This window comes from Dryas octopetala, chromosome 5, assembly GCF_963921425.1.
Source record: "Dryas octopetala chromosome 5, drDryOcto1.1, whole genome shotgun sequence".
Taxonomy (NCBI): domain Eukaryota; kingdom Viridiplantae; phylum Streptophyta; class Magnoliopsida; order Rosales; family Rosaceae; genus Dryas; species Dryas octopetala.
In genome coordinates, this window is record NC_141370.1 from 11746985 (window position 1) to 11817760 (window position 70776).

The 70776-nt window shown below is 35.4% G+C and overlaps 7 protein-coding genes across 9 annotated transcripts; 3 read left to right on the plus strand and 4 right to left on the minus strand.

Moving 5' to 3' along the window:
- Positions 1-2717: 2717 nt before the first annotated feature.
- Positions 2718-4656, minus strand: CYCD5;1 (cyclin d5;1). Its single transcript, XM_086245044.1, has 5 exons — positions 4335-4656; positions 4134-4220; positions 3750-4044; positions 3515-3648; positions 2718-3399 (listed from the first exon to the last, which is right to left on the minus strand). The coding sequence occupies exons 1-5, from the start codon at positions 4611-4613 to the stop codon at positions 3169-3171; spliced, it is 1026 nt and encodes a 341-aa protein (XP_086101170.1). The 5' UTR covers positions 4614-4656; the 3' UTR covers positions 2718-3168.
- Positions 4657-15974: 11318 nt separating this feature from the next.
- On the plus strand, positions 15975-20955 carry BT4 (BTB and TAZ domain protein 4). The gene is made up of 6 exons (XM_086244459.1): positions 15975-16382; positions 17449-17723; positions 19009-19139; positions 19546-19852; positions 19967-20280; positions 20659-20955. The coding sequence occupies exons 2-6, from the start codon at positions 17460-17462 to the stop codon at positions 20798-20800; spliced, it is 1158 nt and encodes a 385-aa protein (XP_086100585.1). The 5' UTR covers positions 15975-16382; positions 17449-17459; the 3' UTR covers positions 20801-20955.
- Positions 20956-22417: 1462 nt separating this feature from the next.
- FH6 (formin homolog 6) lies at positions 22418-27246 on the minus strand. The gene is made up of 4 exons (XM_086244974.1): positions 25656-27246; positions 25347-25552; positions 23914-24155; positions 22418-23815 (listed from the first exon to the last, which is right to left on the minus strand). The coding sequence occupies exons 1-4, from the start codon at positions 27056-27058 to the stop codon at positions 23024-23026; spliced, it is 2643 nt and encodes an 880-aa protein (XP_086101100.1). The 5' UTR covers positions 27059-27246; the 3' UTR covers positions 22418-23023.
- A 7725-nt stretch (positions 27247-34971) lies between these two features.
- Positions 34972-36789, plus strand: LOC147284322 (O-Glycosyl hydrolases family 17 protein). The gene is made up of 3 exons (XM_086245289.1): positions 34972-35035; positions 35217-36479; positions 36586-36789. Exons 1-3 carry the CDS (start codon positions 34972-34974, stop codon positions 36615-36617), a joined length of 1359 nt encoding a protein of 452 aa, XP_086101415.1. The 3' UTR covers positions 36618-36789.
- Positions 36790-38849: 2060 nt separating this feature from the next.
- LOC147284323 (uncharacterized) lies at positions 38850-41041 on the minus strand. The gene is made up of 5 exons (XM_086245331.1): positions 40932-41041; positions 40289-40393; positions 40108-40180; positions 39871-39936; positions 38850-39177 (listed from the first exon to the last, which is right to left on the minus strand). Exons 2-5 carry the CDS (start codon positions 40318-40320, stop codon positions 39094-39096), a joined length of 255 nt encoding a protein of 84 aa, XP_086101457.1. The 5' UTR covers positions 40321-40393; positions 40932-41041; the 3' UTR covers positions 38850-39093.
- Positions 41042-46129: 5088 nt separating this feature from the next.
- LOC147284324 (phototropic-responsive NPH3 family protein NPY4-like) lies at positions 46130-51522 on the plus strand. 3 transcript variants are annotated; one of them, XM_086244859.1, is made up of 6 exons: positions 46130-46347; positions 46877-47383; positions 47481-47605; positions 48518-48587; positions 49041-50213; positions 50445-51522. In XM_086244859.1, the coding sequence occupies exons 3-6, from the start codon at positions 47544-47546 to the stop codon at positions 51030-51032; spliced, it is 1893 nt and encodes a 630-aa protein (XP_086100985.1). In that variant the 5' UTR covers positions 46130-46347; positions 46877-47383; positions 47481-47543; the 3' UTR covers positions 51033-51522. The 3 variants fall into 3 exon arrangements, with proteins under 3 accessions (XP_086100985.1, XP_086100982.1, XP_086100983.1); XM_086244856.1 differs by having other exon boundaries at positions 46131-46347; positions 46877-47605; XM_086244857.1 differs by lacking the exon at positions 46130-46347 and adding an exon at positions 46384-46494 and having other exon boundaries at positions 46877-47605.
- Positions 51523-57795: 6273 nt separating this feature from the next.
- LOC147284325 (putative N-acetyltransferase HLS1) lies at positions 57796-59951 on the minus strand. Its single transcript, XM_086244757.1, has 3 exons — positions 59310-59951; positions 59027-59196; positions 57796-58854 (listed from the first exon to the last, which is right to left on the minus strand). The coding sequence occupies exons 1-3, from the start codon at positions 59487-59489 to the stop codon at positions 57990-57992; spliced, it is 1215 nt and encodes a 404-aa protein (XP_086100883.1). The 5' UTR covers positions 59490-59951; the 3' UTR covers positions 57796-57989.
- Between the last annotated feature and the right edge of the window lie 10825 nt (positions 59952-70776).

Below are 70776 nucleotides of genomic sequence, written 5' to 3' on the forward strand. Positions count from 1 at the left end.
ATATAAAGAAAGTGAAGATGAAAAGAGAAGAACAGAGAAGAAGCAAGAAGAAGCATATTAGAGAGAGTATGAGAGAGAGTGAGAGATGGATACCTGGAGGAGAGTGAAGAGAATAACCTGTAGAGAAGATAGAAGAGAAGAACCCTAGAGAGAAGAAGATGAAAAGAGCGTCTGTTGGTTTTCAGCTTGTTTTTGTTTTTCCAATTTTTTATAATTAAGCGTGTATTATCTAATTCTAGGTGTGTGGGTTGTATTAGTTAGTCAAGTAAGAAGAGTATTAAAAGTCCAGTCCGGTTTACATAGTCAGGTAATTAAATAATACAAATTGACATCAAACAGCTGACATAGACTATTTACTTCTATTCAGAGTTTTATACGATGTAGTGATGTACCAAACATGCCCTTAGTCTTAATTGAATACCAAACTTTTAAATTCTACAAAAGTCTTTTAAAATCCATATACAATACACCCCACGTAGTTACCAAATTTGTAGGTGTAGGTACTCCTAATCATTCTGCTGCTAATTGATAAAACTTTTGGTTATTTCTTTGCTTCATACAGCCAAAGCCACTGGGCTGCTTTGCTAATAAAGTGTTGTACAGCAGCAGGGCTTGGTAACAAACAAAAGGTGGCCATCAAAAAGGGTTGTAGAATTCCAACTCAGGATACACCAATACAATGCTTTATGAGGCACACTGTCACTCCAATTCTTGGGGTTAAGGAGCTACCAATTAGGTTCAATTGGTTTGCAATGGATTGCTTGTCCGGAAAATTTAAAAAACTAGTCAAAATAATGTGTACTTCAAACACATTTTTTTTTTTTTTTTAGGATTTTAATATAACCCCCGTGACTATTCAAGATGAGTCAAAAATAGTTATATATCTTTTCATGCAACATAATGTTATGCCATCTCCTATCTAGGTGAAACCGTGAAAGTAACTTTTGGGTTCCATGCTCTCAAATTCTCAATATGGTAATGTACAACAATTTTCATTTTTTGGCCCTTTGGTTCCCCAGGTCATTTTCTCTCTGAAAAGAAGTGAAATGTTGTTTTGTTGCATAAACCAACATCTACCTGTATGATGTGGATGTAAGGCATGGTCCTTCTACATCTCTCTGAGCATCCTATAATGCAATTCTGCAAAGATGGGATGCATAATAATTACATAATTACAATAATTATCAGAAGCCATCTCAATGTGAGAACAGCAGAAACAACAAGGCACATTGGTAAAATTACAGCACATAAAGGAAGTTCATTTTGGCCTACATTTTGTGCTTTTGAGAGCCTATTTTGAATCCGTTACAGGGGAGATAAGTAAAATAATTAAGATTATGATAGGTTATGAGCTCAATGATCTCATCCCAATGTAGCAAAAGAAAAAAAATTCCTTTTTCCTTTCGGTCAGTAATTTAGGGGTCTGCAAGGCCAGTTCAAATCCAAGGCAGTCTTTAGATTTTGAGGTCTGTATCCCTATACAGAGGAAATACAGTTGAGTAGTGTGTACTGTGTACCCCAATTCTGCAGAAGATTAAATAGAAAGCTTTTCTGGGTGAAGCTGAACTGTAACCAACCAAGGATTAAATACAAGTACTAAATATGAAAACACAAACAAAATAGCCAAAAACAGTACCCATGTTTGCAGCACATACATTAAAAGCTACCAATGGATCTACTTTCATTAATCAAGTTGGTCCTCTCCTCCCTGAGATTTCTTGACTAGAAGATGAGTCTGTCCCAATGTCTGACTTCTCAGCCATTTCATGTACAATAATCTTATTGTTTTTGGACCAGCTAGCATGGTTACTCCTTCAGGCTAAAATACAATGTTGTACTATGCCAGACTGGCTATGAACCCTAAGAAGGCATGTGGATGGGTGGAGCCTCTGACACCATTTTTCCATGAATCTCATGCCCCAACCCACCACCCCATCCCAAAACATTAAGGGTCACTAGGTTCATGATAATGGCTCAATTGGGTCCTACAACACCAGTGAAAGGGTACCTCAAATATCTGCATTTGCATAATTTGCTGGTGAAAGCAATGGCCTGTGGGTTATGGTGCATTTAGCTAATCTGCAAAGGCAATCATAAGCCATTCATCTGGAGCAACTTATAGCCTAAAACAAGCCTACCCTTTATTCAGATTCTTTTGTTATGTTGCAAATTATTTGTTGTGAAATATTAAGCTGATCATCGTGAGGCTTCTAGTTCCAGTGGTAGAGCACTTATCTCCACATTCACAGCAAGTCAAGTTGGCAAGAAAAGTATCAATGGAGCATTATGATCACGAAAATTGCACTCAGACTAAACTATGATCAGCAAAGGGTATTATACCTGTTTGATTTATCAATATTGATTTTAAGACAATTCTGACCCCTCCCCCCCAAAGTGCTACCTTAACAGTAAAAGATAAGTGTTTCCTATTCATCAAAGAAGTTTCCCACTCATCAAAAGGGAAACACAACATTCCTAGCAAATATAATCACACTCACCTTTATATACTTTTCAATGGCCCAAATGCAACACAGATATATCAAATCAAACAAAAACAATTCTTCATTCCTCATGGCTTTCAGCCTTTTGAAAGACAGATAGGAGGCATCCCAAGCCCCCCCATAAAAGCAGGGTTGCAAGTGATGTATAGTACATAATAAATGTTCTCTTTCTTGAAACATAGAAGTAATAAAATAATAACAAAGAGAAATACAACAATTTGAAAGAGTGGGTGTGCAGTTGTAAGCATAATGAAAGCAAATATTACAAAAGATTACTATAGACAAAAGGGTCATCAATGGCCTTCTGGCAGCACTCACTCTCTTGGCCTTCAAACTCATTCCCTTCTTAATGTGGCTTTGGACTTCAGTCAGCTTCTTACTTCTTAGTTCTTACTGTAGGCTAAAGTACTCATCCTCTTTTATTTATTTACTATCCCTTTTCTCTATCCTCTGGGTTGTCACCAGCTGAAACTTTTTTGTTTGGTATTGGAAATTGGAACCCCAATCATCAAAATGCAAATCATATATACCATATATTGGTATAGATATAACACTCATTAGACCTATAAACCCATCTATATCAAGAATCATTTTTCAGTTGTAAATCTTTATAATCTAACCAATAAACACATAAAAATCTTTGCTGCAGAAAAACAAATTCCCTTAACTATGGCCTGTGACTTTTCTTTGTGGGACTAGTGTGATGATCAGAGTCACTGAATGTAAGCCTTCTCTTAGTGCCCACCGGGAAGGTGATGAAGGATGAGTTTTCAAGCACATCCATTGAGCTTGAATGGTTTGATAACACACTAGGGGAAATTGAAAACTTGGGTGGTGGTGTCTTATCTTTTCTTTCCACTATTTCCTGCATAAGATTATAACAGGAATATATATGTTCCTGTTGCATAGCCAATATAGGATTAAAATCAGTGGAGAAAAATTATCAATTTTCATTCTCCATTTTAAGTCCTTATGCTATAAAATCAATGAACAATAGAAAGTAGCAGACTCACATAATCTTGGGACTGCCAGAATGAGATTAAGTTCATCTTAAGCTCCACAATCTTTGTAGTTAGTTGGCAATCAGATGCCGCAAATACCGCGGCTGCTGCAATAATGGATGGCCTAGTATCCATCAAATCAATCTCTGCATTAGAGAAAGTAGATTTATTAAGGAAACATAACAAATGCAAAGTTAATTAGAATTGGGATTATCAATCTTTAATTAATGTGATAGATTAAAATTACCTGTTGTCATTGCCACAATGAGTCTTATAGCACCAGAGACTAATCCTTTTGGTCTAGATTCACAGCAGAACTTATTGATGAAGTAATGTAGATAAGCAAAAGGAGTAGTGATTGAACCCAATTTCCATTCCAAGGTATTCAAGACCAATAGTTCCATTCTCTGAATCACCTTGCTTTCAAAGTCATAATCCTGCAACTGAAACTCTGATAAAGCTGGTACTTTGCATTCTTCCATCTTAGCCGCCAAGGATAAACATGCTACTGTTAAAAGTCGAATAGCCCACAGTTTCCCAACCTATATAAACCCAATAACACCCAAATATTACCATAAAACAGCCAAAACTAAAAACCCCATTTCTCAAAACATAAAAAACACTGGCTTACATCAATGGATCGCTTTGACAGAAACCGATCAAAGTATGTGATAGATAAATAAGCTGTATGCAACTGGAACCCAAAGACTGCCCGAGCCTGAATCAAAACAGTGAATGCACAAACTTTGATCAGGAACTGAATAAAAAATTCATACAAAAAAAAAACCCACAATCTGAAAAAACTAATAAGAGCTTTAGAGGAGTCACATGCATTGAAAATCCATTCGATAGCATCCAAGCGAGCAGTTTTCAACCAGCTTGTAGCAGAGCAATGATTATAGGGTACGAGGGCTTTGGATCCAAAGCAATGAGGCTCTCTCTGGACCAAGTTTTCAACATACTCATCTTCATCCTCTGAAAGAAAACATGGGTTGGAGTCTATGCAAGAGTTTGCTTCTTCTTCATCTTCCACTTGAAGATTCAAACAAGCTTCATCTTCTTGGCAGAGGAGGCTGGAGAGAGAGAATGAGTTAGTGTCAGAGACCCCCATTGTGCTAAGTCTCTCTGTACATAGAAAATCAACAGAAGTGTCAAAACAGGACGTCAATAGATATTCACAGTATTGAACTGCTAAATCCACGCTGCTGAGATTGTGCAAAATCTTTGGGGAGAGAGAGAGAGAGAGAGAGAGAGAGTGGAATGTGGGGAGTGTGAAGGTGAGGAAGGAAAAGTGGCGGTTTTAGTGCCGCCAAAATGAGGGGATGAGATACAGGGGGGGGGGGGGGGGTTAAATTAGCAGTTAGACAGTATAGAGTACAGTATACCCTTTATATATACTTGTAGTCCTCCTATAGTCCTGTGATCCCTCCTTTTTTCCAAATGTTACTCTCATATCATAATATGGGTGGAAATTAAGTAAAATTTTTGTAGTACCATATAACATTATAACCTGTGTATAATTTTTAAGAATATTATTTAAAATTTAGAGCAATCATTGTTAAGTAGATTGGTAACACTGTATCAGTATGTTACATGGGATTACAGACACATAAATTTTTTTTTCATAAAGAGCTGTTATTTGCACACTTTTTTTTTTTCTTTTTGCACACTTTCTCTTATACACCTCCTATCATTCTTTTAAATGTAAAATTTGTCTAACACACCCCTTTGATTACCAAAATACTATCAATCTCATTAATCTTACCAAATTTCTCTTACACACCCCACCTAATCTATTTAAACAATACACACTCACTCAACTCTTTTCAGACAATACACACCCCCATCCCCAACCTCACGCCCACCCAATCCTAGCCAAAAACACACCCCTGTATACCAACATCATCATCAGAGCCGTCACCACCGCCGTCAACTCAACCGTCGAAGTCGCCGTCAACTCACTATTGTCAATCTGCCGTTGGTAGTCTCACCACCTTAGTACAACACTATAGCCATTGTTGTCAACTCATAGTTATGCCTTAAGCTAAATTATTTTAATTCATATGTAAATCTAGGTTTTTTTATCAAATTTAAATTGGTTAATCAATCTCAAGACTTTTTTTTTTGTATGAGATAATTTGGAGTGCAGATTTTTTAGGTTTCAAGATTGAAATTTCGGGTTTAAGTTATAGGGTTTCGCAGGTCGTTCGGCACTAATCTACCGAACATTTCGGTTTCGTTCGGTAGTAAGCTGTTGAACTTTTCAGTTTCGTTCAGCAGCTTACTACCGAACGAAACCGAAATATTCAGCAAACCAGTGTCGAACGATCTGCGAATTTGAAAATGAATAAACAGAAAATTCACTCTTACACTCTAAAAAACCTCACTCCAAATCATCGCAAACAAACGAAAAAAGTATTAGGATTGATTAACCAATTGAAATTAAATAAGAAAGCATTAGATACATTCAAATTCAAAAATTTTAGGTTAGGGCATGCCTCTAACTTCCAATGGCTATGGTGGGGAGAGGATGCATGGGCGGTGATGAAGGTAGGTTGATGGCAGGAGATGGGTGTCGGCAATTTTGGGATGGAGGTGGGGTCACGGGTAGGGTGTGTTTTGGTTGTGGTTGGAGGTGAGGTTGAGGTTGAGGTGTGTAGTTGTGGTTTAGGAGTGTTGGGTTTGGGGTGTGTAAGGAGAGTTTTTTTTTTTTTTTTTCAAATGATGTGGCTGGTTCTTTAAGGTAATTTCTATTTGTGTCAATTAAGTAATTTTATAAAATAAGTTGGTGGAAGTGTGCAAAAAGAAAAAAAAAAAGTGTACAAATAGCAGCACTATTTTCATATTATATCATCGTGTTAGTTAGTGATGGCAAAATTCCCCGCCCCCGAAAATCCCCGTGGGGACCCGCCCCGATTAAGCGGGTATGGTAATACCATCCCCATCCCCGCCCCGCCCCGTATACCCGTTTAATAAAAATATTATATTACATAATTATATTTTAATTTATTTTCTTAATTTTTGTTGCATATCTTTAAAATTTAATAGTGTTCTCTTTATGATTTAGTGTTATTGTAATATAATATGATGAATTTTAGTGTATTTCATCTATTATATTATATATTTATATTAATTTGATATGTTATTAATAAAAAAATTATTTTTTTGAAAATAATAGGGGCCCCGAATACCCCCGATGGGGACCCGATTACCCGGCGGGGCGGGTATGGTATTCGCAAACCCGCCCCGAACCCGCCCCGTTGCCATCCCTAGTGTTAGTATAATAGACTAATTAAAAGATACCATGTGTCCACCTAGGGGTCGGCAATGGGCCGGGCCGGGCTAGCCCGGCCCAAATTTTTTGGGTTCGGGCCGGGTCTGGGCTTGAATTATAGAAGCCTAATAGGGCTTTCGGGCCGGGCCGGGTCGGGCTTGGGCTTTAATACACAAGCCTAAGGCCCGCCCATCGGGCTTTGGCTTGCGGGCTTGGAGGGCCGGGCCGGGCTAGGCCCGAACGGGCGGCCCATTTTGGGCCCAAAGCCTATTTAGACACATATATATCATAAAAAAAAAAAAAGGATTTTGGCTATATTGTGATTTGAACATGAGACCTCACATAACAAGCTTCAACTCTCAACCAACTGAGCTGACTAGTTTATTTGTCAAGTTTGTGAATCATAACATATTTAATAGCTCTTTCGTTTATTTACTTCAATAAATTATTAATATGCTTATTAAGTTATTATATAATACTATTATGTTAGTAATAGTGTAATACCATAAATAATAAACTTTTAAAATTATATACAACATTACAACTATAATAAAACATAAATGTACATATGTATTATTATATATTTTATTACATAATTTTATAAACAAACGATGCAATTGTGTTGTCAACGATCCAAACCGTTCAAATTTTAGTTCCTCACTCAAAGATAATTTGTGCAAAAAATTAGCTCAATCGGAGATGTAAAAGTGACATAATGGTGGTCAAATTAATGAACGATCGTGGTTTTTCTAATGATCATCGAATGGGTAGATGAATTTCGATTTAGCCGATTTTTTGTACGGATGATCTTTGACTATGAACATAGAAAATGAACAGGTCAGATTGTTGAAATCACGTTGTGGTCTTCATAATTATGGAAACAATAAGGTTTCAACGGGAAAGTTATTAGAATTATACTCTTCAAGTGTATTTATATGTAGAAGCTCACATATCGATCTTGTTTTCAACGATCCGAACCGTTCAAGTTTTAGTTCTCCACTCAAAGAGAATTCTTGCAAAAAATTAGCTTAATCGAAGATGTAAAAGTGATTTTTCTAAATGTAACGGTGGTCGAATTAATGAACGATCGTGGTTTTTCTAATGATAATCGAATGGGTAGATAAATTCCGATTTAACCGATTTTTTGTAAGGATGATCTTTGACTATGAAAATAGAAAATGAACGGTTCAGATCGTTGAATTAATGAAATGACGATTGTGGTTTAATAACTTTAATTATACTTGTATTATAAAAGTTGTATATACACATATACATTTATATTTTATTATACTTGTAATGTTGTATATAATTTTAAAAGTTTATTACTTTATTATTTATGGTATTATATAGTTTACACTATTACTATTTACTAACATTATAGTATTATATAATAACTTAATAAGCATATTAATAATTTATTATAATAAACAAACAAAAAACCTATTAAATATGTTATAATTTCCAAATTGGGCTTTGGGTCGGACTTTGGGCGGGCCTAAACGGGCCGGGCTTCGGGCGGCCCATGGGCTTCAAGGGGATGGCCCAAGCCCAACCCAAGAGACTTTCGGGCCGGGCCGGGCCGGCCCAATTTTCGGGCCAAATCGGGCTTCGGGCCTAATGGGCCGGGCGGGCTTCGGGTGGGCTTCGGGCCTTGGGCTTTTTGGTGAGGCCTATGTCCACCAAATTATAAAATAAAATATAATCAAAATTGGAGACATGTCATTTTTTAAGTGGATTATGATAGGTAACACATCCATGTGACAATAATCGCCTTACCCAAATTTCTTTGGCGAAGATGAGATTTTTGTACATGTTGAGTCCCAGTTCTCGATTTATACTTTGTTGATACTTTGCAAGATTGTTTGACCCCTGTACCTTGCTTGTTTGTACCAGCTGGGATAGTTGTCTGCCTTTGATGTGTAATGTCATGCCAAATAATTCTCATGGTACAACGCACATTTCCAATTCTTGAAAACATTTTTAGGTATTTATCGATATATTTATGTGTGGCTTGTATATCATGCAAAGTTTTTGGTAGCGTTTGAGTAAAAAAAAAATAAAACAACTAAAAGGGTTTGACACTTCTAAGTTCTAACTTCTTATAGAAATACTCCTAAATAGAATTTTAAAGTATTTATTTTAAAATTAATTGATAATAGTTGGACAAGCTTAATAAATTATATATCATAATACAAAGCCTTATATTTTTAATGTGAAATATTCTTTCAACACGTCCCAAGAATGCATTTTCATTTTTTGGGTTCATCATAATTCTTTTATTTTTTTTATGCAATGTTGGATCATAATTCAATCTTGGCACCAACACAAAGGCATTGGGCCGTCCAATTGTGTTTGTTTTTTTCCCAAAAGACAATTTAGTGAAGAAACTACTTCATATGTGCTTGCTCCTTGACTCTACACAACTGTTATATGTATTAATACTTAAGCTCGCACTGCATACTCAATTCTATAAACTTCTATACTTGTATTCGTATAACTGTTCTATACTTGTTTATGGATTGATGGTCCAAACATATGATAAAGCTTCTTTTCACAACTTTTTGTTCTTTTTTGTTAAGGATACCTTTAATTAATCACTTTGATTCACTCTGGACACCTAGGATTTTAAGAATGAGTGCATCTTTATTTACAAACGTCTCTGACTTCTTAATTAAACAATTGGGTTTTGTTCGAACATTAAGTTAGATGGTAACTCTTTAAGTTGTCTTTCTATGTCTTTTTTCTTAATTGTATCACCAACTAACAAAAATGAAACTAAATAAATTAGACTGTAACTTTTCAATTTGATATTTGAACCGTCAAGTAAATAACTATTAAACCTTAAAAACGTAAACTATTAGAAAATGCATTGAATGGTTAATATAAAAAAAGCTTTTTAGACAGGATCTCGCCCAATAGGATGCCTCCGAGGGCATTTAAATCATCTGACACGTCTCGTTATACAAGATTTCTTTTTGTTGTCAAATGTAAACAATATACGAACAATTGCATTCGACCTGCTAACGTAATAAATGATAAGTGAAGAATGAAGGTTGGGTTGAAGATTTCAAATCTATGATCTAACCAAGACTCATATTCACTAATTCTCAAAAGTTTAAACTATCAAATAATGATTCAACCATATATATCAAGTTAGCAAACGAAACAAACATAAATAAATAATTCATGCATGTATTTTGTTTGCACCTATTTTATAAGTGAATTTATTAGGTAAGCAACAATGAACATGACATATAGATCTAAAGTGAATTCTTTTACTAGAGTAATTAAGAGTTTATGCTGTCTCCATGCATTCTTTAGAGGGAAAACATAGTAAGATCTAAAATGAAAATGGCAAATGACGCAAGATCCAAAATCTGGTCTGTCAAGGTTAGATGCCAGCTTATACAACCCAAAGTTAGATGAGAATATTACTCCAGTCTCACCAATTAAATAGATGCCTATTAATGTTGCTATTCTTACTGGCTGGCTAATTAATTACACATATTCATATGATTTTTGTCTTGCCTTTTATTTCTTTTAACTTTCATTTAGTATTCAGGGAATTGATCTGAGATGTGGGATATGATTTTAATTAGCAACCATATGAGTATATCCATTACAACACACATGTCGTCCTGCTGAGTTGTTGGGGGGGTTGAAAAAGTTAAAATGTTATTGACCTAGGAAAAATTTATGATTAACCACATTAGAAATGAGAAACTAGATATTTGGATCAACGATTCTGATTCAGAATCTAATGATATAATATATGTCAAATTATATTTGACAATTACGTCAAAATAATAATCAAGTAAATAGGTTTTTTGTTACCTGTTACTTGTGAATAGTTTTTTCCATACCATAACACAAAACTAGCACATATATATAGCAGACATTTTGGTTTGGCAGGTAGGGCCCCACAATTAGAATAGAAAGAGAGTTAAAAGAAAATAAAATTGATGAATGGTATGATAACACACGTGACCATAAATTATAATTGCAGGGGAGGGAGGAGGAGCGTCTTCACGTGTGAAAGGCTGGACCACTCCAGTCAGTGGTGGTGGCATATATGAATCAATATATATCAGCTGCAACAAGAAGACGCTCCTCCAGGACCTCATCTACCCAAAGTTGCCACCCACTCATAATAGAATATCATCGATATATAAAATATTCTTAATTAAATAAAGGAGCTTTAAGAAAAACTACAAATATCGTTTTCTTTGAAACCATATATATGATAATGTAGTCTAATAATCAAAACCGTTTATTTTATTAATCAAATGAATGATTGTTAGATTATTTAAAAAACAATTTTTAACTAAATTAAATTTTTACGGGAATAGAAGAATGATTATCTATTAAAAATAGATGGTTCCAATTAGGGGTGTGTAAAAATACAGAAAAATCAAGTTTCGAACCAAACCAAACCGACCGGATTGGTTTGATCTAGTCTTTGTTTTTTTTATATTAAACCAAACCAATCCGAACTTTGTGGTTTGGTTTTGGTTTTTAATATGAAAATTTTTAGTTTTAACCGAAACGAACCACCATTGATTATATGTATTAATTGTTTTATATATGATTTTAATACCTATTAATTATAGTGTAAACTAAATTTCCTATTATAGTTTATATATGTCTTTTAAACCATAGAAGTGTAAGAATTTGTCACTTGTTCATTCTGATGGTTGTTCATTCTGTTTTTTATGTTGTGTAACTAGTTAGAACTTGTCACTTGTTTGTTTGTGTTGGAATTCATTAGAACTTGTGTTTGGATTTCTGAAAAGTGCTTAGATTGTCAGAATAAGCATTTATATAACCATATGAAGTGTGCAAAATGAGCCTTTAGCTAATCAAATTAGGCTTGAAAAATGGCCATTATCCAAAAAACTCATAAAGTTGGGTTTAATATTTTGGTCAAGTTGTTATCTGGTTTCCGAATAATCAAACCATCCGAACCAATATTCACGATTAACCAAACCAGTAGGATACGGCTAGACTTGGTTTGATTTTAATTCTCATTGGCAATTTCAAAAATGTTAGTTTGGTTATTGTTATTCCTTTGTGGTTTGGTTTTTCGAACAATATACACCCCTAATTCCAATTATTGGACTGTTAAATGGGTACGATGCAAACGTTTGTATGACATAAAAGGGGTAAATTTGTCGATCAAATGGTGAAAAATGCATCCATATGTTAAGAATGTCCGTATGGTAGCAATTTTCTTAATTAAATATGTATAAAATGATATTAATATAAATATTGCATTTTGCAAGGTGGCTAGCAGAGAACTTGGGTCTTCGTGCTAGGACAGTAGGACTGGAACCTTTGACTCTGCAATGTTTGGAAGCCCAAGATGGTCAGCAACTAGCTTTGACCGTTTTACAATCATCATGTTGTTGTTGTTGTTGTTCCAATATTGCTTACAGATGCAGACTAGGTGGGGAAAATCATGGTTCCAAACTTCCAACACCAGGGTTTTACACCATCAAATTGCGAGTTCTTTGTCTTTTTTTTTTATTGTTTTTCGTTTATTTTTGCAAATACTGTAAAAAACCTCTCTCACTTCCAGTAATTCCCTACTCATATCTTTTTATTGCTTTTGTCGAATCAGATTCTTGGAATCTTATACACATTTCTTTGAAATATATGGAATTCCTTGTTCCTTTTTTATTTTATTTTTTATAATTGGACCATTTCATAACTTTTTTTCACTTCTATTACAGTGGTTGCACAAGATGGCTACTTGAGACTTTAATTTTTCAGTAGTGCTAGACATCCCACATTTTTATACCATAATTTCATACCACCTTATGTGGCAACTTACATGGCATTCATGCATTGGACACTAAAAAATAGAAACAAAAATCCAAAAAGAAAAAGAAAAACTTTGTCCAGTAAAATAATGACACGTAAGATGGTATAAAAATATGGTATAAGAATGTGGTAAATATAGCATTATTCTTAATTTTTCTCAATTCTGACTTTGATTAGTTATTTGTTTTGAGAGCATCTGCACCGACAGATTGGATGACCCAAAATCTATACCCTAAGATGGAAAAAATGTGTTCACATGTACATTATGTGTGTTTGTACCATTAGTGTTTCCATTTGTTTTTGGGGTCTTAGGAGAAATTAAAGTATCTATGCAACAAGTGTATATGTTATGTGTACTATGTATGTCTCTAAAATCTCAATATGTGACTTAACACGTGATGAGAAAAATAAATATAACAAATTTACACACCTATGTTAATAAGTATTGTTCAAAATTATACCCTCATCTAAAAAGAAAAAAAAAAATAAAGACGTCAACAAAATTTTATTGCTTTTGAAACTTATATAATTTAGAGTAAATTACAATTATATACATCAACTATACACCACTTTTCAACTTGGTACCTTAAATTCAAAAAGTTGTATTAAAGTACACCAACTACGAAACCGTGTCAATTAGGCACCTCCGTTAGTCAGACTGTTATCTGATGACGTGACCCACTACTAAAACACTTCATTTTAATTTAGTACATTAACTTTACCATGTTTTTTAAGTTCATACCTCATATTAAAAAACTTGCAAATAAATAAATGTTTTTCAGTTTTTATCTCAACTTTACCTTAACTTTTAACCCATCAAAACTTCATCAAAATCAACAATCTTATACTCATTTTCAAGCTACAAATCTCCTCTTTATAATCATATAGAAATAATTCAAAAAGAAGATATAAAACACGAGATAAGTAGTCACAAATTAGGCTACCCGAAATTATCAATTTGTTTGAAAAATTTTGCAATTTTGGATAGCCTATTTTGTGACCAATTATTTCGGGTTTCATAACTCATTTTTGCATGATTTTTATATGGTTGTAAAAAGGATATTTATAGCTTCAAAATGAGTAAAAGATTGATAATTTTGGTGGAGATTTGATAGGTCAAAAACTGGGGTGAAGTTGAGATAAAAACTGGAAAACATTTATTTATTTGCAAGTTTTTAAACTTGAGATATGAACTTGACAAACATGGTAAAGTTAGGTACTCAATTGACATGAAACCTTTTAGTAGTGGGTCACGTCATCAAATAACGGTCTTTTTAACGGCCAGACTAACGGAGGTACCTAACTGACACGGTTTCATAATTAGGGTACCTTAATGCAACTTTTTGTACTTGGTACCAAGTTGAAAAAATAATGTATAGTTAAGATATATAATTGTAATTAACTCTATAATTTATTATAAAGCTCAAATCTAAGATGGAAATCCACATATTTATTTAAGAATGTAAAATCTTCCCTTCCTAGGTTTTTAGATATTAATGAGAAAGACAAATTCATATCCACGTTGCCCATTCATGCTCATTCTATGCATAAATGTTATTTGTATCTATCTATCCATATATGTGACACTATACAATTTAGAATGAATTTGATTTCAATTCAATAAACTCGTGGATACGTGTTCTTTTTCACTCGGGAGGTCTGATGCAGTGCACAAGGGGCAAATTCATTGATACTTTTGGTATTTCAAAGGTTAGTTTATCTACACATATAGTTCATATAATTGCCAACCTTTTAACTTTTATAGGTTCATGCCATTAATTATAATCTTTTGAACTTTCATAGGTAGAACATGCTTATTAGTAATGTTGGGTCTTTACTCTTTACCAATGCATCTTATTTCAGTATACATAGGTGGCCTTTGGTTGAAGAGAGTAATCATCATTCATAAATTATATAAAGATTTCCTATAAAACAAGCTTTTTATTATGTCTCGTTTTGTTTGCTAAGTCTTGATTGTTATACATTATTCTCCACCCATCTCCAACCCTCTTCACCCCATTAGCTTTAACATATATCATAGAATAATTTTGATTGTTTTACTGCTATTATGTGGTTAACTTCTTGTATCTTCTTTTTTAATGGAAGTGACTTACTGAATATTGACCATCTAATACAACTATTCAAGAAAATTTTCTCAAAAGTATGAGAATTTGAGCAATGTTGTAATTGTGTTTGCGTTAGTCTTTCTATTTCTTGCACTAGTCACCAATCTATTTATTTGTTGGGTATTTCCATTAAACTCGGGCCTAGAAACAGAAGAATTAGGTCCACACCTCTACATATCCTAAACTATTGGGCCAAAAAATGGGTCCATATCTTAGCAAGCCTAGCCCATTACTAACAGTTTCCCGCGCAGGCCTCTGTGTACCAACTTTCCCCATCCCAATATTCCAAGATGTCCTATTTTCCAGGATACTGGGATCCAAACAGATTTCTAGGGTTTTGATCGATTTCTTGAAATGGGTTGTCTTTTGGTTAAGATGATTTGTTAGTTGTAATCCTGCCTTGTAAATTTTTTGAAGATTTAGAGCTATGCACTTGTTAGTGATACTTTTTTGAACAAATTTACTAATTATTTGTTTTATTTTAATTTCAATGACCGACGTGACAAAATAGTTAATCTGATATTGGTAAAAAAGACACACATTGACATTTTGTATTCATTATCAAAATGCAATTAAATGTGCAGCTTCTATTTGATGTCTAATTGGAATGGCTCAACCTCGTGCTAGTTGTTGTAATGTCTTTTCTGTTAGGTCTTTGACCCCCTTTCACCAAAAAATGCAATCAAATCGAAATAAATTAAATCTCTAAATTCAAAAATTGACATAGTTAACTGGTTTTCTTGCGAAATATCCAATTCTATCCACTAAAATCATACAAACATATCAAATTTAATTATTAATGTTATGATCGTATAAACCAAGTGGAGATTAGTAGCTTCATTATTTATGATATTAATAAATATATACATTTTATAATATAAGGTGAATCAAATTTTCTCCATAATATTAATGTCCTCCGCTACTAAAACTAAAAGCATGTATCCCAGTATCCCTCATGGACTCTTATTATATTGTCAATTTGGCATGCCATGCAATATGCATGCAAAGACGAGTAGATGACAGATGTTCACCAACCAATTAAGTAATTTGCATATTTAATCTCAACCAACTTTCTCCTGCCTTGCATACAACCAAATTGTATCATTTGTAGCATTTGATTTGATTGTTAATTGTTACCCACAATTCACAAAAGCACGTTCACTGTTACCCGCTGGTAAACTTATTAAACTAATAACGGCCAAACCAAACTAAGCTGGAATCTCCATAACATGTTCTAAGAATCCAAGACAATAATAGAAAACCCACATCACATTTGACCCAAAAAAAGCACCCATCCATCATCATCTTCAATCTTCAAACGAAACGACAGGTGTGTCCGAGGTGTGAGTGATTCAGCAAACCCCCAAAACGACCACGTTTCATCTCTCTCACGCTGACAGTTGGATATGGCCCGGTGGGTTCGTTCTCATTTATGTATATATAGGAGTTCAATATTAGAGAATCCTCACGTTGTCGTTTTCACTTTTCAAGCCCTCAGCCCAGAGAGACCCAATCATCGGAAAATTAAAGGGGATTTCTTTGGGTGAGGCTTTCTCGGGTGCAAAACGACATCGTCCCGGGAAGTGATTCTTGCATTGCATTGCTTGCTTCTGATATTTCCAATGTTCTTCTTTGCCTGCAGTGATCTTTGAAAAGGGTATGTGATCTTTTCTGTTTTCTGAGAATTCAATGACTAGAGAGAAATGGGTCATGAATCATATAATAAAATGGTAATAGTAATAGGTGGTTGTTTGAAATTTTTGGAATCAAAATTGAATATAGGGGAAATTTTCACTATTATATTGCAAGTTGTGGGCAGCAATGGAATTATGAAAGTGACTAATGGAGGGTGTGTTTGAACTCTATAATTCTATATGCATGGCGGCTTCATTGTTTTATTTGGTTAAATTGCATAATTATCTATTTGAGCTCCAATCAGATCTTCAAATTGACAAGCATTAGTAGGCAAATTGTCACTTTCTTAGGCATTTGACTTCTGTTGATTGATAGATTGGTTCATTGGGGCCGGCATGTCTTTTCTAGGAGACTTATATATCTAAAGGTCATCAACTCTGCATTGCCATTGAGATCTTATTCTGTTGTTTGATCTATTACATTTTGTTGCTTTGTAGCAAAAGATGGTTTGAGTTTGTTTTAATATGCTTAGTTTGGGGTTCTGAAATCCTTTGATCCACTGGTAGTTTTGCTTTCCTTGTTATCTACGATTTTTCCATTCCTAATATAAATGAACTTGGATGGCTCTTTTTTTATTTTTTTTCCCTTTTTGTTTTTATGGTTATTGGGTTTTAATACATAAGACAATTGTGGGTTCTTGGGAGTAGGATCCATGGTTTCTCATGGCTCTTGTCCTTTGACAAAATCCCTTCACTGGCCAAACCTCAGAAACAGGCCATTTCTGATGAATCAATTCTCTGTTACAAAATAAAATAAATAAGCTCACCAATAGGAGAAGAAAAAAAAAAATACAAATGTCTAAATATCTTATAACCACCTGAATGCCTTTTTTTATGCATACTGAATTCTTTTGATCTGAAATGTATCCTGCACACTCATCCGCACTAGATACAATATTATCTGTTTTATTCAACTTTGCATCCATAAATAATAGGTAATGTTTTTCAAGAGTTTTTTATATCATATCTTTGCTCCATGATCCACTCTTAACTGATTTTGAGTGTCATCATACTTCTGCAAAACTGTAGCTTAGACATCGATGTGTAAGGTGGACGGCATTGTTTTGGGATCAGCCCTGGTCTCCAAGAAAGTTTCTCCAAAGGTTCCTCCTCCGTGGCCTGGTCCAGTGACGAACAGTGGTCATAAGGGGTTACCAATGAACAGATCACAGCTAAGGGGGTACAGCTGTGTCTCTACAGAAACGAAAGATTTATGGGAGCGCCTCTTTGACGAAGGTTATAGAGCAGATGTTTCTATTAAAACTGATGGTGGTGGCATTATCTATGCGCATGCTAACATTCTTGTAAGTTTATTTATTCAATCATTGATTAAGATATGTTAAGTGTTCCTCTCTATTGTCTGTCGCAGTCCTCCTTGAGCTGCAAATTTGATAATACATGAATTTCTGGTGAGAAAGACCAACATTTAGGGAAAACATTGTTTGGTACTGCTTTTTCCAGTCATTAATCATAGAGACATGAAATCTGGATGTTTCATTAAAAAAACTGTTAGGTCATCTCTAGTTTCAAGTTTAGATAAGATTAGATAAGAGGATTGATGGGAAAAAAAAACGAACATGAGGGGTTGTTTGTTATATGCACATGATGGTCTATACAAGGAAGCCATTTGTACTTGTTAAAGTAAGAGCATCCAACCCAAAAACAATTGGTGATGGGTGAGAGGCAAATGATATTATATTGTGGTACAAGGCTCGAAGTGCCTGATGTATGGTCTTTATAATCTCAACATGTATAAGTGACATAGAGCACATGTTCAAAAGATTGTGCATAACATGTGGATAAGTTCTCCGCTATGATACCAATTTAAAGTTGAAGCATCAAACTCAAAACTAATTGGTAACAAATGGAGAAGCCCAAGATGTTATATATATTGTTGTGTAAGGCTTGAAATAACTGATGTGGGATTTTAATTACCTCAACAGTAGTTTATTAGTTTTCTCCATTGGGACCCATGCCACCTTAGATTGAATCCTAATCATCATCTACAAGCATAATCATTCAATTTATTGGCAGCTCTTGAGGTACACCCATTTCGAGCCATACCAACATTCAACAACACCTTGAGAAGTGATCTGTAGGAGTTTTCATCAAGAAGCTCCACCTATCGGGTCAGGAATTTCACTTGAGTCACCTGTTTTCCCTAAGCTCGCTCCACTTAATCAGAAATTTAAACCACCTCTAGGAATCTTCTCTAAGAACCTCCACCTATCAGGTGAGGAATTTCACTTGAGTTATCATCCACCTGGTGGATAGGTGTAGGGTTTTATCTGAAAAATCTTTTGTTTAACTTAAGGAGATGTCTTATTTAATATATCCAACGTTAAATAGTCGATTATCCGATGTGGGACAATTGTATTTGACCCACAATGTTTCTAATTTTGTTAGTTACTTAAATGTAATTTTCTTCACCATAAAATGATATAATCATATTGAAACTTATAAAACATAGCCATCCCAATTGAAGAAGTAAACATTCCTTCCCAGATGCACGTGTTGCCTGTCTTTAAAATGTGACAATGAAGTGAATGTTTGGCATGGTAACATTGTATGCGGATGCTATTCTGGCAGGGCATGGCTTCTCCTGTAATGAAAGCCTTGTTGAAGCAATCAAAAGGGTTTCATCGTCAACAATCAATCAGAATTCAGGGAGTTCCACATGATGCAGTTCTAGTATTTATTCGATTCTTGTACTCTTCCTGGTAACAATTTCTTCTCCCATGGGTGCTTCTCGTTTACTGAAGTTCCTGCAGTGAATTTGATGCCTAGGAATTGGCCTTCGGGTCAGACTTCATAACTGAGCCTAGGAGATTTACATGTAGAGCCCATACAGAATGGTGAAAATTCATCCTTTTAACATATGATGTATGCTGAAAGACCAAATTTGATATAGTTTTTGGTTGAATGTTTTATTTACCTAAAAAATACTACTGCAAAATTAAAACTTCTGGCCATTTGCCAAGCTACTGTTGACCTGTTCGTGGAGGAAACAAGAAGCTTAATCCTCTAAAAGGATGTTATGGACACAACTTTTGAAATTTGTTGTAATTATAAGTTGGCACCATGGTATTGCATGTGTACTGATTGTTGCTGGTGTTTCCTGTTTAGTTATGAGCAAAACGAAATGAAGGAATTTTTGGTGCACTTGTTGGTGCTTTCACATGTCTATGTGGTTCCTCAGTTGAAGCGGGAGTGTGAGCAGAAGCTGGAGCATGGGTTGCTTACCACAAAGAATGTGGTTGACATCTTTCAACTTGCATTACTGTGTGATGCCCCTCGGCTTAGCCTCATTTGTCACCGTATGATCCTGAAGAACTTTAAAGCTGTTTCTGCAACTAAAGCATGGAAAGTGATGAGGAAGAGTCACCCAGCACTTGAAAAGGAACTCTTGGAGTCTGTGGTTGAAGAAGATAATGTAAGGATTAAGGAATCTGTTTGGTTTCTTCTTCTTTTTCTTTTATTTCCAGTTGTAGCAAGCACCTTGGAAATTCATGCCAAAACCCATCCCCATGTTTGAATTCATTTTCAGAGGCAAAAGGAGAGGATCAAAAAGATAAATGAGAGAAAAGTATATTTGCTATTATACGAGGCAATGGAGGCTCTTGTGCATGTATACAGAGATGGTTGTAGAACAATTGGCCCATGTGATAAGGACCTCAAAGATAACCAGGATCCTTGTAAATATGCAGCCTGTAAGGGACTGGAACAGCTGGTTCGTCATTTTGCTGGTTGTAAGTTGAGAGTCCCTGGTGGTTGCATCCATTGCAAGAGAATGTGGCAGCTGCTGGAATTACACTCCCGCATTTGTGCTGATTCAAAAATCTGTAGGGTTCCTCTGTGCAGGTGTGCTCAATCTTCTTTTTTTTTTTTTTTTTTTTTTTTTTTTTTCCATTTAGTTTGTATGGAATGCACTGTCTTCTTCTTCCTTCTCTTTTGTCTATCTAGGCTCATATTTCACATTATTTCTGGGTGGTTGGGCAATGTTCTCTTGGCATATATTTGACATGTTATATTTCTAGACTTTCAATCTAACACCACATATTAGAATAACAATCTACCTGATCAATTATTCAAATTGATAACAACATAACATGTTATTATGTAGCAAGAGAACCTTTTCCCTAAATGGTTTTCGTTTTGCTTTGTTCTTAGACTGTCTGCTATGTTTTATACAAGCATGTGAACTTTGAACTAACTTTGGGAAATTCTTTTTCATTTCAGGAATTTTAAGGAGAGAATTAGGAAACAGAGTAAGAAAGACGAGACTAGGTGGAAAATGTTAGTGAAAAATATTTTGAGAACAAAGAGATTCGCAGGAGCACCATGTTTTTCATCAGCTACTGTCAACTCTTTGTGGCAATGACGTCTTGTTCTCATGGAACCTTATGTAATTGTAAATTTGTTGTGATCAAACCAGTATATTCCATTGTATCTGAATATGTAATTTATAAGAAGCAGAGTATCACTTCGTATTGAAGAAATTCCGAAATTGTTGTTAACTTGCCAATAATAAAAGAAATTTAAAGCTAGATTAAATCGTCAAATGAAATAAGATTATAAAAACACTTATCTTCGTATTGAATTGAGGCCTGCATAAAAAGGGCTTTATCTTATGATGTTCTTCCCCCAAGATTGAATGACCGTTAATAGTATAACTCATAAGATTAGTGTTTAGTAATACTCTTATGATAAATGTATTTCGATCATTGGATGGAATGAACTACGCTTAAAGAAGCTAAAAAAAGGTTGCTTATATGATCAACTCTCTTCTATAAAATATATATTATATCATAACATCATGGGTTGTGTTATAAGTTGAAGTTTTATTATTAAAGTAAATTTTGTCTATATACTTTCATAACCATTGCCATTTAAGTACACATATTTATTTCCATTTATTTGGTCGAAGAAAGTAGGATGCGCATGAGTATGAGTACTTTAGATAGTGAAAATGAAACTAAATTAACTAAAAAGTGTAAAATAACCTCATTCGTGTATTGTATGTGCTATTTTCACCAAACAAATTGACAAAATTAAGAGGCCTTCTCCAATTTCAACTATTAAGAAATTATAACAAAACTAAATGAACCTTAGTGGCCCCTGAGCAATCTACAAAGACCACAAATGTAATTTGACCTTCAGATTTTAGTATCAAGTTGAGTTATTAGGTAAGTTTAAGCTCCGAAGAAACATATTGGTGTAGTTTTATTCTGCAAATTAACAAAAATTAATTAATTAATTAATTGGAGACCGAAGATTAGAGATTTTGAACTTAAAACCATATGACAAGTACTAGACTTGGAAAACTAAAAAATATCAACATGAGCTAACAGACCCATTTTTTTCAACAATGAGCTAACAGACCCACTTTGATCTTGGAAATTTGTGAATTTAAGTTCAAATCTCCCTCTTACCTACCCTACGGTTCATTGGGTTTGCCAGAAACCCAATTCGGATGCGCCAAGTATAAAAAGAAGTTACAGAGTTACAGTAGATTGCAGATGTGACAAAGAGAGCTTTCATCCTACTTCGGTAAGTTTCGAATTTTGAATTGTTTTCATTTCTTATTACGTTTCTTCAAATGTAAGATTATATTTATACAGTTTCTCCATTCTCGTGGGAGATCAAAGGGGTAATTTAGGAGTAGCATATTTACAGTCACTAACTGTCCATTGGGCCCATCACCCAGCTAAAGCTTGACCAAGTTAGTGAAACATTAGGCAGGTTAGGATCGCACTGAGGTTTCAGAATGGAAAGTTTCAGACTAGATTTGCTTTCCATAATGGTGATTACAGTGATGGTAGCCTTTGTTTTTGTTTACTTTTCCTAAAGTTGTTTGTGTTGGTGGTGGGTTGTCCTTCAAAGCTTGAATATCTTAACTTTGACAATATGTCTGTCCTTATTTATTTCTTGGAATAAATTTAGATTCAACCATTATACATTTATACACGTGGGGTAGGGGGGAAATTAAAGAAGACAATGCTGAAGAATAGCTACTTTTTATTAATTTTATAATCTATCAAATAAATGCAGACCACAACATCATTCATGACTAACATCAAAACATTCTGCTTCCTTGAAAATGTGTGGAACTCTGGATCTAAATGAAGAAGCCTATCATCCTAACTATGGCATGTGTGTTGGAGCAGAATAAAACAAAAAGAAAAAAAAAAAAAAACAATTCTAAATGTTCTTCTTTTTATTTTATTTCCTTCTCTTTAAGCTATGCACTTGGTGGGTGTAAGTGTTCTTCTGCTTTGATGCCCTTTTTTCTTTAGTTGGTTGATCCTTCCCATACCACCCTCTTCTAAGTATTATTCAATGTTTATCCTTTTGGACTATGCATCTGCGATTCTCTTACAAAATCTTTTGCTTCTCTGAGAGCCTTACCTGGGATTTTCTTTGTATTGGAAGACTAGCAAAAGTGCTTTCCTTTCTGCATCCTTCTACTCCTTTGACATGCTTGTAACGAACGAAACAAATATACTGGTGCTGCTGCTTCAATTGGATGTGTCGATGACCAAGGTAGTATCATCTAATTTAGTTGTCCTCCTAAAAGGTTCATGAGCTTCATATACACATAAATTCATGGTGACAAGCTTTCATCATCTGAACTGCTATCTTGTCTCACATTATACCTGTTGAGAACTGGTAGAGAAGCAGTTGCAGCTATCCGGAATGATCTAGCAGAGCCCACCATTGTTCTATCCTGCATCCTCCCCACTTCCTTGCACACTTGGTCCAAAATGTTTAGAAAATCTCTTACAATCATGAAGATTCGGAAAGGATGGGCTTCCTCCTTTGCTGTATCCCCATGAAAATATTCTGTGACCTCTTTCACCAGAAATAAAGCCTTTCTTTCATCAGCCTTGATCCTAAGAATTTCCTCTTCGGCCTCTTTTAGAAATAGCTTCATTGAGTTGAAGAATTTCCCTTGCATGTCTGGTTTCTCATATTGCAAAACCAGTCTAACCTTCTCGAGCCCCATTTCAAGCTTTGATACGTAGCTACTTAGGACATCTGAGTCCATTCCTGCAGCTTTTTTGACGTTGCTAAGGTCTCTGCCCAGCCCTGCCACCATTTGCAATCCTTGCTTTTTGAAATCATCTTCCTTTGTCTTGATGGGCATTTTTTGAGCATTCTCATTCGTAGATTCAGCACCTGTACCTTCAGATCTTATAATCTCTTGGACCACAAAATGGAGCAATGTGGTCTTTCCATCAGTTCCCTTTATGTCAACTAGTTTTAAGAGTGTATCAAGTTTAAAAGCTTTAGCATCACCACGATTGGTCCCAACATTCATTCGGTTCCCTGTCCTGAGAACAGCTTCAAGGAGTTTGAGGAATAACCGGCTGTTCTTTAATTCTTCACTTGCTTCCTGAAGAATGATAAGACCTTAGGTGTGACTTTATATGCCAAATACTCATGGAATTAAGAGCTCAAGAAAACAATAGTTGTAAATTTCAGTCAAAATACCTCTAGCGTTTGAAAAGACTTCCTCAGGTACTTTACTTCTGTATCAAAGTTAGCTCTGTATAGCATTGCCTCAACTCTCTTAAAGGCAAATGGGATATCGAGCACTGCCTTCAGAAAACGTTCAGCAGACCCTAATTTTGAGACGTCGCCCGGGTAATCTCGAAGTTTAATTTCTTCTTCCTTAGTTGGAGCCATCTTTACCAGAGTTTCCAAAAGCTCGGCACCCAAGCCTTCTGGGTTACCTGTTGTGTCCAAGCACACAAGCACATGATTTAGAAAAGTAAATGCCATGGAAAAAACAGGTAACTAGTTTCTTCCTTAATGCTCTAGTGACGGTGATATGTTGACATCATGTGAGAGAATTTTCAAGTGGAGAATCTTCTGAATGTGATACTTAATGAGTTAAAGGGGTTAAAGTGGAGTATAAGATGGCAAAAACTGTCTTGGCAAATCATGTGCCTTTGATCTAGATTTAACACGTCAATGAATTCCTATATGGCTAAAATTATAAACAAGCCAAGACTACACACACACCCTTAAGAATTTCATTGGTTGGAGTACAGTCTAGTGTAAACATCAGTTGCAGTAATTATTGTTTTTGCAGTTAAAAGATAGGGATAACTCTTTGAAACCGATTTTGCATATCATCTCTTTGATTGGAGGACAATCTTCAGTTTCATAAATGAAAGAAATAAAAGAATTGGCATAGAAAAGGAAAAGGTAAAAATTCACGGTGAAATATAGAAACTATAGTACAATAAGTTGAAAGTATTCATCTAAGCAGGGTAGTGTATTCCTGTTGACAAAGATTTGACATGGATGCATGAAGTCATGAACCTACATTTTGCTTCTAATGGAAAACTTTGAAGACACTAGATAATGGTCAAAAGGGAATTTTAGGGGATTTTGGAAATTATGTTGGACAAATTGCAGGCTTATTCGAAGGTCAACTTTGAATAGAAAATAATAATTAAGGGCAGAAGACATATGATTATGCATTGTTAATGGTAGGATTTCAAAACCATCAACGGTAATTTATCTTATGAATGCTTTGCAGTCTAACTACCCTTTTTCTCCTTTTCAAGGATTAGTTTTGTCTGATCTTATAGGTCTTTTCACTGTTTTAGAGTCTTTTGCTTTCTCTCTCTTTTCCTTATAATTCAAAACTGACATAATGATGTAAGTGGAATCATACTCTTAAACTGTTTACTGTTATTTTCCAAGTAACAATGATTTCTGTTTTGACATCCTCCATTATCATCTTCTTAATCTTCTTGGCTTAAAAGCTGTTCTAGGGAGTCCTAATAACATTGCTACTTTTTCAGTAAATTGTGCAAAATATAAATTGAATTTGTTGAAAAATTTCTTTGTCACTTTAAGCAGAATATAGGAGCTAATCACTCATCAGAAATGGGAAAGAAGAAATCACTTACCATCTAAAAGCGCTTCAACGACCTCATCTCTTGCTACATTCAGTGCTCTAAGTAATATAGCTATGTTTTGTGACTTCTTTGGGTCCAAAACCCTGTTTTCCTGCTCAACAGGAGGAAGAACTGATCTTCTAGTAGTCTGCTCCTTCGGGACCGAATTCGTGGTGGAATTGCAGCCGAAAAGAGTCTCCATCATGTCCTCGTTTAATCTGCAAACAAAATTAGACTCTCCAAAATCAGAAATTTGCATATCAGAGTAAAAAACAAACCACCTTATGCAATACTAATGTCTGCTGAACTGAATCTACTTACTGAAATGAGCTTGATTTCAGCTGGTCCCACACTGTAGCTCGGTCCGAGGTTGCCCGAACCTTGTCCCAGTGCAGAGGCTTTAACTTGGGCTTTGTCCCTCCCGAATCATCAGCATCAAAACTTGGCTCTAAAGAGACTGAACTTTGATCAACTCTTTGAGCAGGTTGTCTTGGCCCATTTTCAAAAGAGGCTTTTGGGGTTGATGTAAATGAGGAATGTGGCTTTACAGAAACAATGGTCTCCGAATCCCCAACTTCCCGCGGTGGCCGTGACGGCGGCGGTGGCGGCGGCGGTGGAACCGGGGCTCTGAATATTTGCTGGGTCGGGTTGTTTATTGCCTGGGGACGCGCCATGTTTGGCGGTGGTGGTGGGGCCGAGAATTTTGGCCTTTTATGAGACGCTGTTTCTTGGGCATGTTGTTTTGGCATTGGTGGCGGCAGTGGCGGCGGAGGCGGTGGCGGAGCAGCCCCGTTTGTAGTGGAAGTAACCGAAAAACGGGATTTGGGAGAAGTTCTTTTGGAATGAGGGACTGAATTTATAGCAGCAATCTGAGCGCCATTGTTAACCGCATGAATGTTGTTACTGCTCTGCTTGGGCGTGTAAAAGCTGTCCTCGTAGCTGACAGACGAGCACTGCGGCGAGTGAAAGACGGTCTCGTGGCTCTCTTCGTCGTCGGACGACGACAAGGGAGACGGCGAATTGAGGTGGTTCTGAGGAGGAGGAGGCTTCGACAGAGGCGGCAGCGGCTGCAACTCGGGACTCGGGCGGTACCGATCCGATCTTTTGAGTGAGTTGAGCTTTCGGTACGGGGAGCGGTTGGCCAACAATTCGGGCGTGGCTCCGCTGACGGCTTCGCTACTGGTGGAAGTCCGGCTGGGCTCGACGGTCCCGATGTAGAGGAAGCTGGAGGGCGGCGCACGCGAAGAAGAATCGTCGTGGAACCTCTGGGAATTGAGGTCGCCGGCGCCATTGACGAGCTTCTGGGAGTCGGAGGGGTGTTTGACGCGGTGGCGGTAGAGGAAGAATGCGAGGGCGGAGAGCATGCCGAGCGTGACGATGCCGACGGAGATGGCAATGGCGACTTTCTTGGTGGGTTTGGTTGGCTGCGGTGCTTGTGGGAACGGTACGGTGGTGCCATTGACTGCTACTGCGGGGGCTTGACTCTGATCCGGAGTGGGTCCCGTCGGCAATTCGTGGAAGAATGGCTGGTCGGGGATGTCCGGCGGCGGTGGCGGTGGTAGTGGCGGGGATTCTGTGTCCGGCGGAGGGGCAGAGCTGTCTGGGAACAGAGGTTGGTGTAGAATTCTTCTGCGACTTTGATGGTGATGAGCAGACGAAGCAGCAGGAATTAGAGACAGTGATAGAATGAAGCAGGAGAAAAGATGATAAGGTCTCAATTTCATAGTGGGAATTTTAATGGGTTGGTGTTGTTTTCTTCTTTTGTTTCACCCAATTCATGTCTCTGGTTTTGGTTTTGCTTCTTCTTCCTTCTTCCTTCTTCCTTCTTCTCTCTCTTTCTGATTCTTCTCTGTTTGGAAAGACAGAAATTGGAAGAGAGAGAAAAGAGAAAGTGTGAGTCAGTCAATGGGAGGGGAAGCTTCTTTTGGCTGCAAGATCTGGGATGCGGATGCTTGCTCCCAAGTAGCTGCTGACCTCAGCACAAGCCGCATTTCTTCTTTTTTTCTATTTCTCTTTTCTTTTTTGCCTCTTGTGTTTTCTTATGGATTATTAATTGCTCTTTGCAAAACTTAACGTGCAAAAATATCTATAAATATTTTATTAGTTAGATTTCTTCGAAAATTACTCTAAAATTATTAGAAAATATGCGTGACGAACCACAAATTTAATTACCCATATGTTACTTTATGAAATAATTATACACATAAATCTAGTAAAAATTTAACAAATTCCTTTCAATTGCATATATGTCACCCCTTAGTTAGGACCAGCTCTGAAATTATGAGGTCCGAAGTGAAGAATAAAAATGGGACTCTATGCATGTCATGTACATTCATGTGATTCTATTTTTGTTTATTGACTAATTACTCGAAAAATTCAACATAATATATAAGGGTTCCATAAAATTTGTAAGCCCTAAAGCTAAAATATTTTGAAAATCCGGAACAATTACTTCATTTATCTACCCTCAAAAGTGAGCTTAAAAAAAATAGTACTAATACATTTTCTTACTATTGATTTACTAAAATAAGTTATTTTGATGTTTTATTTAGTATATATTTTTACAGCGGGGTAGCTTTTAGAAATGGCAAGGAATGACAGTGAGAATCTACTTTGGTTGTTTTGCAAATAATAAATGGACGATGATGACCATGTAGTGGTACTGTGAGTCTGTGGTAGTGATTTTAAAAAGGTGCCACGTTGATGTCTCTTGTTGTCCATTTTTAATTGTTTTCACCTTTCGTTGAGGCCGAGGACAAGGTCCAAGAGCAAGGCACATATTCCATTCATGTCTCCACTTCCTGCCGTTGGATCCTGTGTCTCCCTACTTTACTGCCTTTAAAGTCCCCAGCCTCGTGCCCTAATCCCCTGCAAACGCGACCACACAGCCATACAGTGCGGTCCACAAGGCAACCCCCACGTGTCTTTCTTATTGGATTGGCTTCTATCTTTGGATATTGGACGGTTACGACACAATTGGAATTGGGTCAGCTACGATGAGTTTGAGGTTTGTGTATTTTCTATTTGGGTCCATTTAGAGTAAGCATATAATATTAAGCTATTAACTTCATTCGGGCATAACTGTTGGTAATATATTACAACTGCATTAATTTACATTGATGTAAATTTAGTTTTGGATTAGGGATGTCCACATGTAATTTTGGGGCAAGGTTAGTTTAACTGTGTTTTTCTTTTATACCAATGAAACTCATATGATCCACTCTTTTATTAGATACGAGATTATCACATTAAAATCTGGCTCATTTAACATGAGAGACAACATATTTAATGATTAAATTTAACATGATTATGAAATCAATAATTCATTAAAGTAACTCAGATGTATTGTCTCTCACATGTCCTTCATGATAAGTCCCTTATATGAGTCCAAAGATATTATTTTCTTGTAGTGGTATGTAAACATTCAAAGGTTAATTACACTTTACACCTTCTAAGTTTGAGTTGTTTTTCACTTTGCATCTTGACCTTCAAAACTCTATAATGTACACCTTAACGTTAGCTCCATCTTTCAATTTTTACCCTCCAATTAGTTTGATGCTCTTGTGAGATGTTATTTGCTTACATAGAAATTATGATATTCAAGTTTTCTTATGTGCCAAGTAATGTCGCGTCCATCCTTATTTAAGTTAGGGTATGTACTATGTGAGATGGCGCACGCACCTGAATAATTTAAACAATAAATGAGTATTTCATTTTACAAAAATGTCCTTAACATAATTCAAAGTAAGCACCTTGTCGCACCACATAAGAAAACATGTGGGCCTTCATCAAATGCCACGTAAGAAAACATATGGGTCTTATAACTTCAATGGTAAGCAATTTACACTTCGAAGTAATTTTACCTAAAATGCCTTGGGCACTTTTAGGTAATTTTGAGATGTCTTGCACTAAATTTGGAGAAAAGTTGGATGGGCTCTAAGTTAACGTTTTGTTCTTTGTGCTTTCTTAGTTTCTTTCTCTGATAGATTGATCCACCGACCCTCTGTATATCTCCCTCTCTCTTTTTTGTGAGGGACCTGCACACGCCCAAGAGCATATATGCTTTATCACTTTTGTTTGTTCCTTTTTCTTTTGTAATTAATTGTATTTGTAAGGACAATGTTATCCTCCTGTATGTGGTTTCTAGTAGACTAGTTCTATGAGACAAGTGAGGAAGGAGTGGCTGTTGAATAAAAAATTTCTTGCAAGTTTTTGTCAATGCTCATATGTCCACTTGTCCAGATCTCCAATTGGCCAAAGGCTGTCCAAATTGTGCTTTTGAATTTCTAAAGTCCCTTCATTTAATTTTCTATTTTATTGTTTCTTGGGCATGACCCTTGCCTCCTTGGACACAGGAAATTATTCCATATACCAAGGGATCATGTCATTGATGTGTACATGATATGTTTTTCCATGTTAACCAACAAATGCATATTTTATACAAAAACAAAAACGAAGACAATGACAATAAACCCAAAAATTATGGAGTGCAAATTTAGATCGAGAAAGATAAACAAAAGAGATAATGTGAGGAATAATGATTTAATGATTATTACACATCTGTGATTATGTGCTTTGAAGATTTAGTATAATTAGTGATTAGTTACATCTGACAATTATGTCAAAAGAAGTTATTTACATAATTTTTATTTATATGTTACTTGTAAAATGTGAATATACCACTACAAGAAATTAATACATACAAGTTCAAAATCTGAAACTATAATTGTAATTGTCAATAAATAACATCTGAGAATTATATCTAACAGTTTCTAGTTGACCTTTTAAACATTGAACACTCTTGTAATTATTAGTCAATAACATGAACCATATTCAAATAAATTTAAAGCGCAAATGATTTTTTTTTTTTTATCAATATAAATTAGTCTCTATGAGTTTTTTTAATGTTAACTACAAATATGTTACCATTTTATACCATATATATGACATATCAAGCATAGTAAGTCACTTTATACACCATGTCATCGAATACAAATATATATTTTTATGTTCCAGAAAGTGAGTAATGTACTTCACTTGTCAAATAAGTCCAGTAACATAATATAACTTATGTTGAATTTGAATAACAAATTCACATAAGAATCACGATAATTAATTATCTAAATTTGTAGTTTAACTTAATAAGTATTGAAAGAGAACATATGATAACTTACCGATTAAAAAACATGATCCTCTCAACTACTGAAAACACACAAGATATTACCGTCTCAGCAGCGTATACATGTTTTGGGCCTTTTGGCTAATATATTTTGCTTCTGACAGAGTGTAAACAGGTATATATTAATATATCAAGAATAAGACCAAAGGGCCAGTCCTTAATTACATATTTAAGCTGATTACCAATTAATTGGCTGTTTTAATTAGTTGCTATATTTTAGATCCTATTGACCGACAGTTGTACTAGGTGTTTGAGGTTTTTTTTGGGAAAAACTTGGTGTTTGACTTGATCCATCTTAAAAATGTACTTTTGGCGATATTTTATTGTTACAATTATTCATATAAGCTCTAATCATGATTCATGATACCCTTTTAAATCATTGAAAAGGGTCCTCATACAACCTAGCTTATTGTAGTATTATGCATAATATTATTTATTGTGGTTGTGACAGCATTATCAAACAAAACAACAAATAATCGATCAAGATCCGTTATTAGTGGCGGAATGTGCTGTGTGATTTATTTGCCAACTTGGGGTCCTACTGTCTTGGAAGCAATATTAAGCTTATGGACTCTACCAATAAACCACTGGGGGTATCATAATTTAGCAACAGAGTTTTCAAAAAGGAATCAGAATGTTCTTTTAAAATTTACAAAATAGAAAAAAGCAGTGGTTATTTTTGGCAATTTGGGTCCAATTTTCTAGGAAGACAAATTAAGTTCATCACAACTACAAGGCATGTGGTACATAAACCCTATTCAGGAGCCGGTTGAATATATAACAGGAATAGTTTTTTTATTTTTTTCGCAAGATTTAACGAGAAAAGTTAAATTGTAAAGAATGAGTTAATAATATATTTTAAATGAACCAGTATTTTGCTTTATGAGTAGCTTGATTAGTCTCATCCTATTGGTATACATAATAAACAGTGGAGGATCTCCTCAAACTATAACTCTTATATCATATTTGAAAAAACCACTAAATTCTCAAAAATTGAAACAGTTAGGAAGTAAGTAAAGAATGCATGCATACAATCCCCGTTTAGATGATGGACAAATTTTGAACACCAGTGAGTATTAATTGTATTCAATTATTAGACATAATACAATTGGTCATTGAGTTATTAATTTGAAAAATTACAAATCTAGCAATAATTACACATTATCTTTCATAATTACTCAAAATTTCTTCCTCGTATGAACAACTGACAATGTATACAAGTTGGTGAAACTCAACCATTCAAGGTAATGTGGCAAATAGAGGCTACCGGAGGTTCTAATCTCATGGGCCACGTCAAGCATCTGGCTTTGCTTCATGGCCATGCAATGAGAAAAGTAAATGGCAGATGGAGGGAGGCATTAAACTAATTTCCCGCTAATAATAATACCACAAACAATATCAACATTAATCATTCATGAAAAATCTGAAAACACACGCCAAGTATGTCCGGATATCATCTTTCTTTTTATTGGGTACCTACATATATAATTAGGACGATAGATTCATTCACAAGAATGCAATAATTGATTGCAATATGCCTGGTACCTTCCTAGTTCCTACAAACACACTTCTTAAATGCGTTTGCACAATATTACATGTACAAAATGAGCAGAAAGTTCACTTGTTTAGTTATTTTTTTTTATTCCTTCTTCTTAAATATTTGTCATTTCTAAGAAAAGAAAATTACATAAAACCCTTTTGGGCACACCTAAAACTAAATTATCGATAGACATGAAAGTGAAAGGACAAAAATGAGACCATAAATAATAATATGACATATGATGCCCAAGTGATGCCAAATAAATATGCATGATAGGAGAGGGTCTTCCATGGGGCATGTCCCAGTGGGGTCTATGTGGGTCCCACCTCATGTGAGAGGTGCCCCACTGGGGCATGCCCCCATTGAAGATTTATCCTGCATGATAGTGGTGGAGTGGAGGCCATGCAAGGAAGTGATGTTCTTAGGCACTTATTACACCGGACTCCCTAGTCCCTAGTCCCTAGTCCCTAGTCTAAGATTGTAGACCAAACGCGCGCATGAAAAGAATAACAAAAAGAACAAAAATAAAGTAAGGCACAAACAAAATAACCCCAACAATCCATCAAATCAACAAAGTAGAAGATGAGATTACAACTTAAAGAGCAAATAGGCTCATCTCTTGCACTAAAATTATAATCTCTATTTTTGTAAGAATCATCCCTGAGGTCCAAAATCCAAAAATCAGACCATATCAAGTTATATACTAGTGTGTGCTTGAACATACCTGTATAAATAAATAAATAAACGACTTATAAAATAGATTATATTTTGAGCCAGAGTGAGCCCAAATAAACAATACAAGCGGGCAGACCCAATCGAACAAAGCATTGGGCTAGGGCGGCCCATGACCTGATAAAATTGAATAATTGGATCACGACCAAAATATGACTCCTTGTTTAGGGGCATTTTGATTTGGGATTTCAGTTTCTATTTGCATCGAACTGTTGGCTCTTGCAATAATTAGCTCTCCAAGGCCCATGTGTAAGAAGTTTCTAGTTAACAAGGCGACACTCACATGTTTACTAATCCGTAATCGGATTAGAAAGAATTGGATTGATAAGGAATTGGATTGAGGAAGAGTCAAAATCCGGATTCCCATTGAAGCTATTTACTAAATTATCTGGAATCAAAATAGGAATGGTATCAATTCTATATAAGTTGTTTACTAATTCACCGGAATCGGAATTGAAACCAATTTGATTACTAAAATGCCCTTGTTTTAAATAAATTATAGAAATAATGTGAGGGTATCATAGGAAAAAAAGTTGGACTCATGATGGGTTGTTTCTCCAGGAATCAGAATACCTCCCCCCACACAAGAATCCAATTCCTCCAATATAAGGAGTTGAGTTCCTGATATCATGTGGGCCCCACTTGTATTTTTATTCCCATATAGTTAGTAAACACATGAGTAGCTCGTAATCGGAATCCAATTCCTTATTTTGATTCCGATTACGGATTAGTAAACATGTCATCACTTCTGTAACATTACCTTCATATACATTTAAACGTGTTAAGCGGGTTATCAGATCAACCCGACCTGTTTATTAAACGGGTTACATGAGTTGTATTGTGTTATTCGTTTAATAAACAGGTTGTGTTCGAGTTTAAGTTTTAGGACCCGTTTATTAAATGGGTGGTGTGTGTTGAGTGATTTTTTATAATGATTGACCTCAACACGACCCACACAACCCATTGCCACCCCTATATACATTCACCTAATTTTATTTTATTTCAATAATTTCTCGCAATAATCACTATATAATATGAGATCTATATAATTTAGGGCCCTAAATATTTGGGATTCGAGACAATTATCTCATTGGTCTATTCTTTTAATGCTGGACTGCTTGATACAATGAACTTGCTTCCTCCTTATCACTTGGGAAACTTTATGCAATTTGCAAATAACATTTTGAGAAAAGGGTACATAAATGAAAAATAGAATTTTATTATAGAATAGGTTCAACTGTTCAAGGCTCAATCCTTAAAATAAAAAAATAAAAAAACAATGAAGCTTTTTTACTTTGGCCATAAGTAAATCCCAATGTTGAGCAAAAAAAAAGGTAAATCCCAATGTGACATGAATAGATGATTACCAATGTTTTCTTACTTGATTGACAATCAAGTCTCTTTCTTTTTCTCTGGGCTTTGCAAGGAAAAAAAGAAAAAGGAAACAAAAGGGTCTGTATCGTCTGATTAACTTGGCCCACAAGTTGCCAGTTCACTTTTCAAGCGGGTCCCAGAAATCCAGTCAATTTTTTGTCCTTTCTTATATCTGGGCCCCACTTACCCAGTGCCTTTCTTTATGCCTTGGTCAATAGTGCCCACTGGTCTTATGAAGAAAACGGCTACTGTTGACTGTATAAGGAATACGATGCATTTCCACGACGACGTTTTGAAGGCATTTCTAGTAGTTTTGCTGAATAAGGTTTATTCTCTCAGCTGTCTTGTGGGTTCAACCAAACAGTAACTGCACAGTAGAGTACGACAAGGACAACTCTCTCTCTCTCTCTCTCTCTCTCTCTCTCTCTCTCTCTCTCTCTCTCTCTCTCTCTCTCTCTCTGTGACTGTTGTATGTGGAGGGCAGGAGAGATACACAATCTGGGTTTGTTGGGTGTTGGGCTTTGTCAATTTTCACACTTCCCACACCACCTTTTGTTCTTCCACGCGTCCCAATATGGCCAGAGGGTAGAGCAAGGACAATACCCTTTTGGTAATTTGGTTCCATAGTTGGTTCTACTTCCCTAGGCAATGAATGTATTGGATACTCTGCTCCATTGCTTCTTTCAAATTTCATTTGCTTTTTATGCTTTTTAAAGCATCATTTTTTTTTTACCTCTGTAGTCTGTACAAGTCTACAACCACCAAAACAAGAGAGAAAAGAGAGGGAGTTTCAGGCACTGCTTGCAACACCAATGGTGAAGATGGTGTGGCTCATCTTCCACCTTCTAATTCTCTTCTCTTTGGATCTCACTACTGGTAAGCAAGCTTCCAACCACTTCAAATAATGTCCCATTTTGTCCCATTTTGTTAATGTCATTGTTGTTTTCTTCTCTTCTTCTAGCTAGTGCCATTGGTCATTGGGGGTTTCTTGTCATTTTTCTTTAGCTTTTCTACAATGAATACCTTATTCTTAGTATTTGTTTCTATGCCGGTGCAGGGCAAAAATCTATTCAACTCTTAAACCTCTATGACACAGTCCCAGAGCTACTTCAACAATGGTCTCACTCTGGCCATCCTATAGCTGTTTCTGTGAGTGCTGGAGGCCTCAGTGAGGTATCAAGCAGTGTTTTAATGGCTGAAACTTGGCTCAGAACCCATGTTCTAGCTCACTACCCTGCCACTCCCATCACCACCATTGTTGTGGGTAACTCTGTTCTCTGCAACAAAAGGCAAGAGCACAATCTGAGTTTGGTCCTACCCGCACTCAAGAACATGTATCACTCTCTTACAAGGTGGGGTCTTGAGAAAGATATCAAAGTCTCAGCTGCTTTCTCTTCTGGCTGCTTAAACCCCAAATCTGACTTGTATAGAGAGGATGTGACTGAGAAATTTCTGAGGCCTTTGCTAGAGTTTCTCCAGGCTACAAACTCAACCTACTCTGTGAACCCACCTCCAAATTTCTCACCTTTACCTGATGAGACTATGAGGTTGGTGACTGCTCACTCAGAATCTCTAAAAAAGCTTGGATGTTTGGAGCTCAACAAGATCAATGTGATAGTCACTCACCCAAAAGAGAGAAAACCCTGGAGCAGAAAGCTCTCTTCCATGGATTCCAGTCTCATAGACCCATTTCCAGAAAGACCAACCCCACTCCCAAAAATCTCAGAAGCCCCACTTCACTCCTCTATTGGTTTCTCTGTTCCTGCCAATGTAGCCAATAACCCTCATCCTCCACAACCCCAAATAGCATCTCCACCACTCCAAATGTCTTCCCCACTACCCAAAATAGCCTCACCACCACCACCCCAAATGCATTCCCCAAAAGCCCAAATAACCTCACCACCCCCACCCCAAATGCCTTCCCCACAACCCCAAATAACCTCACCACCCCTAATGGCTTCACCCCCAGATATTGCTCCTGTTGCTGATCAAGCCACTCCACCTTTTGCCTTCACATTGCCCCCATGCAATCCAACATGGGCGGCACGAGCCCCAGCTCCTGAAATAGGGGTAGTGCATAAGCTGTGGTGTGTTGCTAAGCCTACTGTTCCTGCAGACACACTGCAGGAGGCCATGGACTATGCCTGTGGAGATGGGGGTGCTGATTGTCAGGAGATTATGCCAAGTGGGAACTGTTACAATCCTGATTCCATTGTAGCCCATGCTTCTTATGCCTTCAATAGCTACTGGCAGAAGACCAAGAGGAATGGAGGGACTTGCAGCTTTGGTGGCACTGCTATGTTGATCAATAATGACCCAAGTAAGCCTTTTTCCTTGTTGATTAGTTTGTCACACTTGAATTTTTTCAATAAGAATCAGTAATGTTGGTCTTTTGCAATCTTGCTTATATGGAGTTGCTCTTGCAGGTTTCAATCTCTGTCGTTTTGTTCTCACCTGAATGCACTAGGAGTGACAACTGAGACTGTCGGCTGTTTTTCTTTGATAGGACTGAATTATGGGAAGTCTGATTCTATGGCGACCTAGTAATTTTGTAAACCTTAATTTTTGTTACTAATTTAGTGGTCTGCATTCGGAGAAAATTATTTAGTTCTAAGTAGTTATCTGGTATCTATGCACAATAGAAAAACTCGTTTGACTTGTATCCTTGATATATATTCTGCTATAATCAGAGAGATGCATGCAGCTTATTGGGGAGCTTCATTATGTAGAAAATAGACCACCTGCCATTTGGAAATTTTAAGTAGGACACGTGTTCATTGTTAGAATTAGTAACAAAGCCCCAGTGGCGGATCTGTAATGATTTGGTATGGGGTCAAGATAAAGGTTGAAGCCCATAGTCTGTTGGAAGAGCCTCCGAAAGTGCATTTAGCTCGCTTTGTTTTAAACAAATACATCAACCAAGAAAATATAATAAATTGTAGTATATTCCTTACATGAACTAAGAAATAAAATTTATTATAACCAAGCAGCCATCAAAAAAAAAAAAAAAAAAAAATTATTACAGGTGTTGTGCTCTGTAAGTTTTTTACCGAGCAAGATCATAATGATGAAGTTAACAAATTCATTTGAATAACATCGAAAAATAAAAGGCACCTAAATATTTGCATGAAGAAAACCTACACCTATATTCAAAAATAGAGAAAGAGAAATGTTTGTAGGGGGCATGCCATAGAAATGTGAACACATATTTGCATTAAGTTGTTCTCTACATCCCCTGAATGGATTTTTTAAAGTAAACTCTCAAATACAATAAAAATAGAAAATACATAATACATGCAACATTATTGATCAAATATCAATATCAAGGAAATAGAAAACAAAAAACTGCATAAACTTACCCAAAAGTAAAGCCCAAGTTCTGCGGGAAGAAATGTAGGGGAAGAGGTTTGGGGGGGAGGTGGAGAGTGGCTATGAGAGTGGTGGGAAGTTGGGAACAGACCACCGTTTTGGCCATTTTACAAGTGAAATCCTAAATCCAACATCTTTGTCACGTGATTCAGCCTTTCTTCTTCTTCAGTTTAGTTTTTCTCTTTGTGGCATTTTCACAAGCACCTTCAACTCGTCTTTGCCCCTCCATCTTCAAGCATCAACCATGGTTTCATAGGGTAAAGATTGTTCGCATAGGCTAAGTTTTCAGAGTTCATGGGTCAATTGACCCCGTTGACCCTATTGTACACCCCTGACAAAGCCTAATCACTGTTATAGTTTGACCACTTATGAAATTATTGAGGTGATTAATCAAAGAGAAACTAAAGTCTACTGGTGGACTAAAACTTCTGTTAAATCGAAAAAAACTCTGAACTAATTCAAATGTGTTATTTCTAAATTCCTAAGCTCCTGTTTTGGTATTTTATTTAAAAACTTTTTTTTTTCAAAATAAAAAAAACAAGTTTTAGTTAAAAAAACGTGTTTGGTATACCATTTTCAAAAACAATTTTTAGAAAAAAAAATTCAAAAACATGTCTTTTTAAAAAAATGATAAAATATCATTTTTTTCATTTTTTTTTATTTTCATTCTTTCTTAGCTGTTATTATTTTTTAAATTTAAAAATTATTTTCAAATTTTAAAAATTAATTTTGAAAACTCACTTTTTTAAAAAAAAATTGAGTAAGATACCAACCGGGTCTAACTTTTTCACTCAAAGAGAGTTGGTGACATTTATTTGACATAATGCTTAGAATTAATTGTCCAGATCTCAATTGTCCATTCATATGTAAGGCTAGTTGGCTCCATTATCTCCATAGCTGCCATCATCCCCCCTCTAATGACTAATGACCTTTAAATTTTTAAATAAGTTTGAATCAGGTTTGGCTTAATATTTAGCGCACCATGTTGATGTCCAAACATCAAATTTTCGGTCACCAAAAAGATATGTTATATGGACTTCCAAATGAACCACAACATAAATATTCCAAGCACTCAGATGCTGGAATCTTGTGTGGGTGAAAACAAGGGAGATAAAGGGAAAGAGCGCAATGGAAACATGACCTGCCAATCTCTCTAACTATGGCACAACAAAAATATTATCAATCTTCATGGTCATTGATGCTGCAAGTGGCCTGGCAACAAATTGAACAAAATTGGTGCTGCAGAAAAAAAGAAAAAGAAAAAAAAAAAGAGAGTATATTATCACTGTAAATCTTATCAATCATTAATCTGTAAGATCTTTGATCTATACAAGTGTACAATGTACAATACGGAATCGGTCATAATTTGTATACTATGCAAATTTTATTTGGATCTTGAACCGTCAATGCAGCATCTGACTTGTTGCATTCACTCTCCCCAACAATTTTATCAGCTTGATAACACAACTTTCACTCAAAACTTTGCTGAAGTAGTAAAAGGAGGTACAATATTCCAAAATTATATATACACTTGTTCAACAATATGAAAACAAATCTTGAAATCATCAGTGTTCATTGCTAGTTGTAGTGACTATTGCACGGGAGTTTCCAGTTTCACGTTCATCTTCACCTTTACTACAATCTTCATTCTACAGAAAAGTACACAGATTAGACAAACCAAGAAGTAAAAAGTAAAAAATAAATAAAAATCAAACGGCCTGACAAGGATCAAAATAACAGTATCCACCAACTACAGGAAAGGTATAACAGTGCAAAAATCAGCTTGAACATTCTATGCTGACTGAATAACAAACTATGGATTTTTCTCGGCCACAATCATGACCACGAATTTGTCAAAGGTTAATTATATACATCAAAGGTTGCTGCTAGCCTGCTAGTATTCATCAAACCATTTGCTTCCTATATCAGTTATTTCTCAGTCCAAATTAAGTGCTTCATCTATTTGTACTTTATTTCAATATATCCCCCAATTAATCCAAAAAAAAAAAAAAAGTTTAAATTTGTTAGGTCCCTCTCAGATACATAAGAAACTGTAGCATCTAGTATATTTCCACTTAGAATAAATGTGATCACTCTCCACGCTGTAATATCTGTAACTAAAGGCCATCACAATGATAGTTGAAGATTGCGAATTTAAAAAATTTATTAATGGAATATGTCAATATGCTCATGAAAACCCTGGTTTTTAAACCCTTATTTGTTCCCCAGGTTCTCATATAAAAATAAAATAATATACACCAACAGTTCAGAAAATTTAAAATAGATGGTCCAAAATTTGAGAATCCATGTAATACTACAGCAGAATCAAGAAAGAAGTATACCTTTTTAACTTTACCATGAGCCGACATAATCTCATAAAATTTACGCATCAGCATTTCTTCTTCTACCTGCAAATTGTACATCAAGAATCTTCAGTACCACACTAAATCAATACTATCTAGAATCTGCAGATTGCACATCATACTTTCCTATAACAACAGACATGCACATTTTAATTCAATTCGGTTGTAGACTCAGCTACATAATTATAAATCTAACTAGGGGATTTGAGGAACAACCTGCAGCTTATGCAATTCATGTGACATTGATCTGTAGGTGTCCATAAGAACCTCATTCTGCTTCTCCAAATGCCTATACACACAGAAGTAAAAATAATATAATTTGTAAAATTAAAGCTACATGTATGAAGACTGAATTTCATATAAAGAAAATTGATTGAAAAAAAAAAAAAAAACTTACTTCAATATCTCTCCAGTGAATCTAGGGTCCATTATAGTTAAAAATAGGAAACCCAAGTTGGTAATGCGATCTTAGGACAAAGTTTGGTGCCCAGATTAATTCAAACTGAAACACCAATCAAGCAAAAGAATAAATCAAACATATTCAAACGAAAATCCAAGTATCAAACCCAACACTAACAGAAAGTCTAAACAATAAGACAATCTCACAGTTGAACAGCCTCTTCTTAAAGAACTATAATGAATTTACACCCAGAATCTAAGATAATCTAAGAGCTTATCACAAATTCAAAGCCTAAGAGAAAAAGATAGATTATAAGTCATAAGTCATAACAGAACAGATTCATACCCTAAATTAAAAATCACAAATAAAACATGATTTTAAGCAATAACACAAGGGTTCATCACTAATTAGAAATGCTCACAAAATTAAGACAAAAATGCTCATAATTACATAAGAACATCTGTCATTCTTTGAATCTCAGATACCAAATCACGAGCAATTTCACATAATAATTTCAACATTCCTCACAGTCAGTAAATTAACTAACTTCATAATATTTCCAAGCCAGGTCCGAAAATATCACATATAAAAAATAAAAAAACTTGGGACATGGGAAATTTTCATGAAATCTGAAACTCACCTGCAGATGGCTAGAATGCAACTCAACGGCGGCTCAAGAGTGTCGACGACGCCAACGCAGAGAACTCAACCACTGCGCCAATTGAAAAAACAGTTGAGTATTTGTGGCGGTTTTGGAAGAGAGACAGTCCAATAACAAGAGAGATGCCCTATGACGGTTGAGAAGGTATTGGGCTCACAAACTCAAAGCCCAATTCAAGACCAAAATCCAAATCTGCACAGCAAAGTGCAAAACAGAGCCCTGAACTCTTTTTATTTCTTGGGCCTTCTAAATTCACCTATGAATTTCATCAGTATACCCCACTTACTCACAAATTCTAAATTTTATCTTTCAGTCATTGCTTTTTATTTTTTTGGTTGCTAAATTGGAAGAGATCCAACCATTGATTTATCTTCATCTTAATTCATTTTTTTTTTACCCTTTTGCTCCATTTGGGCTAGCCCAAGAACTTTACACTCTCCTTATTCCTGACACATAAAATTTTGTCGAAAGGATTTTACAGGTCCAAAGCCCAACTTGGGTGGCCCATATTCTAGTAACACATATATATATTTTTTTTTGGGAGAATGAGAATCATTACAGCAAAATAGAAAGATACCACTAAAACAATAACTAATTAGTCTCTAACACCACCTTTAAGTTTAAAGAAGCCAATGTCTATTAAAATAATAATGTATGTTGTATTGTATTTGGTAAATAAAAGATTTTTTCTATTTAAGTAGGGAAAAATATTAAGTAGTAGGTGGCATTCTCAATTTTTTTTTTCAACTTACGTAACATTCTCACACTGTGTTTCACGACATTATAATTTTCTAATGCATGATATGCATGCCTCGTGCTACAGAAGTTGGGCAAAAAATTGAAAGAAACAATGGAGATAAATAGTATTTTCCATTACGTATTAACCCGTGGTTAGTAACCTATTACTTAAATTTGAAGCTAGTCTCTAATATAGGGCAGGATAGGTCAACTTTTTTAAATGAATACTCAAATGCTTTGTTATTGTGAGATTACAGAGATGAACGATAGGGTGTTGTACTGCGTGCGAGCGAGCAAGTTGTGCTGCTTTGCTTTAAGCAGAGAATAAAACCATGGTCATGATTGTGGTAACTACTTTGCAGGCACTCGACACAAAAGCTGTAAAGCTGAGAAACAAAGCCTAACTTTCAGGATTTGGGACCACAACTGCACAAAATTAAAGAGTCTTAAACAAGGATTAGGTCATGTCAATTGTCAACAAACCTAGTAATTAACAATAAAAATTCCCAATGTTTGACCAGTTTCTCTTAGTTTTCAGATTAGAAAAAAAAAAAAAAAAAAAAAGTTTTCAGCTCATGGGATAATTAGTTCAAAGGGAGCTGGAGCTGGGAATACAGATTTTTTTGGGGCAAAATTCTTTGAAATTTTGATATATGGTCGGAATTATTCTCTTATAAGACAGATACTTATGTTGTTACATTGTGAATTTAGATAATTGATTACCCTGAGTTTTTCTTGATTGAATAAGTAATCATGTTGTGATATTATATGGTAATAGCACATTACCCATATATAGATTCTATATGTGTAATTTATTTTACTGTCTAAGTTCACATATATATTATGAGAATCACTGCAGAATTCCTCTGTGTTATTGAGCCAGTGTCTCACTTTTCCTTTACATTCTACTTCTCTTGTTTCTACATATGCTTTGAGCACAAAAGCCTAGGTCCTCTCCCTTTCTCTGCAAGACTGCAACAAAAACATGCACCAACTTAAGCTTATTAATCTTTTTTTTTTTTTTTCTTTTTTTGTGAGTAAAATCTTTTCAGTTCTAAATTAACCAACCATCTTGTCACTATCTTTTTATGAGTAGCACTCTAATGAGGACTTAATTGAGAACTAACTTGAGGCTTAATTTACATATCAATTATTAGATCAGATATAGATGTTTGAGATGCATAGTGAGTTATAGTAGATGATGGATAAAACTATAAAAGAAATTAAAATCCTTTTACTATTCAGTTTGTGGCAAATGGAAGTAACCAAATCCTGTTTAATTAGCTAGCCAGCTAGTGAAATTGAAGTACTAGATCCTAAATTCTGTGCTCAACAAACACATCCTAACCTAACATTAACAAAGGCATAAAATGCAGTGCAAAATGATTATAAGTTGGTCCTCTTTCTGGGGTCACTATCATCAAACTAGCTAGTTGGCATGAAATTGAACTTTTCATTTTCTAAGTGCAATTTTTGTATGTTGTCTAATCTTGACAGGTATGATTTATCACCAAGCTAGGGATAAAGTACAAGAATTAAGGCCTCACTGAACCCCATTACAATGAATATATGAACTTTGGAAAAGATTCAGTCCAAAAAAAAAATGGAAAATATTTCAGCATCAAACTAACTAACTAAGGACTACAGATCACTGACTATCATGTTGATAATTTTGTTAAAGAATGCCAATAATATTTTCCAATTAAGTTATTGTCATGAAACATTCACTATCATAATTTGTCCATGATCCTCCCAAATTATATTAAGCATATATATATTGTTATTATTTATTATTAAGTTTCCAATGCCATTAACACAAATATGAGAATCTGTGGCCATGTGCCCTGCATAATGACCTGAATTCACACAAAGGCTTCTCCTTTATTTTGTTGTCTGCAATAATTAAGTCCTCTGATGAGTTGTAAATGCAGTTCTGTTCAACTCTGCATCAACCCAAAGCTTTTATTTGGTTGCTTTAATTTGGCATGAAATCACATAAGTAGCTAGCTACTTGAAGATATTTTTCCTTCTAGTTGAACCCAAGTGTGAATTATCTGGTTGTTTTAGAATGAAAAGTCACATATCATCTCTCTCTCTCTCTCTCTCTCGCACACACGCACACAACAAGATCCATAAATGGTCTTAAGAGTGGTCCCTTCCTCAAACTATAGGGAACTTTCCATTATATGCTGGAAGAAAATAATTTTATCAGAAAGAAACTATTAGATAATGTTGGGCAAAGAAGCTCAACGAGCAAGACCACATGGTATGGGTCACATATATTTCACATAGGCCAATTAAGTACAATTGGCATCCACAATGTTTCCTTTGCTATCTTCTCCTAGAGGGCACATCCCTATAAGTAATTCTGTGGTGTTCCATTGAGATTCTAAAAGTCCAACTTAGCAATGTGAGATTATTGTAGGACCTCTCTCAAGCTTTCAATGACCAGGACATGGAGTACTGCAAATTTGCAATGTGGGATAATGAACCCTTTTGACCAAACCATATATATTGCTTGTCCCAACCCGACCAATTCTCATGGAGAAGATTTTCCCAAAGATTGTGACTGAAATTTGTTTCACTAGTGGTTAAGAGTAGTCCAGACATTTGCTCAGGAATCAATCTCATCTTGCATAGATCTTGATATATAGATCTTAAATATGTCTATGATGATCAGGTGAGCCAAAGAGTTTTAGAAAATTTTATGTGCAGGGATATTAGATTCTTGATGCTGAGTAATACCAATAAACTATGTGAGCATTATTATGGGGATGTGTACTGAGGAGAATATGATAAAAACCCAAGTGATTGAATAAATTTTTGGGTTCATTTTAGTGACATTGGGGGAAGTGGAAGAGCAATGCATGTGAGTGAGGTGGAGGGAATAAAAAGATTGGATAAGAGAAAACGTTCTGGGCACTGGAAGAGAAGAAGAGAAATGTCCATCATTTTGATTGGACCAGACAATAAACAATTGGGATAATGATATCAAATTTTGCAGAATGCAAGACTGAGTTAAGTTGTGACCTGCTCTTGATTCATTGAACCAGCAATACCGCAACAATATTCAATACCAGTCTTGTGATTTCCAAGAGCATTCAGTTATTGTGAAATTTAATAATTTAGTCACACATGCATAATGGCATAACATTAGGGATTAAACTAAGGGAGATGCAATTGGCCACAAAAAAAAATTAAGGGAGATGCAAATATAGAGAAAATAAATAGTTAAATGCACACCAACATAAGGATTTACGTGAATTCACTCTTTTCTAATGTTATGCTTCCGAAGTTACTACGACCTTTTCATAGAAAAATGAATACAAGTTACAATCACTCTATCTTCATAGCCAAAACATTCTTATTTATAACATATAAGATTATGCATGGTTACATTAATATGGTATGAAGAAAACCTAAGATAACCTTGCCACTAAAGATTTAGAACTCTTAACTCATTGTTACTTGCTCAAGACACTAAGAGTCTTCTACCAATTTTCAAGCGCAAATCACATGTTTCTTTGGGCTCACTAGAATTAGTCTATTAGATAAGTTTCGCTCATGTGAAATTATTCAAGTTGCAAATTTCAAAGAAAAAACACTTTCTTATAATTTTTTATTCATGTATTTTGCCCCGATTATCATTTAAGTCCTTCAAGTTGAAATTTTTGTAGTTATATCTATATATATAGTTTGGTTTAATTTGCAATTTATGACGAAACCCGCCCAACTTTGTCTAATTTTTTAATAGGTGCAGACTTGGAAGCACATGGTACAATTGTCACGTTCTCATGATTCAAATGCTGCAATATAGCATTTCATGAATTAGAAAAAGTTGAATTTTTGTTTGATTACAAACTAAACCAAATTGCAGACTTTAGGGTATAAAGTAATTAAATGTGTAATTTTTTTGTTTAAGGTAGGTACCGTATAAACTATAAAGTAATTAAATGTATTAAAAGACCTTTTCATAAAATTAAAATGAGAGAATAGCAAACCTACCTCTCATTTTTAAGTAAAAAAAAAAACTTGTATGTCTCCGTTATAAGGAACGTAACATCACATGTAAGAGAATAACTTGCCTCTCTCTCTCTCCTCTTTCGCTCTATTTCTCTCTTACATGTGATGCCACGGAACAACCAAGTTATTCTCACGAGCAAAACCTATATTTCATAGGTTTTTACTTAGGAATGCTCATTGTAAGTTGTAGCCTTGTAGGTACCTCTCATACCACCAAAAAAAAAAAAAAAACCGTTGGATGTTGAGGTGTGAAGGAACGGAAAATGATGTGGTGGTGGGGACTGTGGTGCTGATTCAAAAGCGAGTTATGAGAGAGAGAGAGAGAGAGAGAGTGGGAAGTGGGAACAGACTGAGCTTGGCTCTTTGTGTTTTGTGTAGCTCTGGTGGCTGTCAAAGATAAGCAACCAGCTCATCTTTTCATGGGTGGTCTTTTTCTGGGTTTTGTTGGGTGGTGGTCTTTGTGCTTTGTGGGGTTTCTCTAAAGATATATCGTGCTCTCTCATCTTCATGCAGTGTCAGTGAACATTGTGTTTGTTTGTTTGTGCCACTGATTTTGATTCCTGAATCCTGGTACTTAACAAAGTGATTTCAAAGAGGAGAGAACGACTTCCACTGCCACCATTCAATTTTTAAGGTGGGTTCTGCACACTCCCTCTTGTTAGCTTGGATTCAATTACTTCTCTCTGTTTTTGCTTATTGCTTCATCACCTTCACACAATCATTTAGTTTCTTAGCTTTTTGCTCAATTTGGTTTGGGCTGCTATGCTTAGCTTCATTTGAGGTGGGTTTTCTGTTCTTTCTTGTTTTGGATTTCACCCAGCTAATGTTCATCTTGGGTTATGCTGGATTTCTCGCTTTTATTGTAAAATATGGCTCAAGGGTTTGTATTTGGTTTGCGTATTCAACATCTTCTTGAGTTGCTTTGGGTGGAATTTCAATGCTTTATTTAGTAAATGACATGGGATATTCTCGGGTTGATTTCAGCCTCACATTTTGAGTTCAATTCTTATAATCTTTCACTTCCACTTTATGTTTGAGACAAACTTGTTGGTATTCGATAATGATGCTCGCTTGTACACCCCAAACATTGATGCTTTTTGTCTACTTTCTTTGTGGTTAATTCAATTAATACCAAGAAATGTTTTGTTTTGTTTTGTATGCAGTTGTTCTGGTTTCAAAGAGAAGAAAGGAAAATAGAAAGGAACATTTTGTAAGGGAATTTGTGGGTTTCGGGTTCTGAACTCTGTGGGCCAAAAAGGGTCTTGGTGGTGTTTGACTGTGGGAAAAACAAGACAAAGAACTGATGAGAAGGCAAATATCTAGAATTACAAGGATAAACAAATAGGGGAAGGGCGGTGGTGTCAGTTTTAAGCAAGTGGGGGTTTCTCTGGCTATGAGAATTATATATGTTTGGGGTGGTTTGTTGGTGATGTCTTATGTCTCCTGAGCTGGCCCTGTTTCTCCGGGGTCCTTGGGTTGTGTAACCAGTTCAGGAAGCAACCCTCCCTTTTGGTCTCTTTTCATTCAAGTGAACAATTTGTTAAAAAGTCACTATAATCCATTTACTCTCACTTTCTTTAGCCTTGGTTTGTGGGAAAGATTCGGTCTAACTAAAAAAAAAACACCAAAGTTTCCTAAGATCTATTCTTCCTTTACCTTAAGCATCCAAGGTATTCAGCTGTTCAATCCCCAGTTTTTGTGTTTTCCTTTAAATTTTTTCCGGGGAGTTTTGATTTCGACTCGGCAATAGTGGTCAAGCATTTGCAGGCTTAGTGGATTTCAGGAATTGCAAGGAGGAAAACAAGGAGATAGATCTCTTCTTTGCCAAAGATGAAGTTCATGAAACTTGGATCCAAACCTGATTTCTTTCAGACTGATGGGGACAATATTAGGTGAGTGTGAGATCTTATTGTAGGCAGATGATTTACTTTGTTTTAGTTTTTGCTGCAAAATAATTTGTGGGTGTGCTATTATTAACCCAGTTGTTAGTATATTTATCCCTCTTCATTTTTTTCCCTTGAGATGTTTTATGTGCCATTGTCTAGGAGATAGGTACCTAGGTACTTTTCTGAAAAGTCGGATGTAAATTATATATGCTTTAGTGGAGGCACAAGGTTAATGGTAGAACATTGATCTATACAGTTCCAAATTTCTTAATAATCCTCTGCATATTTTAGACTCATTCACCTTTTCAAACATAGATTTGTTGAGGAATTATGATTTGACTTCCACATGGCCATAGCACTTTAGTGTTATCTTAAGTTCAACCGTTCCGTTTTGTTGAGCTTAATGGTTTTGAGGATGGAATACATTTGAGTTTGCTATCAATTTTACTAATTCTGTACAACTGTCTGTGAATGAATTTTAAACATCAAGTCAATTATGAAACAAAAATACTTATGTAGCTTGTATGTATGTATGCGTAAGTATTTATGTCTGTATGTCTGTATGTATACATTATGTATGCTCCATCTGCACTGGCTTTTCCTTATTGGGTGCCATCCCACAGTCATAACTCATAAGATAAAATCGTATTGTCCATGAAAGTTTGACTTTTCACTGTTAATGGTTCAGCAATCTTATGCCTTCTAAAGTAAATTTGCTAAATTATGATTAATCTAAAAGGTTATGAGTGGGCAGTCTGTTAAAATTAAAAGAATATTTACATGATTTCTGTATGAACTTTCTGCTTACCATAACTAATGTAATTTCTCATGTTATGTGTCTGCTCAGATTTCTCCCATTATTAAGTACATATTTTTTTGTCAAATTTATGGTTGACATGTGAAAATTTGTGCATCCAGGTACGTGGCAACTGAATTGGCAACTGACGTGGTTGTTAACGTTGGAGATGTGAAGTTTTATTTGCACAAGGTATGAAACCTGTTTGATTAAACAAGATCCTATATTTTGGTTAGTACCTTGTTATTTTCAGACATTATGAATTTACAGGTACACAATGATGTACTTCTCTGAACTCAAAAGTTCATAACCCAGCCAGGCTAGTGGGTCAAATTGTTCCAATTTCAGAATTGGTTGATTAGGGATCCACTACACATTGTTTTCCCTCAAATAGTATTCCAATCCAACCATGATTTTGATCCTATTTTACCAAATTGTCATTATTGCTATGGGTCCTTTGCTTCACCCTAGTTAAGGCTGGGGTCAAACCCATTGCAATCAAAACTACTTAACAACCCAAATTTGCATTGGATTTAGACACTCAATGATGGGATTTTGGGATACCAACAATATCTTAGTTGGATTGATGAGCTCTTTAATACAATACTTATTTGTCCATTCTAATATTCTGTGATGTTTCTGTAGTTTCCTCTTTTGTCCAAGAGTGCACGCCTGCAGAAACTGGTTGCAACTCCAAATGATGAAAACAGTGATGAAATCCACATTCATGACATTCCTGGTGGACCTGCTGCTTTTGAAATATGTGCCAAGTTCTGTTACGGTATGACAGTCACTCTCAACGCATACAATGTGGTTGCAACTCGATGCGCAGCAGAGTACCTTGAGATGTATGAAACTGTTGAGAAAGGAAACCTTATCTATAAGGTTGAAGTCTTCCTAAACTCAAGCATCTTCCGGAGCTGGAAAGACTCGATTATTGTTCTTCAGACTACAAGGTCTCTTCTTCCATGGTCTGAGGAACTTAAGGTGGTCAGCCATTGCCTTGACTCCATAGCATCCAAGGCTTCCATTGATACTTCCAAGGTGGAATGGTCATATACGTACAACCACAAGAAGCTACCATCTGAGAATGGGAATGATCAACACTGGAATGGTGTGGGAAAACAACAGATGGTTCCAAAAGACTGGTGGGTAGAGGACCTCTGCGGGCTTCAACTTGATTTATACAAGAGGGTGATTACATTAATTAAGACAAAAGGAAAAATCTCTGGTGATGTAATAGGGGAAGCCTTGAATGCATATACTGTCAGAAGGTTATCAGGTTTTAGCAAGGGTATGATTCAGGGCAGTGATGTCATAAAGAATAGATCATTGGTGGAGACTGTTATCCACCTACTTCCCGCAGGCTGTGTCCCTTGCAGTTTCTTACTTAAATTGTTAAAAGCAGCAATTTTGTTAGAATGTGGAGAAATGGAAATATGTGAATTGATGAGCAGAATTGGCCAGCGGCTTGAGGAGGCTACAGTTGCTGATCTTTTAATTCGAGCCCCAGCTGAGGAAGCAATGATATATGAAGTTGATATAGTGCAAAGGCTAATTGAAGAGTTTGTGGCACGTGATCGGAGTGCTCAGACTGATCCTTCAATGGAAACTGAATTCCAGGAAATTAGAAGCCCCATGATTCTATCAGATACTTCCAAGTTGAAGGTTGCAAAGCTGGTTGATGGCTACCTTGCTGAAATTGCACGTGATCCCAACTTACCCATGTCAAAGTTTGTCAGTGTTGCTGAAATGGTATCAAGCTCCTCAAGACCATCTCATGATGGAATTTACCGTGCCATTGACATGTATCTAAAGGTTTGTTTGTGACACTTTTGGTTAAGCTCTCACTCTTGGAACCATACCTCACTTTTGGAATCATTGTTCACCATGAAAGGCACTAAAAATTATCTTCATTTTTCTGGACTTAAATTTGTGCAATTGCAAGTTTTAGTCCCAACTGTGTGACTTACATACAAGCAAATAGCGGGGAACTTTTTTTAGTTTTGAACAAATTTGTGTTAACTGATACATTGTATGTTGGTGCAGGAACACCCGGGGATCAGCAAGAGCGAGAGGAAGAGAATATGCAAATTAATGGACTGCAGGAAGTTGTCTGCAGATGCAGGCATGCATGCTGTCCAAAATGAGCGGCTGCCCTTAAGAGTTGTTGTGCAGGTCCTTTTCTTTGAACAGGTTAGGGCTACAACATCATCAGGTGGAAACAGTACACCTGATGTACATAGGTCCATCAGGGCCTTACTCCCTGGTGGATCTCACGGGAGCTCAAGGTCCACTACAACCAACACAGAAGAGGACTGGGATGCTGTACCAACAGCAGAGGAAATCAAGGCTTTAAAGGGGGAGCTTTCTACTCTACGGTTAGGTGATGGGAATGGTGGAGTTGGCGATGACAGAAACGGGAATCTTGGTGCTAAAAATAATACTGAAAAAATTGCTGCCAGTAAAATGAAAGGTTTGCTCATGTCAAAAAAGATATTTTCTAAGCTCTGGTCAAGCAAAGAAAGGAATGGTGAAATTAGTAGTTCTAATACATCAGAGAGCCCTGGTTCTACTATCAATGCAGAAGAAACCAAATCCAGCCATTCAAGGAGTAGGGGGAATTCAGTATCTTAGTTACAGGCATGTTCAGTAGATTCAAAGCATACATTGTCGACTTGTAAAATCCTCTCGCTTATTTGACATCAGGAGATTAGAATCAACTGACATCTTTTAGCTGATTTTCCACTGGGATTTGGAGCAAAAGAGGTCCTATTGTTAGAGAACAAAAGAGCCCAGAAATTTCAGTTCTTATAAGAAGTGTTCATTATCACATTTTGTTCCTAGAATATGTAGTTGCTGGCATTTCAGTTCTATATGGATCTGATACTTCACACAGTTTTGCTGTACCTTGATCTTAAAAGAGTATAAAAGTTTCTTCTTGTAGTTGCTCACCATCCTTGGGGATTTGTTTGCTGTAGTGAGAATTAGCAAATGTCACCACTCATCTAATTTGAGCTGAGAAACTGCTTATTTCAATACCAGATGCCTTTGAGACAAATTTGCATGTTGTGTATGATGGATAAAACAATTTGTACCACATTTTTGGTACACCTAGCATTACTCTTACATGTTCTGTTACACACATTCACGCCTGCAACCCATATAATGTACCTTAGCTACAGCTTTAGATCAATTACAAACACTGGGTCAGACAAGTTTACAATAATACATATTGTAAAAGTTGAATTTTAGGCCGGATTGTTGTACAATACAAGGTCTTTATTGATACGTGATCTTTATTTCTACTCAAGTTTAACACAGCACACACACAAAGGTGTTTATGAATATGCAATTCTTCTGGTTGCACGCTTTCTGTATCAATCTACATAAATGTACACTAGAACGAGCCGAATTTTAATTTTGCATCCCATTGTCAATATATAACAAAGAACGCATTGTATTCCTGCCCCTCAAATGGCAATGATGATACTCGGACATGAACCCCAGAACTCTCATCAAATGGCATCGATACGACTTGGACATAGTCACATAGTTGACTTATTTTTTGTTGATAAACACCAGCTTGCTAGAAAATTGCCCAACTTTCAATATATCTTCTCTTATCCGAAGAATTACTTCAATATTGAAATAGACAAAGAAAAGCATGTTCTTGGAATAGAAAGCTAGCTGGAAACAGAAACAACAACATAGAGTCATAGACAACGTAAAATGTATAGCTAAAAAATTTGCTAAAAAAACATGCTTAGTGTAAAGGACCTCCCCCTTTGGGCTAGGCTTCTCATGTGAAGCAGGCTGATCCTCCGAACTTGGAACGTGGGTCATGGCTGGGATGTTGGTTTCGGCCCAAATACCACCTCAGGCAAAAAGGGAAACTTTGACAATTTTTATTTCTTTAGATGCAACAAAAGTACTGATCAAATCTTAAAGTGCATTTAGAAGCAATCATTATGTTAGAGTTCATTTTGAAGCACCCTTTACAAAAACGAGAAACACACCAATAGATTTGGCAATTTCTACCTAAATGGGTCATACTCATGCCAAACTATGTGTGCTGTAAAAGCCTATTTTGACAATGCATCCCCTTGTGCATGGTGTGTAGTGTGTGTGGCCCAAGTGCGAAGATTAAGTGCCATTTCTAAAGCCCCATTCCCATTTCCATCAATTTGATCATCATCTCCCCTATAGTTTTTTGTGGGATTCCAAAGAGAAAAGGCAACAATCCATTGAACAAAGTGGAACACCTCAAAAGAAAGATGCTCTCTAACAGGCCCTTCTTTGATATATCATTTTGTATATATTTATTACACTCACCATCACACACCACCTAACAACATAAACAACAAAAACTTGTAAGTCTTAAAAAGGAAGTGCTAATAATCAATCACTTTAGCCGTTTGGCCATTGACTTGCCAAAGAAGACCACCACCAAGATAAGGATACAAATACGATATGCCGACCGAATTTGACCATAAACTTTAATCCCCACTGTTAATTTCTTTGGCACCGTCTTCAACTCTTCACACCCATAAAAAAACCCCCACCAAAATAAACAAAATTTTGGGGTCAACCCAAGAATGACATTGACAAAAGCAACTCATCACCCATTAATTCAATCTCTTTCCTAGCCTTTTCTATAGGCAGCTTACTAGCTAGATGCCTTTTGCTTTCGAGAACATGAACATCTTTTTCTCTATGGAACTAAAAAGGCTGGACTTGGACAGTGAGCTTCCACACCTAGCTAGATATTGTTACAATTAGGTTTGGTTTAAAATGTATCAATGAAAACAACCCCCGGTTGATTAGTACTTACCTAACATTTTCACTCCAAACTTACTTAATTCAAACTTTAGTGAGTTCCCATGTTAATTCTAAAATAATCAATCTCATCGTCACATAATTACACTTTAAAAATTTGTGTTTTATCACTAAAACGATACACACAAAAAACCTGATATAACAAATATACTTATTACGGTGGTTAGCTATGAAATAGCCGTACTTAAACTTTTAGGTTAATTATTTGTTTACTGTTTATTTCACATTATTTCGGAACTTGGTTTTGATTAGTCTCTGAGCCTTACCTTAAACTCAATCTTTGTTGTGTCTTTACACATTTGAGACCCACTAATCATTCAAACAAGTTCATTAACTTTTGGTCTTACATTTATAGCAAGAGGGTTAGCTATTTATTATATTTGCATCCTCGGTATATTTTTGATCGACCTTTTTGTTTATCTATGGACGTGGACAACAACTTCACAGATCATCTTGGAACGTGAGTGCGAGTGTTAAAATGGAATTCTTTATAGATAGATATAATCCATTATAATTACTACCGAATGATTTAACATTTTGGTTGGATATTTGGTCTGTTTTCACATTTAATAATTTAATGTCTTGTTCAACTAGATGGAAACATTCTCAAGATTTAAAGGATACTTGGCGACTTTTTGAAGTCTAAGTTCAATGTATCAACAAGATTATGTAACAGTGACTTCACTTTGGTCTTATAGCTAGCACTTACTCTTCAATGACTCACTACTTCGTCTTTACAATCGTTGTTTGCATAAGCCAGTAAGAAGAAATTAATGCAAAAGTAAATTCATGTTCAGAACTCAACCCATATCAGGGTTTTGTTCACTAAGTTTAAATAAGATGCATGGGCATATCATGGCATGAAAGAAATTAACATCAAGATGGTTGACTTTAATACAAGGTCTTCGATCGCAATGATTGAGTAACGATTAATGTTAACATTAATCAGTTCATGTGCACATAGGTAATAAATGTACGTTAATGGTTGATAATATGAGCGTCTAAGTAAACAACGCATCAATAAATAAATAAGAATTACTCACACGTGGCGTGAGTGATCGACAAAAGCATAACTTTTAAGTAATTAACAAAGTCCATTTAGGTAATTAACAAAGTCTCCATTATCTATTATATTTTCCGATCATTCCAATTATTATAAATAGGTAAGAATGTTCTAATAATAAGTGGACATTTGTAAGAGTGAGATGGAAAAAAAGGTAGGTTTAACAAGATCTAAGTATGCTCATGATGGTTGACTTTAATACAAGGTCTTCGATCGCAATGATTGTGATTGAGTAACAATTAATGTTAACATCAATCATGTCGCTCATGTGCACATAGGTAATTAATAACAGTTGATAATATGAGTGTCTAAATAAATTAACCACGCATCAATAAATAAATAAGAATTACTCACACGTGGCGTGAGTGATCGACAAAAGCAAACTTTTAAGTAATTAACATCAAGATGGTTGACTTTAATACAAAGTCTTCGATTGCAATGATTGAGTAACGATTAATGTTAACATCAATCATGTCGTTCATGTGCACATAGGTAATAAATGTACGTTAACGTACGGTTGATAATATGAGTGTTTAAATAAACCACGCATCAATAAATAAATAAGAATTACTCACACGTGGCGTGAGTAATCGACAAAAGCAAAACTTTTAAGTTATTAACAAAGTCTCCTTTATCTGTTATATTTTCTGATCATTCCAATTATTATAAATAGGTAAGAATGTTCTAATAATAAGTGGACATTTGTAAGAGTGAGATGGAAAAAAAAAAAAAAAGGTAGGTTGAACAAGATCTAAGTATGCTCATTTATAAGTTAGTTAATGACAAGATTATTACCTAGCTTGTGGGTGAAAAATTAGCTTGAAATTATTTATATTATATATAATCAACTTGAAATTAATCTTAATATCCATAGTAAAATAAAAATAGTATTTAAAAGGGATCCGAATCTTCAACTTATTTTTGTGTGTTGATTTTGTGTTTATATCTAAAATTATATTGTTTTGAAACTTTTATAAACTTTTATATAATTATCTTTTTAATATAAATTTGAAATAGTAAACCCTTATTAATAACGTGCAATAGTAAATTAGTAATAGACCATATATAATTGCCCTCTGGTTATAAAGTTACAAACCATTCTAAAATTGATCAAAATGGTGTCTTTCTTTTTCCATCTTTTTTCTTTCTTAATAGACTATGATGTGTTTCATTTTTCGATTCTAGACACAAAATCTGACCAAACAAAAGGAGGAGCTATATATGCCTATTATATATGGCTATTAGATTAATCAAAAGGTTGCTTTTACAATGTAGCTAGTCTGATTGACATTAATGTTAATTTGGTGATCCAGTCAATTAGTTAAGTGAGTGAGTCCTGCCCCCAATTACATGGTAACTAAGATGCTTGGTTTTATACCGATATACCTCTTGAAGCTGTTCCAGCTGGAAGTCACTGAACAGGTGCAGCAGTAATTAACACATATATTACACACTCAGTAGTCACATATAATTTGTTATTGAAGCATTAATATTGCACCCTCCCCACCTCATGAAACATATGAGCTTTATAGCGCAAACCCCGTGAAGCCCACAAGATATCATTCAACTCTCTCAAAGGCCTAAGCTATAGATAGCCTTTTGCTTTCTGCAGGGCGTTCATTGCATGCACAAACCAACCAACCTATTTCTCAATCACCCATCACCTATTTCGTGGATTCTTCACTACCCATTTTACCCAATGAGTTTTTTTGCTTTATTATAATCTATCTTCCTCTAGCTAATGCACCATCCAGAAAAAAAAAAAAAACACTATTAAATAAGAGTCATGCTAGTAAGAGTCCTGCTAATTTTATTGTGTTAATCTTGTACTTATATCTACAACTACAGTGTTTTAAATTTCTATTTAATTATTCAGTAGTGCTACATATATTACATTTTTATACCATAATTTCATACCACTTTATGTGGCAACTTACATGGCATTCATACATTGGATACTAAAAAATAAAAATAAAAACAAAAAAAAGAAAAGAAAAACTTTGTCCAATAAAATTATAACACGTTAGATGGTATAAGAATGTGGTATAAGAATGTGGTAAGTATAGCATTATTCTTAATTATTATATGAAATAGGAACCTACGTTAGGAACTCACCTAAGCTATACATAATCCACCCCAACTCAAAAAAATTAAAAGGTAAAAATTATAATCTCCTAGCCGAAACCTTCCCATGTCTAAGGCCTAGCCCACCCCCAACTCATGAGGCCGGGTTCGTCTATGACTTAGAATATAAATACAAGATCAATACCAAAAAATTAGCAAAGAATCCTTATTTCATTAAATAGTGTGATATCATTAAATCTTCGATACAATTTTTTCTTAAAAGAAAAAACATGATGTTGATAGTGGACCAACAACAATAATATATCGTCATACCCAAAGAGAGTAAATTAAATATGTTACCCCCAAACTATCTTGAAGCACTTGCTAAGAACACTTGGGGCACGCGTGCCATACTATATTATTCAAGGATAATATATACGATCACTTTTCATGCAAAACTTTTTTTCCTTGTAAGCTAGAGAAGGCACGTAATCTCGATCAATCACAAATTCACAACATCTATTTTCTTATTACATTTATTATTTTTACATATATAATTTCCATAATGTCGCAATCCAAGCATCTGTGCCCACCAAGATGTCCCAAAAGTCCAAATCAGAACCACCACCATAACGAGCAGAAAGCGAAGGCAGCTTAATGCTTATAATGGAGGAAAAGACGAGGAAGAAGCTTAAGTAAAAATAAAAAAGCTCATGACATGCATATTATGCATGTACCACTCTCCTCCATATATATATATATGTATATATAGTTCATCATATATCGCTACCTCTCATTGTCATCTTTCTAGGGCAATATGCAAAACCCACAGAGCAGCTAAAAGCCAAAATCGTCCATCGGTTTCAGATCATCATCAGATGAAAAAGCAAAACAACCAACCCAACCCCAAAAGAAATAAGAATCCACAAAGCTAAAGGACTACTGGACTAGTACCTCCCCCCCCATTTGTATATATATATATATATATATATGTATGTATCCTGTCATATGAATATAAATGTGACATTAGTAGTACACATCCCATAAAAGGCTATACAAAAAGACAACTTTACCCTCCTCATTTGGACACTAGTACGAGTCCATTCCAAGCATTTAATATTCCCACTACCCTTAATTGGAAAGAATGAAAGATACTAATAAGAACCTAATTAACCAAAAAGTGAATAAGCAAAAGCTCCCCCTCCTAGCATATAATCAAGGACAAATGATATGGTATGGACCTAAGAGAAGATTTGGGGAAAAGAGAAAAATAAAGCCTTAAGCTAAGCTCTTTCTTTTGCATGCACAAATTCAAAGGGGATATTCGGAATGACACATGATCTTCTCAATCTCATAGAGATCACAGAGAACCGTTTGGAAAGTAGAAAAGCAAAGCCCAGAGATAAACTAAGGCCGCGTTTGGCTACAAGAGGATCTAAAAAGCCACATTCATTTACAAAAGTTACATGGCCAAAAAAAGGTTGGGGGGTAAATTGCATATTCCCTTTTACATCTAATTAATATCCATATCTTCCTCTCCTTCTTTCACACCCCCAACATTGCTTAATCTACCCAAAAAAGAAAAAAGAGTCACAGGGACTCGCAACTAATTTGGATTCTTCACGTAATTAGACCTCTCTGGGGTCAACGAAAATGGACGCGCCAGGTGGCGACTTAGTCCAGTCACCGACCGAGCCGTCACTGTAGTCCTCCCCGAGCCGCTTGATGCACCACAGGTCCTCGGCGCACGATAGCCTCTTCCAGTGCGGGATTCCAAACTTGAGCGGTTCGCAACTCGACACCTCCGTGGCCACCACCCCGCACCCGCGCTCCTTCGCCAGGTTGTGCGCGTGGCCGCAAAGCGATTTGACAAACTTCTCCGCGCGTGGGCCGGACCCTCCCAGCCCATACAGAAAGTGCGCCCCGAAAGGCCTGAACAGCTCGGGCACCGAAGGCAGCCGGAGAAACGGAAACGCCCGGTCCACGATCCGAGTCGTTTTGGCGAGCGTGCGTTTCACTCGCGACGCGCCGCGTACCTCGAGCGTGAAAACATCCTTACAGTTCCAGACGCTCAGAACAGCCCATGACTCGGGCGGGTCGGCTAAAAACCGCTCCGACCCGGGCCAGGTATTGACATCAAAAGTGCCACGTGGCACAGCCAGAAAAGTGCCGAGGCTGAGGTGGTTGTTGAGGACGGCGTCAATGTCGCGGGGGAAGAACTCGGTAGTGGCGAAGCGGCGGCGGTAGAGCGACTCGGCGTCGTTGGGGGCGAGTTTGAGGACGGTGACTCGGGACGAGACCCTGACTCGGTGAGCGAACACGGGGTTGACGAGGATGGAGGGCGTACGGAACTTGGAGTAGCCGCATTTGTCGGTGAAGAGCTTGACGGAGGCCTGGTTGTCGTTGTCGGTTGCTATGTAAGAATATTCAGCGCCATTTTCTCCGAACCACTCCTCCACTCTACGCACCAGCTGCAACCCTATTCCCATCCTCCTGTGCACACCACCACACCCAATCAAAAGTCATAACCCAAATTCAGTAGGGGTAATAGCTATGTTTTTTCTTCCGAAAAATAAAAAAGATTAATTCAATTAAATATTTTTTTTTTGTTTGAAAAGGTGGAAAATGAAAAGTTCAAAGTTGGGGATTAAAATATGGAAAATACCTGTGAGAAGGAGAGACACGGAGGCCTAAGATGTAAGCGAGTTTGGTATAAACAGGTTTGACAGGGTCGTCGTTTTTTCCATTTTTTGAGAGCTTCTTGCCGCATGTAACGGTTTTGATGCAACCCCTAATCATACCCACTATCTCTTTCTCTTCTCCCATCTCAGCCACCTACACATACATATTCAAATACATATCAGCTTTGCTTTTCTGTTTAGTGAAAAGGTTGATGAAATTTTAATTCTAATTGTTGTGATTAAGAATAATATTATTATTGTTGTTACCAGCATGAGGAAGGCAGGAGAGTTGCGGACTCTGCAAATTGGGTCACCCAAGAGGTCGGTGAAGAGGGAAAGCTCGCCGCTGGGACCCACCTCGCACCTCCTCTCTACCTCTTCGACCCCTGAACAGTCTTTGTTTGGGTCGAACTCTCTCACCACTATAACCCTCTTATCCTCTACCATACTGACAATACACTCCGAACCCAGAAACCCAGCAAGAACACAAGGAGCTAGCTAGGCTTGTACAATATCACTGTGCTTGTGTTTGAGCTATGAAGAGGGTATGTGTATATATAGGAATAGAAGAGGCTTGAATCAAGCGGTCGCAGCTTTTTCAAGGCTGCATATATAACGTGAGGTGTAAGCAAGAAAAAACTGAGCTAGAGCTTCGAAATTGGAGAAATTAAAACGGAGAAGAGAGGAGAGGGCACAGTTTAACAGCTAGGTAGAGCTAGCGGCCTCATCATATGCCCTCTCATATAGCATCTCAAATCATATATAGGGTAGAGGCTGCTGAGGGTCCCTCAAAAACTCCCAAACAAAATTAAATTAAATTAAATTAAACAAAAAAACAAAAGACCAAAGGTTCGGATTGGGATGGGACTAATTGGCAGGGAGAAAAGGAAGGGGCCGTTAAGCTTCTTCGTCTCCTTTTTTTTTTTTTCTCTTACTTAGGTGGTGAGTAGATCATCGTTGCAGAGTTACAAGTGCTCTTATGCTGCCCCTTTAAATACCTGATTTTTGGGCTTTTCCTCTCTCTAGAATCCTCACCTTTTTTTATTTTTTTATTTGTTATATATATCTTCACTCACTCTCTCACAAGCCCACCCTTGATTAATTGTCTTTTTATCTCTTTTCTCTTCTGTCCCTGTCTCCATTTAGCTTTTTAAGTTCTCTCTCTTTCTTTATCCAGAACTAGCACTAACAGTATATAGTACACTAATACTAGCAGTAATAATAATGGGGAAGAAAAAACTATAAATTCAAAAATAAAATAAAATAAAGATGGAAATAAATCATAACGAAAAAGAAGAAAAAAAGAAAATGGCGGCTATGGCTGCGCGCAGTCTTGTGGGTGTTATTCACTTTGGTTTTAATCATTTATTTCTACGGAAGTAGGCGTTGCCATCATGACCCCATTTGTAATCATTATCTTTACAATTTAATCCCTTTTTCTCTATCATCCGCACCATCCATGACCATACATGACCATCCATCATCATCATGGACGTGCCTTGAGTCCTTGACAGTTGACACACTCGACGCGTGAAATACAATGCTTGATGTATCATGCCATGCGTATGAGTCCATCAGACTAATGTTTTTTTTTCCAAAAAAAAAAAAACAGTGAGATTCCAATTTTCTAACGGAAGCGAAAATCGGTGACGTGGCGCAATGGGCACCGTCTGTTAGGTGAGGCAACTCCCTGGATTTTCAGCCGTCGGATTTTTATTGCTGACTGCCTACTACTGATAGGACTCTGAGTGAGTAGTGATCAGTGAGTGCTGCCCCTGCAAAAGCGGTTTTCCTCATCATCATCATCAATGTGGACTGACGGCTAGGATTGACGGCTAGGATCGCATCAATCACGGACAGCGCAGTGCTACATACTCGATGGCCCAGCCTAGGCTGCTGATCATGTCAAATTTTACAGCCTAACGAAATAGACGTCTTGATTGGAATCAAATCTTGGCCGTTGGATTCGGATTTTTGGTAGGATGCACAGTGCGGAGGATGGACTGCCGCAGTACCCAAATGTTGCCGCTTTGGGTTGGCAAGCGTTTGATTGCATGCAAAAAACGGTTTCGACAATGATTGGGTAATTCAAAAGAAGTGGACACGTCGCCATAAATTGGGTCTACAATTTAATACATGCATTGGGCTTTCGAATTAACAATTTATTATTCAATCATTTTTCTCTTAAAGCTTGGTATAATTATATGGCTTATTCATACCATTGCCCCTGTAAGATACACTTTTTTTCACTTTGTCCCCTGAAACTTAAATTCTCTTAGTTTACCACCTGAACTTCAAACAATTGTTGCAAAAAACCCTATACCGTCAATTCTGTCAATTTTTCTGTTAAAAAAGCTAATGTGGCACCTATATGACATGGGTGGAACCATTTTCTAGTTATGTAACATCCATGCAGACACTAAAAATTATAAAAAATATGATTATATGAGTAGGGGACGTTGCAAATTTCGAGCTTAATGTCAATTTTTTATAATTTTTAGTGTCTGTATGGATGTTACATAACTAGAAAAGGGTCCCACCTATGCCATATAGGTGTCACGTCATCTTTTTTAACGGAAAAATTGACAGAGTTGATGGCATAGGGTTTTTTGCAACAACTGTTTGAAGTTCAAGTGGCAAACTGAGAGGATTTAAGTTTCAGGAGGCAAAGTGAAAAAAGTGTATCTTACAGGGGGCAATGGTATGAATAAGCCTAATTATATAAGTAAATGCAAACAAATTTTTAAGATAGTCATTGATATTCGATAAAGAAATATAAGAAATAACTTCTTTATAACTATGTTACATTGACATGACATTTTCTCCCTTCTCTTATTAGTTGTCTCTCTTTTTTCCTCTTTTCCTCTCATTTTCTCTCTCTCATTGAATTGTGACATCACCTATCCTTAACATAGGAACAAGTAAATTTTTCTCAAAAAATATATGTAGTCATTGATATTGTTCCTCTGCCAACGCAAAATTCAGTTAGATCTAATAATAATACACTTTTTAGTTATTGAGAGACTATGAATACTCCTTTTTGGCAATTATAAAATTATTGATCTACGTGTATTTTGATAGAATTTGAGCATCAAACTCAAAACCAATTAATAATAGGTGAAGATGTCCAAAATTTTATAAAATTATATGCTAAACTATAGTTTTCCGATGTGGGATATTGCTCCACATTACTCTCAACACGCTGCGCTCCCGCACGTGTGGGGAGATTTTGAGCCTAACACGTAGACAAATTGTATTGGGTGACATGTGAGCACATGTGGTGTTGGGCTTTACACGTAGACAACCAAGCTCTGATACCATGATATAATTTGAGCATTCAACCCAAAACTAATTAAAAATGGATAGAAATATCCAAAACCTTATAAGCACATATGTTAAACTCTAATTTTTCGATAAGGGACATTACTCCACATTACTCTTTTCTCGTTGGTAAACATATTTTACCTTATTAGTGGATTTCAGAAATTGTCTTTTAAACATATCTACCGAAATGATAATTCAACAACAGATTTAATTACTTGCTAAAATTGTGGTTTAAATGTTCTTCTAGAAACATTTTCTTCTCTATAATGATTAAACAATGTAAGCGAGATGTGATGAAAAATGATTGTTTTTAAAAGTGTCTTTCTTTGTTAGTTCTTTTTCTGCCCACAAAAGAAGTTTTTCTCAGGAAGTAAATGCACAGAAAGTTTAAGTGGGGCACAAAAGAATAGTCTAAATTTGCTTGCTATAATATTGCTACTTTCTGATAATGGGCTAAAATTATTGGGCATATTAAAATTGAAGACATGGGAAAGAGGGAAATTAATATGTGAGAAAAGCAAATAATAGGCACGCGAAGTTTGGCATAGTGGCATTTTTTATAGACATTATTTTGTACACTACACTTATTTATATGTTAGACATATAAAGACATTTTTTGTAAGTTGGGGGAGCGTGCATATAACTAATATATGTTATATGTATATGATTGTTATGTGAAACTAATGTAATTAAATATAAAGAGACAAATTAATCATTAGATTAACAGGTAGTGGCCGGGGTCCTACTTTTTGTGGGTCTGGTTGAAAGATCTGTGTGGTCTAGTCGAGGTTTGTGGTCGTGGTTGTGGCCTGTGGAGGGTTGGTTTGAGATTATTTGGATGATTTATTTTGGATTTGTCTCCCATTGAAACTCAATAATTGATTATTAGCATTTTTTAATATCTAGATAAAAATATCACACGCGATGTGGGTGAAAAAAAATTAGAATGAGAGTAAAAACAGTAAAAAGTGGGTTAGTTTATATTTACCACATTCTCCTTATTGATATTTGATAGTCGCTAGCATTGCAGAGGTTTTACTCGATCTTATAATTATCCATCCCTTTTTGTTAATTTGATGCAAAAAGAACTGAAAAAAATTGATTTGGTTCATAGTCTTCTTAATCTATCTCATGAAAAATGCATCTTTAATTGCCAAAACAAGGATACAATTACACTTCATCATGTATGTCATTATTGTGAACCTTATTATTTCTAACAAATAAAACACTATTATTTTACTTGACATGTTTATTTGTTGACTAATTTAGAAGAACACTTGGTGTTCCTAAAATAAATTAATGCTCTACAATATATGAAAGTTTACCTTTTAAGATTAATGATTAGCTATAAGTAACTAATATTGTGTAGTGGTAATTATTTTCCCAAATTTGGAAGAGGTTCCAGTTTGATTTCCCCTTCCTCAAATACTTAAAAAAAAAAAAAGTATTTGCCACCTATCAATTATAATTAATCTCGAAAGAACATCATCTATTTTGAATTGTGCAAGTTTTTATTGTAATAATCAACTGATATCCATGCATGATATTTGAAGTACTCCTGCAGGACCTCCTCCAACAAATGTAGACTAGGTGTTATACTAGACCAAAAGTTCATTGGCTTCAATTGTGCATGCATGTTAATTATTTCTTGGGTTAAATACAAAAATAGTTCATGAATTTTACAGTGAATCTCAATTTGGTCCACTAATTATAAAAAGTATTAATTTTGTTCACAAATTTTTCAAGTTGTACCAAAACAATACAAACGTTAACTTCCATCGAAAAATTTAACGAAAACTGGTTATGTGGATAACCTTCGACCACATTTTCGGGGGTATTTCAATCCGTTCATCACATTTTCATGTGACAAATTCCATTAATTTTCAGATAGAAGTTAACTTTTGTACTGCTTTGGTACAACTTAGAAAATTCGTAGACCAAATTGATATTTTTTATAATTAGTGGACCAAATTGAGAATCAGTATAAAATTCGTGAACTATTTTTATATTTAACCCTTATTTCTTTATTACTGACCTTGGGTTGGGGTGAAAGGGTCAGGATGAGCTGGTGTTATTTACACTACAAGTATTTTTTTTTTTTTTTGCTGAGATACACTACAAGTATAATTGATATTTTAATGTGGAATATAAATATTATAAGGCAAGGAAATGTCTAGAATATACTATATAGTTAGTCCGGCTCACCTAAGGGACTTAACATGAAGGTCAAGTGAGGGACATCAAATTTAATGGTTCGATTTAATACAATTGTGAAATTAAGAATTCGTTGAAGTAAATCCAATATTTGAATAAGTTGTCTTTATGGCCAAAAAAAAAGGTTGTCTTTCACTGGTCCCTCATGTTAAGTTCCTTAGGTGATCATTTCTGAATATGATAAAAACTTATATTTTTAACAAAAGCAAAAACAAGGTTCGTCCAAAATTAAGGAAATGGATTCTCAGTTATGATTATATATTTTTTTTTACTTGCTTAATTCAATATTAGTAGTGTATTACAAATTTAAGGATTCATATTTGGTCCATATATATATAGCATAAACTTATATGACTTTTGAGTCCACTACGGTCTCGTTTGGGATTGCGGTGGAGGACCCAAAAGCTGCTGTGGATGACAATTTTCAATCACCTACAGCAGTTTTGGTGTTTGGTAAAAAAATAAAAAACTGTTTTCTCCACAATTCTCAACTCTCCACTGCAAAAACAGAAAGCAGGTTTTTAGGTGCTTTTGAAAGCTGCAGTGACTCACAGCAATAATGAATATTTTATTTTATCCATAATACCCTCATTGATTTCTATAATTTTTATTTGTTTATTTTAAATTAAAAAATATGTCCATTGTTAGTTATATTTTATATTGTGATAATTAATTATGATATTTTATTTATACGATTAAAATTATAATATACCTAAAAAAATAATAGGCATACTTATTTAATAATGTTGTTCTTAGAAAAATTAATGCTAATAAAAATTTGTAGTCAAAAATTTCAAAAACAAGTAAAAAAACATTTTATTTTTACCAAACAAATAAGTGAAATGCACTTTCAGCATCATGTCCATTTTAGTAATTATACACAGTCATAGTATTTTTATATTAACATTTACCAAACACTTTGATACTGTTTTTTGCACTCACAAGCACTTTTGAAAACATAATTTACCAAACACTCAACTGCTTTACTTTACAGCTGACTTTACTTCACAGCTGTTTTACTTCACAGCTGTTTTTTCTCACAGCAATACCAAACTGGCCCTACATCTTTATTTACAGTCCATCAACTACCAACGTACTCAATACTAATTGGTTATGGATCAAGAAACATCCTTAATTACATGTGGCCGAATTGAGACAAACACGTGGATCATTTATATTAGATGACATGAAGCAAACATTATATGGTCTTTTTTTTTTGGAAAAATTACAGTTTAGTCTTTCTAACATTTCTTATTTGGGAAAAAAAACTTATGACTTTTTTTTTTTTTTTTTTCAAATAAAGCCCTTATTTTTTCTAAATAAAGTCATTTTGATCATTACTTTGTTAAAAAAATATGTCATTATTTTTTTATTTTTTGAGGGTATAGAGTACGGGTTAACCTCATACCTTCCTAGGGTATAGAATGAGGTTTGTGGAGGCTGCATATTAGGTTTTAACTCTGAGATTTTAGGCTTAAAATCTCATAGTTAAAACCTAATATAAAGCCGACAAATCATAGTTTGACAAAGAAGTAAAAATGCACTGCCAAACAATCGAAAATGGCCACCGACCGCTCGGCGCCTGGTATGTGTGAAAAAAATAAAAAATGATGGACCAATATTGTGTAATATAGAATGATTACAATATTATTGAACTTTAGTTAAAATTTTAAAAGCCATAAGGTTTTATTTAGTATATTATAAAACTAAATTAAGGACCTAAATGGAAGTCTCTTTTTTTTTTTGCCAAGAAACATTATATGGCTTAACACATAGATGAATCGATTACTTTGATACCATCCCAAAATTAGAGCATCCTACACAAAAACAACTGAAAATGAATGGAAGCTCAAAAATTTGTATTATCGTATCATTTTGATGCAAAACTTCGAATTGGAAATTTTATAAGCTCGCTATAAATTTAATTTAAATAAAAAGAATCTCTAATGTATACTTCCAATTACAGAAACAAAAGTTGTACTTTATAATAGTCGTTTCAATTTTGTACTTGACGTCATTGATTCTTCCATCTTAAAGTACGTTGAAAGATCTAGCAAATTTTCTTGTAAGCTTCCATAGCTGCACATACTACAATCAAGCTCGATATTTAATTCAATGCATATAATTAAGTACGTGCTCAAATTGACTAGAGTATATATTGTGTTTGATGGGGTCTCCCATTCTTAATTTCTTCTATTATCTTGTCAAACATTACAATTTTGTATTCTATTATCTAAGTTTTAATAATAACAATGACAAAAAATGACCAAGTTTTATAGAAATTAATATAATAAATTTATCACGAAGACAATGATATATAATAAGTTTGATGATATGATGAGATCAACGATAGAATACTGTCATAATTAATACATATGGGATATGGCAACATCGATAATGATTATGATGATAACAGTTTTGTATATATATAGTGTTTAGTAATTAGATACACTACACATGCACACACACATATATATGGTGAACTACTTATGATTTATAGCTACAAAATTTTAAAATGCTTTTTAATTTCTTCTTTCAAATAGTTGCTGGTCAAAATAGAAGAAGCATATTACATGTATATACTTAGAAAATAAAAATTAATATATATGGGATTAGAATAAAGTGACAATGATGTAAATAACCCATGATGGGATTCTCTTTGCTCTTCATTAAATTATGGTTTTGCGTTAACTTGATCCTAAGAATCCAATACACACATTTACCATACCATCATATATATTATTCTGTCCATGTGATTGTGGAGAATTGGAATAATAGGAATCATGGGAAATATTTGGGTTGATTATTATCCTACTAAAAAGTGTTAAGACTTTGCATTATTGACCAAGTACTTAATCTAAGAATAATTCTTTTTTCAGAGGATTAATGTCTTTTACTTACGATTTTATTCGGAATCTCATTTTATTGGTCAATAAACACAAATTAGGCTCTGATCCGATCTCGATAAATATATTTATATATTCGTATAAACACATGATTTGCGCGAAGTTTTTGGCTTTTGTTGCATATTAAACCCTATTTTGTTGCTTCATTAAGCCTTTAATTAGGATTATAGTTTTGATTAGGTCGATGATGGATCAAATTGAAAATCAATGGTATTCATTTCAATACAAATTGTTCCAATTTGGCCAATCATCTATGAAGGCCGTTCAAAAGAATATTAATAATAGTAAGAGTGGAGGACCACAATGTTGCTTGACAGAGAGAGATCTAGAGAGAAAGAGATATGTCCTCATGGTTCATGCGCAAACTACAAAATGATTATCACTAGTTTGTAATTGTTAATGTATGTGCTTGATAAATAAAATATTGGGGATGGTCAAAAAGAAGAACATGGGTGTGCGACACGTATCATGTTGCTATGTTTCACCTAGATGATAAAATAATTGGAGAAAGGAAAACAGTTAGGGACAAATGCCAAGACAAATGCCTCGAAAGGGATTGTGTTTAGGGATCTTGTTCCCTTGCATTGTGATCAATCTTAGGCTCCGTACGTGCCTTTTTACCGCAAAATTAATAATCATTATATTCATAATATACAAATGATCATAGACCTAATATTCATCATGTTGTGAAGCACAATACCAACCAAGATTGTAGGGCCGGTGCCAAACAAGAGATAGGCTATGTCTCATGTTGGACTTCACATGGGAAATTTAGAGCGAGAGAGGCGAAGGGCGCGTCAAAAATTTGGAGCCCTAAGTGGGATTAAAAATTTAATGGTGCAAGTAGGCAAACATGTTTATAATGATCTTGCAAATTGTGTCCTAATTGTTTGCTTAATGGACACGACCAAATAGCAAAACTGTCAATTGGGTTTCATTAAAAATTCTAAGACAGTTGGAAAGTAGAGTTTGATAGGTTGACTAGTTTCCTAGCTGCTGCTTTAGCCTTTAATTAATTAGGATAAGATAATTAATTGGAGAAGAAAATTATATATGCATGAGAGAAAATGAGTGGTGGATGATAGTGTGGCTCGAGGAATAATAGTATGAGATTATTATAGTTGAGGGTTATATATGCCATGCAGCTCCGCACTCTCTTCGTTTTATTATTATTATTATGTACTTCATTTGTGTGAATGAATAAAAAAGCCAAGGTGGCCAAAATCAACTTGGACTAGTGCTGCTCAACCTGGCTAGCTAGGTAGCTAGGTTTCTTTGGCATCGAGACCTTAAATAATTGACCCCGGGAAAACTGGTATACCTGGTCTAAAAGATGCATATGATTTATATGAAAGTGCAAATTTTTTAAAGCCATATGAGACACCTTAAACAGACCCTTGTTCCCTTCTCGATCGTTACATGCTTTTAGGGTCGGTGACATGCAAGTTAGAGCTTCCTTCCACACCTTGTACCCCCCATATAATGACCTAGCTAATATGATATGTAAATAGGACGAAACCAACAAGCTAGGAAACAAGAAAGATAAAAATGTAACTTGATATAGATTAATTAATTATATGTTGGCTTATCTCATGACACAGTGTAAGTTTTTGAGATCTAATAGTTATCTACTATATATGATATCAAAGTCTTGTCTCATTTTTTACTTATTTGTTAATTTGTATGTACATGATGAAGTTACACATATATGTTCCTCTCTCTATCTCTCTCTATGTAGAGAAGGCATAAATTTGATATGCATATATTATTGGTCCACTATCTTGCAGTTTAAGCTTGTGGTGTACGTCTAGTTGTCTAACAAATTAAAGAAATCCACTAGACTAAAATTTACAAAATATACATCCATTGTTTAGGTTTTCTGTGTTGATATTATAAATATTGTGCTTATGCACAGTTTCAGACTTTTAATTAATTATATTTTTAATATAAACCTAGCGAAAACGTCTTTTTTTATATACACATAAAGTGGTGAGGATTTTGTATCCAAATTTACAGTTTGGCACTGGGTCAGTTAATCCTATTGTTTTGTCTTTATCATGAAGTTAATTATTCGAATTCCAAAAGGACCTGCCATATGTGCATGCATGGTGCCATATATTTACAGCAAGCTTTGAATTTGTTGGGGCTTGGCAGGAGAGGGAGACAATTAAGGCAGAGATAAGAGTGGATTTGGTGGTGTAAATTAATGGGCAGAGATATGATATATATGTGGAGGGGGGAGACGCATTTGCTTTTATTTTGTATGGTTTAGGGCATTTGTATGGCAAGTGTCCGACACTAGGCTGCTGCCCAGCCTCGGCCGAATCCCCAAGATTATGTACCATGTCTCCTTATTCAGACCTCCTCTGTTTCCCCATCCACCCCATCTCTCTCTCTCTCTCTCTCTCTCTCTCTCTCTCTCTCTCTCTCTCTCTCTCTCTCTCTCTCTCTCTCTCTCTCTCTCTCTCTCTCTCTCTCTCTCTACATTCACCTTTGACAAGACCTTTCATTCTGTCCCAGTCAAAACAAAAAAAAAGTTCTTTAATGTGTATATATATATATGATATTTACAAGAAAAACGTACGTACTTACTACAACTATATAGGTATATATTTATTGAGGAATGCTTTAAAGTTAATCAATTAGCAAGTTAATATGAAGTTAACCATGCTTTTGGGCCCACCACATTATTAATCTCATAATCCGAACCATCAATTATTTAGGTCACACTTCAAAGATCATCATTGTAAAAAATCAACTACATCGAAAATCATGTAGTCATCTAATTGAGATCAAATAAATAGATCGACGATCAGTATTTTCGATAAAAGCATAGAAATAGTTGTTATTATAATCAAATTACTAAATGACTTTCGACTCTGAAGAATTTTTATATAAATGATCTTTGAAATAGGACCTAAAAAATAAATGGTTCAGATTTTGAAATTACATTTTGCAGTGGGCCCAACAGGGTGATTAGTTTTGTATTAACTTACTAACTAATTAGTTTTAGAGCATTCTTGTATATTTATCTTTCTTAATTGTGTTAGGTCAACTAAACAGATATAAAAAAGATAATTATACTCTTATTACATAAAAGTTTTATTCCATATTTGTTTTGTTTGGAAAAATAACAAAGTGAATGTATTTGATGACAAAAGAGATAAATAATTAAAGATTTGATTGAATGCATCTCAAACCATTGAGATTTGGTACTGAGGAAGCAATTGGATTCACCGATTGTAATGTAAGATAATTAACTTCTAATATATATACACACACATATATAT

What these genes read in the sequence shown, in the direction of transcription:
- BT4 (XM_086244459.1), top strand. Translation starts at nt 17,460, where the DNA reads ATGTGTAAGGTGGACGGCATTGTTTTGGGATCAGCCCTGGTCTCCAAG. An exon ending in CTGTGGTTGAAGAAGATAAT is followed by an intron (nt 19,853 to 19,966) that starts GTAAGGATTAAG and finishes ATTCATTTTCAG; the next exon opens with AGGCAAAAGGAGAGGATCAA. An exon ending in TGTAGGGTTCCTCTGTGCAG is followed by an intron (nt 20,281 to 20,658) that starts GTGTGCTCAATC and finishes TTTTCATTTCAG; the next exon opens with GAATTTTAAGGAGAGAATTA.
- FH6 (XM_086244974.1), bottom strand. Translation starts at nt 27,058, where the DNA reads ATGAAATTGAGACCTTATCATCTTTTCTCCTGCTTCATTCTATCACTG. An exon ending in CTGAAATCAAGCTCATTTCA is followed by an intron (nt 25,553 to 25,655) that starts GTAAGTAGATTC and finishes TTTTGTTTGCAG; the next exon opens with ATTAAACGAGGACATGATGG. An exon ending in AGTCTTTTCAAACGCTAGAG is followed by an intron (nt 23,816 to 23,913) that starts GTATTTTGACTG and finishes ATCATTCTTCAG; the next exon opens with GAAGCAAGTGAAGAATTAAA.
- LOC147284322 (XM_086245289.1), top strand. Translation starts at nt 34,972, where the DNA reads ATGGTGAAGATGGTGTGGCTCATCTTCCACCTTCTAATTCTCTTCTCT. An exon ending in CTCTTTGGATCTCACTACTG is followed by an intron (nt 35,036 to 35,216) that starts GTAAGCAAGCTT and finishes ATGCCGGTGCAG; the next exon opens with GGCAAAAATCTATTCAACTC. An exon ending in GTTGATCAATAATGACCCAA is followed by an intron (nt 36,480 to 36,585) that starts GTAAGCCTTTTT and finishes TTGCTCTTGCAG; the next exon opens with GTTTCAATCTCTGTCGTTTT.
- LOC147284323 (XM_086245331.1), bottom strand. Translation starts at nt 40,320, where the DNA reads ATGGACCCTAGATTCACTGGAGAGATATTGAA. An exon ending in TTCACTGGAGAGATATTGAA is followed by an intron (nt 40,181 to 40,288) that starts GTAAGTTTTTTT and finishes CTGTGTGTATAG; the next exon opens with GCATTTGGAGAAGCAGAATG. An exon ending in ATGAATTGCATAAGCTGCAG is followed by an intron (nt 39,937 to 40,107) that starts GTTGTTCCTCAA and finishes TACAATTTGCAG; the next exon opens with GTAGAAGAAGAAATGCTGAT.
- LOC147284324 (XM_086244859.1), top strand. Translation starts at nt 47,544, where the DNA reads ATGAAGTTCATGAAACTTGGATCCAAACCTGATTTCTTTCAGACTGAT. An exon ending in TGAAGTTTTATTTGCACAAG is followed by an intron (nt 48,588 to 49,040) that starts GTATGAAACCTG and finishes ATGTTTCTGTAG; the next exon opens with TTTCCTCTTTTGTCCAAGAG. An exon ending in CCATTGACATGTATCTAAAG is followed by an intron (nt 50,214 to 50,444) that starts GTTTGTTTGTGA and finishes ATGTTGGTGCAG; the next exon opens with GAACACCCGGGGATCAGCAA.
- LOC147284325 (XM_086244757.1), bottom strand. Translation starts at nt 59,489, where the DNA reads ATGGTAGAGGATAAGAGGGTTATAGTGGTGAGAGAGTTCGACCCAAAC. An exon ending in CTCCTGCCTTCCTCATGCTG is followed by an intron (nt 59,197 to 59,309) that starts GTAACAACAATA and finishes ATGTATGTGTAG; the next exon opens with GTGGCTGAGATGGGAGAAGA. An exon ending in CGTGTCTCTCCTTCTCACAG is followed by an intron (nt 58,855 to 59,026) that starts GTATTTTCCATA and finishes TGGTGTGCACAG; the next exon opens with GAGGATGGGAATAGGGTTGC.